General features: G+C 44.7%; 2 protein-coding genes and 1 long non-coding RNA gene across 3 annotated transcripts; 1 reads left to right on the top strand and 2 right to left on the bottom strand.

The window, feature by feature from the left end:
* Positions 1-974: 974 nt before the first annotated feature.
* On the bottom strand, positions 975-12,868 carry TMED3 (transmembrane p24 trafficking protein 3). The gene is made up of 3 exons (XM_082619605.1): positions 12,540-12,868; positions 10,180-10,428; positions 975-1,835 (listed from the first exon to the last, which is right to left on the bottom strand). Exons 1-3 carry the CDS (start codon positions 12,714-12,716, stop codon positions 1,599-1,601), a joined length of 663 nt encoding a protein of 220 aa, XP_082475731.1. The 5' UTR covers positions 12,717-12,868; the 3' UTR covers positions 975-1,598.
* Positions 12,869-12,936: 68 nt separating this feature from the next.
* LOC309803417 lies at positions 12,937-20,360 on the top strand. The gene is made up of 2 exons (XR_014293941.1): positions 12,937-13,205; positions 19,093-20,360. It is a non-coding gene; the product is annotated as an uncharacterized lncRNA (long non-coding RNA).
* A 5,181-nt stretch (positions 20,361-25,541) lies between these two features.
* ANKRD34C (ankyrin repeat domain 34C) lies at positions 25,542-27,348 on the bottom strand (the record flags this gene model as incomplete). Its single annotated transcript, XM_082619011.1, has 1 exon — positions 25,542-27,348. The coding sequence occupies one exon, from the start codon at positions 27,346-27,348 to the stop codon at positions 25,741-25,743; it is 1,608 nt and encodes a 535-aa protein (XP_082475137.1). The 3' UTR covers positions 25,542-25,740.
* Positions 27,349-60,948: the final 33,600 nt, after the last annotated feature.

Raw genomic sequence — 60,948 nt, 5'->3', positions numbered from 1 at the left:
TATCATCTTCCCTCAAGACCTACTATACAGACACTTGATCTGTATGCATTAATTTCTTACTAATGGGCAAGGCTGTTCATCTAATAACTAATATCTATTAAGAGCTTAGTATATATCAGGCATTATTCTATACACTAAGAATACAGCAGTGAACAAAGTCCCTACCTTCATGGAGTTTACATCTAGACAATAAACAAGTAAACATATCTGTCAATGGTAATAAATGACATACAGAGAAGTAAAGCAGAGACAGAGACACAGAGGGCCAGGGACAGGTGAGATGATGCCATCTTAAATAGAGTGGTTAGGAGAGACCTCACTGACAAGGTGACATTGGTTAGGAGGAAATGATGGAGCAGGTCATGCAGCTATCAGGGAGAGGGTGTTCTAACAGAGGAAACAACCTGTGCAAAGGCCCTGGGGCAGAAGCATGGCCTGGTGTGACAGGAACAGCAGGACCTGGAAGACATGGGAGAAGAGAGTGGAGGGAGTAGGGTAGGGGATGTCCAGGGCCAGAGGCTGGGGTGCCAGATGCAGGATTTCAGAGACCACGGTGAGGACTTTCATGAACTGTGAATGACATGCAGAGCCTTGGGAAGGTTTTGAGCAGGAGTGACAGGGTCTGACTAAGTTTTAAAGAGACCACTGTAGCTGCTGTGGAAATGGCCTTGGGAGAGCCACTCATCATCGCTCAGTCTTTTCTTTTTCTGTTCTTAGCCCCTCTATTTGGATTAAATGATGACTCAGTTGTTGACAGTAAGCACTAGGGTCTGAGAACACAAAATAACCAACTCCCTATTTCACTGTTTTCATTCAACTGAGAGTTATTTACTACTCCCTCCACAAATGCCTACACATACACACCTCTGAGGCATCACTTGCTCTATTATGCTGTAATTATTTATATGTACACCAATGCTCCCCATTAAGCCATGAGCTCCTCTAGAGCAAAGAAATAATGGCACAAGTCTCCATGGTGCTCACAGACAGTTTTTATTAGCCAGAGTCTTGCCTTCTAGGAGATACACAGCCAACCAAGGCACCCAGCTACCATTTTGTTCTTGCTTGCATGGCTGACTCCATGGCTCACCTGGGATGGGGATTTCTGCAAAGCTGCTTCAAGGCCTGGTTTCCACAGGTACAGAGAGCTCCATGTGAGGAAAGGCCAGACAGGGCCCTGTCTCCTCCACACGGGATAGGACACACAAGCCAAATGGGCCATGCGTCATGGAGCAAAAAGAGAGCCCTGAGCTGCTCCCTGGAGGCCTGGGCCCTTGGGGTTCCTCCTACGAGCCAGGCCATTGGATAGCTGCCTGCCGGCCCTCCCACACTGGCCAATCCCTAGCCTGATTGTACCCTTTCTGCATTCAGTGTTGCACACATAATGCAGCTGGATGCCTTCCACTTACTGGGCTCTATGAGCTTTGGCTGCTGGAGTACAAGGACCAAGCATCTGAATAGAAGGCAAGGTGAGAACATGTTACCCTGTGCTCTTCTCCAGGCAGCTCCTGGGTCACACCCACCAGCCCCAGGAGCCTGTGACCAAAGGGAGCTGCTCCGTCCTGGGGGGTGAGGGGCCTGGGAGCAGAGTGCCCCAACTAGGAGTGGACCATCCTGCTGACGGGTCGTTTTTCTGTGAAGAAGCTTTTCAGCAGCAGCACCTGGCTGAAGCTGACCACAAACAGCGCAATCGTCTCACCAACAGACCAGTAAGAGACTCGGCTATTCAGGTCTTCGGCCCGGGCCCTGTCCTGGGCCTCCCGGAGCCGGTAATGCGTCTGAGAGTCAATCACCGTCTTTAGAGCCTCGTGGATGGTCACACAGGCGGACTCCATCTAGGCAGGAAGAGAAAAGCAGTCATCGTGAACCCTCAGAAAAGAACAGGATCCAGCACACACACACAGCAAATGTGATCTTCAACATCCTAGGTAATTTCTACTGGATGCTAACTATGTGTCTGTGCTAAGGATTTGACACGGTTGTATTCATAATAAGCCTAACTGAGGCTCAGAGAGGTTAAGTAACTTGTGCAGAGTCACATAGTTAGTAGATGGCAGAGTCAGGATTTAAACTCAACTGTCTGAGTCCTGAACCTATGCTTTCAAATACTGTCCTGTGTTCTTATTTAATACTCACCATACCCCTGACAGGCAGGGATCATTACTCCCAATGTTAAGGAGGATTGCCTGATTGCTTACTGCATATACTGATGAGGAAATTGAGGCTCAAAGAGGCTACATGACTTTCCCGAGGTCACACAGCTAATGAACGGCAGGGTGTGAAGTAAACCACAATTGTGTTTGACTCTGAATCTACTGTTCATTCTATTAAATTTGCTGCCTACACTTCTATGTATACACAGAAACATATGAAGACATACATTTCTCATGTACATAGACCCATACACACATACAAACATGTGCAAAGACATAGACATGTGCACATGAATGTGCACACACACATGCATATACTCACACATAACACATACTACTTCACAACTCCCTTTACCTGCTAAACTATTACGTGTAGCATGCCGAATTCTGAATACGTCCCACCCCCATTACCAAGGTCCCCTGCTCCAATCCCAGGAAGCTGTGAATATGATGAGCTGCCACTCCTGTGATTACGTTACATGTCACAGTTGACCTTAAGAGAGGGAGACCATCCAGTGGGCCTGACCAAATCACAGGAGCCCTTCAGAGCAGGGAGCTTTCTCCAGCTGGTGGCTGAAGGAGAAGTCAGAGAGGCTGGATTCAAAAGAATTCAGTGCACCGTTGCTGGCTCTCAAGATAGAGAAGGTCACATGCAAGGACCAGAAAAAGGCCTCTAGGAGTGGACAGCACAACAGCCAACAAGGAAACGGGAACCTCAGTCCTACAGCTGCAAGGAACAAAATTCTGCCAACCACCTGAATGAGTGTGAGAGTAGATTCCTCCCCAGAGCCTCCAGAGAAGAGGCCAACCCAACCTGATTTCAGCCTTGAGACCCTGAGCAGAGAACCCAGCCGAGCTGGCCCAGGCTTAGAGCCTACAGAACTGTGAGATAATGAATGGCTGTTGTTTTCAGCCATTAGTAGTAATTATTGACTCAGCAAAAGAAAACTAAGATATTATGCCTGTGAAAGAACATATGTTCTTACTCACAGGCAACCTCTAAAGCAATCATTTTACCCAAAACCCGGCAAATTCTATCCCAACAATAAGTTCTTGTGCTACGGAAGTTCTTAAGCATCCAACAGACGTTTGTTTCCCAAATTCCAAAGGTGAACTACTTATAAAGCTCAATGTAAGCTAGAAGGGACCAAACCATTGTGTCACCACCTTGATGGACCCCTGTGAAACCCTCATTTCCCTCACAAATTGAACAGTTTCTGGACGGCAAAGGGGAGACCATGACCAAAAAAACATGTTGCCCTTACTTGCTTCATAGATATTCTTAACGCTGGGCCATTCTAGGAGTTAAACTAGACTACATGAGGAAAGAGAAAAGCTCCCCTTTAGGCTCTGTGTTGACAATGCAGCATCTTCTGTCTGACAACTGGTCTACCTCCTAGGGGTGTGGGTTTCCTCTGCACATGTTGGCTGACCCCCTCATTCTGATCTATAGGGAAGAGGTGGTGAAATGTCATGTGGCGCGAAAATTGACAAGGTCACTGTGTATGAGATGGAATTAGTGGATCTCGACTAGGCATCAGGTCAAGGGGCAGAATCCACTGCAAAGAACAAGGTCATTTGTGCTTCACTTTCTCCAAGGGGAACCTTGATCCTGCTTTCTCAGTGATGCCTGCGTGCCCTATTATTTGGGCTATATTATGGTCTTCTCTTGCGACTGCAGTTAGCATGGGGCTTCTTCACCTTCCCCACATTTGGTAGGTAGGGTGTAGAGGTATACCTCAGAGATACTGCGGGTGTGGTTCCAGACCACCACAATAAAGCAAATGTCACAATAAAGTGAGTCACAGGGATTTTTTTGGTTTCCCAGTGCATATAAGAGTTACGTTTACACTCTACTGTTGTGTATTAAGACTGTAATAGCATTATGTCTAAAAAAAAAAATCAATGTACATACCTTAATTAGAAAATACTTTATTGCTGAAAAAATGCTAACCATCATCTGACAACACAGTGTTGCCCAAAACCTTCAATTGTAAAAAATACGGCACCTGTGAAGTGCAGTAGAACAAGGTGCGTCTGTACCTACAGATGTGTGATGTTAAGAAATGGACAAATGATCCTGAGAAGGGTTCCTGACATCAAGAAGTTGATTCCAAAGGGGACTCCTAAGTGACAACTGACTTCAGATGCCAACCACCAGAGGAGACCTCTCAGGGTAAAGACCTCTGCATTGGAGACAATGGTGGCATTTGTAGGCTTGCTCCTCCTCGCTCTCCTGGTAATGCTTCCAGAGTTGATGAAGGCATGTCAACTGTCACAGAGGAAGGAAGAGGACTAAACTGTGAAGGAACCAGGAAAGAGGTCACAGAGTGGAGTCAGGCTTAACCTATGCAAACCTGTGTCAAAGTGGAACCAAAGTATGTCATTTGTAGACGCTTCCCTACTATGCCCTTCCAGTCACTCCCTATGACCATGACACAGGAAGATTTGGTAAGGCCAATTAGTTCTATATTTATAGCACCCTGGTGATCTTCAGAAGACCACGGTTATTGAAGGTAGGGCTGGGGAACTCAGGAGAGACACCTCTCAAAATGACACTACAGGAATTCCAAATCATACTCGGTTTTCTATGATGGCCCAAACTACACTAATTCATTCTTTCAAATGTTTATTTATTAAGTGCCTACTCGCCTTCCAGACATTGTGCTGGGCCCTGGGAACTGAGAGATGAAATCAGAGTCAGACACAGTCCTGGGTCTCAAGAAGGTCATGATTTAGAGAATGTAATCAGCTTCCTGCAATGCCAAAAGAGCTAACAACAGAGGGGTGAGCGGAGCTATGGGAACACCTCAGAGAAAGCTGCTAATCCTGCCAGAGATGGAGGCGTACCTGACACAGGGAAGAGATAAACTGAACCTTGACAGATGGGCAGCATGTCACCAGGCAGAGGATGAGGGGAAGGCATTCCACGCGGGAAAAGCATGGCAGGGCTTCCCTGGTGGCGCAATGGTTAAGTATCTCCTGCCAATGCAGCGGACACAGGATCGAGCCCTGGTCGGGGAAGATCCCACATGCTGCGGAGCAACTAGGCCCGTGCACCACAACTACTGAGCCTGTGCTCTACAGCCCGTGAGCCACAACTACTGAGCCTGCGTGCCACAACTACTGAAGCCTGCGTGCCTAGAGCCCGTGCTCCGCAACAAGAGAAGCCCCTGTAATGAGAAGCCCGCGCACCACAAGGAAGAGTAGCCCCCGCTCACCGCAACTAGAGAAAGCCCACGCGCAGCAACGAAGACCCAACGTAGCCAAAAATAAATAAATAAAATAAATTTATTTTTTTTTAAAAAGGAAAGAAAAGCATGGCAAAGACCATATTCAGGGCCCAGTATGTGCATCCCATTGGGGATATGTGGGAAGGAAGTCATGGGTAGGTGGAAGCTCACGGTAAAGGCCTTGAGAGTCAAGACTTTAACATGAAGCTCTGTGAGCAGAAGAATGGCAAGGCAAGGATCCCACTTTAAGAGAACTTCCCTGCCAGCCATGATGCAGCGGGGGATTGGTGGTGGGGAAACCACTTTGGTGGCTGCAATTCTGCTGGGAAGAAAAGACGAGGCCCTCAATTAAGAAGGTCACCAAGTGGGGGAAGAAGAGCGGATCTGGGAGCGATTTAGGGGACTCGGTAACAAAGTAGAGAAGATCATTCTTGAAATTAGTGGGATGAACAGAGATACACATATACATGTGTATACATGCACATGCATGCCCTTATGTATATGCATGCATATGCATGTGTACACATAGACATACATACACACGTTTAGAATGTATAAATACACAGAGGCTTTGTTTTGTTTGGGTTTTTTTTGCGGTACGCGGGCCTCTCACTGCTGTGGTCTCTCCCGTTGCGGAGCACAGGCTCCAGACGCGCAGGCTCAGCGGCCATGGTTCACGGGCCCAGCCGCTCCGCGGCATGTGGGATCTTCCCAGACCGGGGCACGAACCCGTGTTCCCTGCATCGGCAGGCGGATTCTCAACCACTGCGCCACCAGGGAAGCCCAGAGGCTTTGTTTTTAAACACTAGGGAAGGGCTCACTGGTTTTCCAGGCTAGAATTCCACCCTCTGTTTATTTCCATCACAAGCTCATTCAGAAACTGAAGATGTACATTACACTCACTTCAACTGGGAGCTCCTGGGACCCCTGAGCCCTAGCCCAGGTGTTCAGCAGTATAGGCTGGTGCCTCCAGCCTCCTCCCAGGGTCCAGAATCACTGGAGAAGGGGTGGGGGTGGGGAGGTGGAGGGGAAGAGAAACGGAGGAGGACACAGAAACCACGGGTGCTGACACCCCGGGCAGAGGACACATCAGATATGCCACGTAAGGCATCACTTCAAAGATGTGGATCAGATGTCACCAGCCAGAGAAAAGCACTGCACTTCTATGAAGAGAACCTGAGGTCTCTACAGGAACAACCTCAGATCCGATCAGTGACAGGGAAGGAAGCCAGTTCTCAGGAGGTAACAGAGCAGGAGGTGGTACTCTACGGCTTTCCTGGCGTCTAAAACCAGCAGACACCTTTAGAACCTGGCACGGGCCTCACAGGAGACCCCAGGGCCACACATCACCAAGATTCACAGACACCTGGAAGCATCCCCTTACCGTAAAAACACGCTACTTCCCCGTCCACTGGGATCTGCCGTTGGCGTTAGTCTAAGATACCGTTTCAGCTTGTTCCCACAAAATTTCAGTTAGGCAACCCAGCCAGCCTGCTTCCTACCCAGCAGGAAGCCAGCAGAGGCCCTTCTGTTGCAAAGAGCCCTGTTTTACCAGGGCCATGGGTCCCCAGCTCTCCTGCAGTGCGAACTTCACCCCGCTGAGACCTCCAGCCCTGGCTGGTTCCCAGTGTCCGGGCGCCTCACGGGGACTGTGGGCACCGCTCCATCATGACAGGTAGTCTCTGGAGACACCCTGACCTGTCTCCCTCCCAGGACCATCCCTTCCTTCCATCCCATGCCCACATCCCATCCCGTCTCTACCACCTGCTGATGCCCAGGTCTTCACTGTGTAACCAGCAGCAAATCCCTGCAGCCTCACCTCATCAGGACCTCCACGGATAGAAGCACTTGGCTCTTTATTTTATTTTATTTTTTGGCCGCGCAGCACATGGGATCTTAGTTCCCCGAACCAGGGATCGAACTCACACCCCCTGCAATGGAAGCGCAGAGTCTTAACCACTGGACTGCCAGGGAAGTCCGCGCTTGGCTCTTTAAATTCTTCAAGAGCTCAAAGGCAGCATCGCAGGAGCTGGCCTCAGAGTAGAGTTAGGAAAACCTTTAATCTTCCCTCGACTACCACTGAGGCAGCCCCGGACCTTGGACCTCTGTCAGGAACTTTCAGCCTCCGCTAGGATCTTCCCAGACTCTCAGGATGCCCAGGGCACCTCAAGGTTGGCCTCCCTCAGCAGCATCCCTAGCCCATGTCCTCTGCCAGGAGCCTGGTCGTGCTGGAACTCAGGCCGAAGACAAGTCCCTCTCGCCTGGAGCCCTGTCCTGGGACGCAGTCACTCTGGATCCTATTCTTTCACCCTAGGACTGCTACTGGGGCCAGAACACACAGCCTCTGGCCCAGCACTGAGCCGGACGAAGCTTCAGGGGAAGAGAGAAGACAGCTTCCGGTAGAAAGGGGATCCATGCCAAGCAAAATAAGATCAGGGCCAGTGACGAAAGTAAAGTGATGCCCTGAATACCGGCACCTGCTGTTCTCCCCACCCAGGAGGCCTTTCCTCCTCCCGTGCCAGACACACTCCTAGGCAAGCACCCAGAGTGTCGCTTTAAGCTAAAATTCTCCCTGTGAAGACTTCCCTGACCCTCCTGGAAGAGTCAATTGGTCCATCCCCTGACAACCCTCACCCTTAAATCTCAGCTCTGATCAGAGCATCCTGGAGCTCCGTGGGTTACAGGGTTGCATTCCACGCAGGGCTGACAGCTGGGACAGCACCCTCTGACCTCATACTCCCACCACCGGGTACAGGGTACAGACTGAGCACGGGCCCACCACAGGCGAGCGGGAGCTGTCTGAGACAGGCACAGACCAGGCAGGGGCGTCAGAGGCACAGAAGGAGAACGAAACAGCTCTTTTGCGGCTGGGCAGGAGGAAGGATGAGGTTCCCAGATGTAGAAGGGGGGAAGTGCAATCACTCCTTCCTGCAACAAAACCAAACTCTAATTCTAAGGCTCCAGGAAAGAACGTCTCTAGTGCGCTAATCCACAAAGCCTTTTCTCTACTGGTTTCTTTTCCACTGTTTAGAGAGAGAAATCCTTCAGCTCAGCTTCTGGAGACTCACAAAATCTTCAAAACAGAAGCTATTTCATCAATGACCAACAGACCTCCTGAGAGGATAGGTTATGAAAGATCCTACACTTAAGACACACCCTGGGCTGGAACTTCTATCAGCAGTCACACCGCTAAGTTCAAACGCACTGCTGTCCAGTGGAATGCTCCATGCGTGGGCACCAGCCACTTGTGACTACTGAGCACTAGAAATGTTGGTATAGAGCAAACAAGGAAGGGAATTTTTTTTTTTTTTTTTTTTTTTTTGGCGGTACGCGGGCCTCTCACTGTTGTGGCCTCTCCCGTTGCGGAGCACAGGCTCCGGACGCGCAGGATCAGCGGCCATGGCTCACAGGCCCAGCCGCTCCGTGGCATGTGGGATCTTCCCAGACCGGGGCATGAACTCGTGTCCCCTGCATCGGCAGGCGGACTCTCAACCACTGTGCCACCAGGGAAGCCCGGAAGGGAATTTTTTATTTAATTTTAATTAAATGTCAACAGCCATATGTAGATAGCTGTTACTGACTGGACAGTGCAGTGCTAACCTCCAACTGCTCAGAGAATGAGCCCATGGTCAAAGCCACAGAGGAATGGAGCCTGTGGTCACCTTGGAGGGCAACCCAGAAGGTAATCTGGCATTGCTGGAGACTCAGATGCTCTGGCTTTGGGCCTGGAACAGGTGCGGCCACAGAGGGTCATTCCTGTCTCACAGGTTTCCCTGGGTCCTGCCACTCAGTCATCTGACAACTATTTGGTGAGCTCTTATTCTATGCCACACCCCAGGCACTGGGGAGCTGGGTATTCAGGGGTAATACAGAGTCCTAGCCTCAGAGCCTGCATATGGGAGGGAGGGAGAAGCTTAAATAGCAGGAGGGAAGACTGATGGAGGAGGCTGGGGTCGGATTATAGTTAACTGTGACAGCCATGGGTGACAGAGATGACTATCTGTCCTCCAAAAGTGTCACCGTTTCTCTTCCAGATTGTGAAGTTTGTTGCTAGGAGTTGACTGCCCAACTGAACTGTATTTGCCGCCTTCGTTTCATCCACAGGACTATTTCTCAACAATGAGATATGAGTGGGTGTGGTGGCGTCACTTCTGGGCCAGGGCTTTTAAGAAGCAGATGGGACTTTATCGTTCTCTCCTTCTTTTGGTGGCTAGAAACAGAGGACTCTGAAGCCCTAAGGGACATCAGAACGATGACAAGAAAGAAGGAGCCTGGCTTCCTGAGTCACTCCATGGAGGAAAGTCCTCCACCCATATCCCCACTCTCTGGATTATTATTCGGGTGAGGAAAAAAAAAACTTTCATTGTGCTAAGCCATTGATATTTGGGGTTTATTTGTTATAACAGCCAGACCGTGTTACCTTAACTGATATACACCACACAGAGTAGGACTGGTCTTTCTCATGTAGATACATCGTATCAGCAGAGAGGCATACGCCACTGTGTGTACTATGTGCACTTTGAGAGTGGTGCTGTGTCAAAGACTACATGGGAACGCAGGAATACCAGAGGAGAGCACTGCAGGGATCCAGTTAAAGAATGGAGAGGAAGACCAAAAGGAGAACATAGGGTCTTGTAGGACTGGATGTGAACAGAGGGGCAGAGTCAATACTGAGACTTCAGATTGGAGCTGGAGAGCCAGTGACGAGTCGCTCATCAGCCAAGACGGGCACAGACGAGGAGGAGCAGGCTTGGGGGGAGGGGGTTCATCTCAGCCTGTTAGTGTCCACTCACCTGGGTGAGAGCCGTGACTCTGTTCCCCATGTCTGGGAGAATGGGGGGCTCGTCGCCCACTTGAAAGTCAAAGTAGACGGTCTTGTGAGAGAAGGTGGAAAACTCATTACTGAAGCAAAACTGATAAACGCCCTTGACCTCAGCCTGGTGTGTGAAGCTGTCATACTGCTTCTTGGTTTCCCTGTAGATGGTGTTCCCCAGGGGGTCCTCCACATAGCAGTCAACGTCGTAGTGGCCTCCAGTGATGACCTGACAACCACAAAAGACACCCACAGTCTGCTGTTACCAGAGAGGCAAACACCACTTCCCAAAGGCCGACCAGGCACTGTGATGACATGTCACAAACATTTTTTTCATTTAATCTTCACAGCCTTCTAAAGGCTGACACTCCCCAATTTACAGAGGATGACACTGAGGCTGAGAGAGTTGATGTTAACTGGCCATGGTCATGCCGCTTGAAAGTGACAGAGCTAAGACTCAAATCCATGTCGCCCGACTCCCAAAGTTTTGCTCTGCAAGAGTGCAAAGAGCCTAATCCTCCCCATTTTACAGAAGAGGTCACTGAGGCTCCGAGGTTAAGTAAACTGCTGAACGTGTCTGGTAAACGTTAATATTACTGCTGATGGAATGCAAGGGGAAAGCAAATATAGACCGAAGCCTTCACAGAATCAGTGATTATCAGAGGTGGGAGAGTCCTCGGGAATCACTAGTTCAAACTCTCTTTGTCAACACAGGAAAGATAAGACCTGCAAAGGGCAGAAATCACAGAGGTGGTCAATGACTACAGCTAAGGTCTATCAAAGAACACAGTCAATGGCCTCCATCTGCTTCCAAATGTTAAAATTTCCTTTTGTCCAGATGGAAGAATTTGCTTTGTGATGAGTGAGCTTCCTAATGCTGGAGGTGTGTAAACTTACGCTGAACCTGCTCTAGCAGGGGTTCCTGACCTGGCAGGGACCAGATGACCTCTCAGGCCCCTCCATCTTCACAACGATCATGTTTTGGTGACTGTATCTAGGTTACCCCTGTTAACCCAGCTACAATTTCCACACTGTCCACGGACATGTGAAAGTGGCCATCAGTGACTCGGAGGTCATCACACATAGTGCTGTCCCCAAGCACATGCCTCCTTTAGTGGCTTTGGTCAGAGAGGGCCCACCATGTGGCCTGCCCCTACTCCTGCTTCCCGTGCCAACTCATCTCTGTAATGCCTGTCAGTATGTGTCCACAAGCAGACACGGGTCTGGGTATAATTCCCACTCAGCTCCCTACTCTTAGATCTGCTAACTAAACCTTAGGGGCAGATCTCTCGCTCAAGACCTGCTCCCCGGGCTTCCCTGGTGGCACAGTGGTTGAGAGTCCGCCTGCCGATGCAGGGGACACGGGTTCGTGCCCCGGTCTGGGAAGATCCCACATGCCGCGGAGCGGCTGGGCCTGTGAGCCGTGACCGCTGAGCCTGCGCGTCCGGAGCCTGTGCTCCGCAATGGGAGAGGCCACAACAGTGAGAGGCCCGCGTAACCCCCCGCCAAAAAAAATGTAATCTCTAAGGGGGAGCATTCATTTAGCAAGAGGGAAGAGATATGGGAACATACGTATATGTATAACTGATTCACTTTGTTATAAAGCAGAAACTAACACACCATTGTAAAGCAATTATACTCCAATAAAGATGTAAAATAAATAAATAAATAAATAAAATAAAATAAAATAAATTAAAAATAGAATTTAAAAAAAAGACCTGCTCCCCTGAACTGTGAGCCATGAGATCTCTCAAAGGAGCCAGGAGTGCAGGAGCTAGGAGCTTTTCTGAGCCATATGGCAGCAGCCACAACACCACTCCTTGGAAACACTGCCAGGGCTCAAAGCCTGCGCTGACACCTCCTTTCCCAAGCGCCATTTCCCATCACTTGCCGCTCTCACCCCAACTTGACTTCAAACACTGGAGAGAGGGAAAAATAAACCCAAGAACCCATTTCCTCTCGCTGCCATTTTTCAGTACAGGCGAGGACAAACTGGTCCAAAAAACTTGGGACAGAGAGCCTGTGTCCAGCTAATCAGACATGGCATTCCTTAGAGTCAAGGGGCCTGCAGGTCATTGAGGACAACTCACCAGGATGCAGGACCCACCCCCGGGCATCCGCATCCAGGTAGTGCACCTGCGGCGCTACCTCCCTCCCTGGTTAGTCGGGCCTGTCTCGAGTGGGCTCTGACTTCCTCGCGGGGAAGTCAGCTGGTCTCTGGTCATTCCCGCCCCCTTCAGCCTCTTTGGCTAATTCCAGCCACTCCAGCCTGGGGCGCACGAGTGACCAGTGGAGACCTGGAAGGGGGAGAAGAGGCGCTGCCGGGCGCCAGGGCCTCACCTGGTAATCCAGGGAGAACTTCACGCCCTGCTCCACGTCCTCGTGGAAGCACTGCTTGGCGTTGTCAGGTAACTCGAAGGTGAGCTCCGCGCCCTCCGGCCGCTCCGCCTGCAGCAGCAGCAGCAGCAGCAGCAGAAGGGGCAGCGCGCAGGCGGAGCGCGAGGCCACGCTGCCCATGATACTCCCGGTCCAGTCCCGTGGGCCGCGGCTCGGGCGTGCGCTCCTCGCGGGTGGGACGGTGGCTGGGGGACCAGGGATAAGGCGCAGGAACAGACGTGGCGCTCGCGGGGCGCTGCGCTTCCGGGAGGGCGGGAGGCTCAGCGCGCAGCCGCGAGCTCGGGGGTGGTCCCGGGACCGAGGCCAGAGAGCACCGCGGCCTCCCCCCGCCCCTTCTGCCCGCTGCGCCTGCGCGCTGGCTGGGCTGGCGAAGGGGACACGCCCCCTCCCCCGCCCCGCGCTGTTCTACTGGGGCGTCTCGCCGAAGGTGAGGCGGGACGCCCACTCGAAGCGGGCACCTCCTCGGAAGGGCCTTCTGCCAACATCCCCGACAGACGTTTTCTGCATCTTCTGGGACCCGCAGGCTTGAGTATTACCCGGAATTGGCCCAGGTCCACGCAGTCCATCCTCTCTGGCTGCAGCAGCACGAAGCCCATGGGGTTTTACAAGGTACAGGCTCTGCTTCTGACTGGCTCTGTAAGTTGTCTCACGCTTCTCTGGAGAATCAGTCTCCTGGTCTAGAACTGGGTGTGCCCAAACCTACTATCCACAATAGCAAGGAAGGCTAGAGGAAAGATATGCAAACTCTGGGGACCCAATTAACACCCCCTTTCTCATTCCCATCCCCTTCCCAAGGTGAAAAAGTATGCCACGGGGCAGGGGTGTTGATTGGTGAGAGTAAGTAAAACCCCACAGCTACATCTGTTCTGGGGAAAACTGGCAGGCGTGATCACACACAAAGCTTCCTGAAGCTTCCTGAAGATACGAATACAGGTCTCTCAGGGATTTCAGGTATCTCTTGGTTGTCTGGATAAGTTGAAGGTTCTTCTGGGACAAAACAATCTTTTTTTTTTTCCCTTTGACTTCTCAAAAGCGCTGAAAGCAGATAAATTAATTTACTGTCTTAGCTATTACCATTGACCTAAGAAGATATCTTGTATAATCATTACTATAGCGTTTTATATTCACTATGATCAGGTAAAGACAAAGAGAAAAAAACGATTGTAGTCTCGCTACTCAGTAAAGAATCTTTTTCAGAACATCATTAGATGAGGTGTATCTTGATTTTAGCAACGAATTTTACTGCCTATATAGGTCTCCACGTGGATAAGACCGAAGTGTCCTGTCACTGGGCATACTTGACGTTGGATTAAGGCGGTAAATGATGTGAAAGCAGTCTGTTGGCTGTTAAATAACATGCACACATAATGTAATTATTAATATTTACTGGCTCTGTACCAGACTTGGCAAGGTATATAGTGTGTTTTGAGGCTCTTTCCATGGCTCTGTCCTGTTAAACATTATTTTTCAGTAACTAGTAGAAAACATGTAAGTAGTAATCATCTAATCTTGATGCAGCAAGTGGAGAAACAAATGACAGATGTAAGACCGAGATTACCATGGCCAGCTGGAGTACTCACAAGGTAAAGTCAAAGGAAACAGGATTTAACCTGGAAGAGTAGAAACTAAGAAGGAAGAGAGTGTTCGCTTTAAAAGTTTGCGTAACAGCAGCCGTAGCAGCTACCCTTATTTAGCAGTTACAATGAACCAGCACAGTGCTTGCTACTGATACACTTTTACATATTTTACACTAATTAAACCTCACTCACAACCATGGAATTATTATTGTTTTCCCTTATAACAACGAAGAAACAGAAGCTCTGGCTGTTTGAATAACATTTGTTTCAGTAAGCCTTTGCCGTGTAACGCCTCAGTGGCTTAAACGAACAATGACATAATTTCTCATGATTTTGTAGGTCGGCTGCTCAGTTCTTTAGCTGGTTTTGCTTGGGCTTCAGGGCTGGGAAATCCAAGATGGTCCCACCTACATGTCTGGCAGCTGGTATAGTCTGTTGACTGGGGCACCTTAATTCTCCATGCATCCTCTCACCTCCTGTAGGCTAGATGATTTCCTTATATGGCAGGCTCAGGGCAGCATCTCAAGAGAGCCTGAAACAGCCTGGCCCTTCTCCCCGTGTCCTCCCCGCGCCCCCCGCTCACTACATTCCAGAATTTGCCCAATATCACTTTGGCCACATTCTGTTGGTCAAAGCACGTCCCCAGGCCAGTCCAGATTCGAGGTGAAGAAATAGACTCCATCCGTCTCTGGATTGGAGGAGCTGCAAAGTCACATTCAAAGGAGGAGCATACTAGGGTGGTGGAATCTGTGATCATTACACAATTTGCCATAGTGCCCAAATTCGCTCAGCTTGTTAATGGCTAAGCCAGCAATTGAACCCAGGTCTTCCTAATTCTAAAGGCCACGTGCTTTTCACCACACACACTGCGCTACCCATTCCTCGGGGTACATCTGTCCTGCATGTTCCATCTGCCAGACTTGGGATGAATCTGACACTGAGGTACATTTCAACTAACGTAAGAAATCACTTTATGGCAACCAGAGCTTTCCAAAAATTGATGAGCAGAGATAATGATTTTCTTTTATCCCTTAAAATATTTAAGCAGCGACTGTATAAACAGCCAACCTCTTGGGATGTTGTAGAGAAGATTTGTGAACTGAGCGATGGAGTGTAATGGTTGATGACCTTTAAGCTTCCTTCCAAGCTTTGTTTTCCATGATATACGGTAGAAACTTCCAAAAGTAAGGAAACTTGGAAAACAAAAGCAAAACCATTACCTGTCCACTTCCATGGCTGCCTTTTGTAAAGGCCTTTTAAAACAGTAAATTAAAAAGGAGTATCTTAATAGATTCAGAAAAAGCATCATAAAAAAAGCATGACATCCACTCACAGTAAAAACTCTTAGCAAACCAGAAATAATAGATAACTTCCTTCAGTGTCTATAAAAATATCTATTAAAAAATAAGAGCCAACCTCACGGTTAATGACTAAACGTTAAAATCCTTCCCTTTGAAATTGGAAATACGACATGAAAGCCTGCTATCACAACTGCTATTTAACATTGTTCCAGAAATTCTAAGCAGTAAAATAAGGTAAGAAAAAAAAAAGACGAGGATAAGAATAGGAAATACGAAAGTCAGAATATGAGGGGCACCCAAGGGACGGACTCAGAAATGTTCCCATTGTGACTCTTTGTTGAATTGCACACTTATGTTCTGTGTGTGTGTTTTCTTTCACAATTTAAAAGGTTTAAAAAGAGAGTGTCTTATAATGACATAGGCATTGTAAGGTGGACCCATCTGTCCCCTGAAGCAGGATTTTTCATGGTTGCATACAACAGGAGCACTGCCCAGCATGCTTTTAGGATTTTGAAAGAAAATCCTTTTTTTTTTTTCGCAGTACGCGGGCCTCTCACTGTTGTGGCCTCTCCCGTTGCGGAGCACAGGCTCCGGACACACAGGCTCAGCAGCCATGGCTCACGGGCCCAGCCGCTCCGCGGCATGTGGGATCTTCCCGGACCGGGGCATGAACCCGTGTCCCCTGCATCGGCAGGCAGACTCTCAGCCACTGTGCCACCAGGGAAGCCCGAAAATCCATTTTTATCCACGCCTTCTACATGTAATTGATGGTGAGGAAAGAAAGCAATGTAGTCACTGTGGACTGACTGAGGCAAATAGAAAGTTAGTAAACTACATATGTTGCCACGGAGCTATAGCCAATACCAGGCTTTCCCTAAACAAACCAGAGAAAGATGACACACACCACCTCGCGTCACAGCACCGAGAGGGCCAGATATTCCCTCTCTCCCTGCTTGTAGGTCCCAAGACACGTGGGCATGTGAGCCAGGCTCCACCAACCAGAGGCTCTTGCATCTGAATCTTGAGAGGGTATCCAAAGACATGGAGACGTCAAAGAGTATTGATGGCAGTGGTAGGATGGAGACTCCAGGGTGTGAGAGCAAGTGCCCAGGAGCAGAAGTTCATCCTGAGCGGAAGCTTCCTATGACATGATTTTGGCAGTGAACTTGGCCACTTAGCTTTTCTTAAGTCTTGCCCCTTTTATGAGTCAATTTCCATTCTTCTCATTGGCTCTATAAAGTTTGAGATTTTTTCAACTGAAGTAGAATGGGCCTGGATTTTTCGTTACCCCAACGCAGCTAGAAAGCTATAGGATTTGCCTAAAATGTCAAGAAGGAATGGGAAAGGGAAATTCCATGAAGTGCTTTTGAAGGCAATGCTTAGAATAACATAATCTTTTTATGATTATCAATAAACTGGCTGTATAATTGTGTGTTGTGGAAGCATAGGATCAGGAGGATGCTTTGAAATAGATTTTCTCAAATTTTTTGGTGTTTGTAGCACAGAAGAGACACATACACTAATCCCACTCACAGCCTATTTTCCTCAGTTATCTCACGGCCTTGCTCAATGACAAGGTGAATGGGAAGATTTGTCTCCCATGTGTCCAGAAGGAGAGGAGGACTGAATATGAGTGAATACTATCTATATCTATTGCATTACAGTAAAAAATAATAAAAAACATAACAAAGACTCAGTGTCTGGTAAAGGCAGGTTAGATCATTTGAACCTAAGTTCCCCCTGAAAACAACTAAAAATACAACTTTAAATGTTTTCTAGAAAGCATCAAAGAGCTGACAAGATTGTAAAGAATTATCAAGCCAAAATTGAAGGGAAAACAGTCACCTGGAGACAGAGGCGTTCCCAAATGCTACTTTTCCCACGAGGGCATTTGCCAATTCTGAAAATATTTAATTTGAATGTTTACAGTCACACAGGGAGAGTGGGCAGAAAACAGAGCCTGAAGAGGGGTGTTGGGGGCGCATGATACCACTTTCTTTCTCAGAAGCTGCCACGCATCACCCACACCGACCACGTGCAACTGACTTCACAGAAACATCACAGTCCCCCCGATCCTAATTATACCAGTCGGTTCAGACCTTCACCTCTGTGCTAGTCTCTGTTTGGAGCCCATGTCCTGTGACAGTCATTTCCAACTCCGTGATTTGCCTGTGTTGTTTGTACGCCTGGAAAGGTCTGCCAGCTCCATCTGGAGACCCTGTCCCCCACACCATCCACAAAACCTCTACCTACTTGTAAAGAGTCAATGTGGGGCTTCCCTGGTGGCGCAGTGGTTGAGAGTCCGCCTGCCGATGCAGGGGACACGGGTTCGTGTCCCAGTCCGGGAAGATCCCAAATGCCGCGGAGCGGCTGGGCCCGTGAGCCATGGCAGCTGAGCCTGCGCGTCCGGAGCCTGTGCTCCGCACGGGAGAGGCCACAGCAGGGAGAGGCCCGCGTACCGCAAAAAAAAATAAAAAAGAGTCAATGTGGCTGGGCCATGGGGCACCCAGATATTTGGTCAGACATTATTCTGGGTGTTCCTGTAACGTGCGTTTGCATGAAATTAACATTGGGATCAGTGCAGTTTAAATAGAGCCAATTGCCCTCCAGGATGTGAGTGGGCCTCGTTCAATCAGTTGAAGCCCTGAATAGACCAAATAGTCGACCTTCCCCTGAACGAGAGGAATTTTCCAGCAGACAGCTTTCAGACCTGAACTGGATGCTCTGCTGGTTCTCCAGCCTGCCAGCCCACCCTGCAGATTGTGGACTTGCCAGCCTCCATAATTCAATTCCTTATAATAAATCTTTAGATAGATAGATATCTCATGTATATGCCTCATGTATATCATATATCCTATACATTCCATGTGTATGTATATACACTGTTGATATATATAATATATATAATTCCATATGTGTGTGTTTGTGTGTATGTACAATATCCTATTGGTTCTGCGTCTCTGGAGAACCTGACTAATACACTCCTCTTACAGCCTGTGTTGTCTTACCTTCTCACTTTATATAATCATTCTTTTATTCTTCTATATCAGGAGAGCTCCATATGGAGCTTTGCTAAAAATTGAGGTATAACTGACATACAACAGCCTGCATCTATTTAAAGGGTACAGTTTGATAAGTTGTCACATATGTATACACCTGTGAAACCATCGCCGTAATCATGATAGTGAACATATCCATCTCCCCCAAAAGTTTTCTCGTGCCCTTTGTAATCCATCCCTCTCATACCTCCCTAACCTCCCCATTCATCCCCATAACCACTGATTTGCTTTCTATCACAATACATTCATTAGCATTTTCTAGAATTTTATATAAGTGAAATCATACAAAAGCACTCTTTGTAGTATAGCTTCTTAAACTCAACACAATTATTTTAGGATGCATTCATGCTGAAGTGTATATCAATAGTTCATTCCTTTTTATTGCTGAGCAATATTCTAGTCCACATAAGCATGGGTTTATTTCTGATCTCTCTAACTGGTTCCATTGATCTGTTTGTCCTTATTTGTGCCAATATCATGCTCTCTTGATTGCTGTGACTTCAGAAAAAATCTTGAAATCATGTCATGCCAGTCCTCCAACTCTGTTATTCTTTTTCAGAGTTGTATTGGTGGGACTTCCCTGGTGGTCCAGTGCTGAAGAATCAACCTTCCAATGCGGGGGACGCATGTTCGATCCCTGGTCAGGGGACTAAGATCCCACATGCTGCAGGGCAGCTAAGCCCGTGCGCCACAACTACTGAGCTCTTGCACCTCAGTGAGAGAGACTGCATACCACAAACTACAGAGCCTGCGCTCCCTGGATCCCACATGCCACAACTAGAGAGAGAAAACCCACATGCCACAGCTGTAGAGAAGCCTGCATGCCACAACTAGAGAGAAGTCCACGCACCACAACGAAGAGCCCACGTGCCGCAATGGAAGATCCCGCATGCCTCAATGAAGATCCCGCGTGCTGCAACTAAGACCCAAAGCAGACAAATAAATAAATAAATAAATAAATATTAAGAAAACAACATTGTATTGGCTACTATAGATCCTTTGCATTTCCAAGTGAATTTTATGTCATTTTATTTTATTTTTTATATTTTGTTATGTGGCAAAGAATAATTAAGTTTGCCAATGGAATTACAGTTACTAATCAATTGACTTTTTTTTTTTTTTTTGGCTGCGCCGAGTTACATACAGGATCTTAGTTCCCCTACCAGGGATCAAATACGTGCCCCCTGCAGTGGAAGCGTGGAGTCTTAACCACTTAAGCACAGTCTTAACCAGGGCAGTCCCTCCAAATGAATTTTAGAATCAGTTTATTAATTTCTATAAAAGTGCCTGCAGGGACTTCCCTGGTGGTGCAGTGAAGAATCTGCCTGCCAATGCAGGGGACACGGGTTTGAGCCCTGGTCCGGGAAGATCCCACATGCCGCGGAGCAACTAAGCCTGTGCACCACAACTACTGAGCCTGTGCTCTAGAGCCCGTGAGCCACAACTGCTGAGTCCGCATGCCACAAGTACTGAAGCCTGTGTGCTAGAGCCCATGCTCCGCAATAAGAGAAGCCACCGAAATGAGAAACCCGCACACCGCAACGAAGAGTAGCCCCCGCTCACCGCAACTGCAGAAAGTCCGTGTGCAACAATGAAGACCCAACTCAGCTGAAAACAAATAAGTTTATTTTTTAAAAAACCAGTGCAAACTGCCAAGTACGTTAAAAATACATATATGTGCTTCATTGTATGTACACCCCCTTCACCAAAATCACATATATACTGACCTTCCCCCCTGCCTCTCTGGAGCAGTTTCTCAGAGCTATGTGAAATGCTGTCTCCCAGGCTGCGGTCCTCATTTTGCCCCAAATAAAACTTAACTCGCAACTCTCACGTTGTACATTTTTTTAAGTCAACACGCATCTAGCCACTCCCCTCTAAGGTTTTGCTCTGGAAAGGAGCAAGTTCCACACAAGGGACCCCAACTTCTGAGCCTCCTATAATCTTGGGAATGTACTCCCTCACTCGGGGGGACCTTGTCCCTCATCACACCTCCACCTCCCCCAGCACTTTCTTCTCCTCCCAGGGGGTCCCTCCTAATCTCTCCTCAGAGGAGCTGGAAACAACATTGACCTCCCTTTCCTGGAGATAGAAGTGAGGAAAAGACAAGCTGAAACTAGTCCTTTCCCCTCCCCCGCTTTTAAAAAAATTTTTAATGGAGTATAGTTGCTTTACAATGTTGTGTTAGTTTCTGCTGTACAGCAAAGTGAATCAGCTATACGTATACATATATCCCCTTTTTTTTGGATTTCCTTCCCATTCAGGTCACCACAGAGTACTGAGTAGAGATCCCTGTGCTATACAGTAGGTTCTCATTAGTTATCTATTTTATACAGAGTAGTGTGTATATGTCGATCCCAATCTCCCAGTTCATCCCACCCCCACTTCCCCCCTTGGTATGCATAAGTTTGTTCTCTACATCTGTGTCTCTATTTCACTTTTGCAAATAAGTTCATCTGTACCATTTTTCTAGATTCCAAATATAAGCGATATTATACGATATTTGTTTTTCTCTTTCTGACTTACTTCACTCTGTATGTCAGTCTCTAGGTCCATCCAGGTCTCTGCAAATGGCACTATTTCGTTTCTTTTTATGGCTGAGTGATATTCCATTGTATATATGTAAATACCACATCTTCTTTATCCATTTGTCTGTTGATGGACACTTAGTTTGCTTCCCTTTTCTCCCCCTTGTTAACTGTAGTGTAAGCCCGACAGCTGGCTTTTCTTTTTGTCATGCAAGTGCCTGACTTAATTTTGATGGCTGAGGCATCCACTTCAAAGGTGGCCTCCACCTCAGAGATGGCTGTCTCGATAAATACACATTGCCAGCCACAAAGGACTAAATAAAGAGCCAGGTCATGCCCCCCCCCAACTCCCCAACTTTGTTTTAGAGATCTTGGTTGATTTCAGTGACTGACCATTTGGGCCCCTTGTTTTTTCTCTTCTCACACTTTAAATTCCTTCTCTTATGTTTTAAATTCATTAATAAAGAGCGAGCCCATGAAACCCTAGGTCCTCAGCTTGGACCCCAATAAAAGCAGAACCCCAGGCCTGGGCCCTCTGTCTACCCGCAGCCTCACTGAGTGACCCCAGGTGTGCCACGTAATTTCCAGGACCTGTAAGTAACAAACCTTTTTTTTTTTCAAAGTTTCCTGATGATTATTGCTGAGGGCTTCTTGCAACCACAATAAGAACCACAAGGGCTGGTCCAGCCATAACATTGGTTATCAACAAGCTGAGACGGGCACAAAACAATATAATTTATTTCAACCGTCTAGGAGGGAACCTAGGGGTAAGGTTTGGAACTTTCCAGGGAATCAGGAAGTCTGGATGAAGTCTGAATCACAGAATTCTAGAGTTTAAGAGAGACCATCCACCTGGTTTATTTGATACTTACCAGCCTGCCCTGGAGTAAGAGCTAAGAGAAATCAGCTTATATTAACATTCATCGACATTAGAAATAGGGCCCAAGGAGGGATATCCAGGGACCCTACCAGTAGCTGATGGCAGGTGCAACCCTGGAGGGAACCGAGCAGCAGGGCCAGAGGAAAAGAATTCACCCCCGTTGCGGCAATGCACCTTCTCATTCTTAGCCTTTTATTTTTAACCAAAAAAGAAACGATAATACCTGTGTAGTTAAAAATTCATTTTTTAAATCATGTGTACATAAAATAGTAAGTGTTTGCTCAGGTCGATGTTACCAGGCAGTCATGCCAAACCCATCTGAAGGAAAAGGTAATATTTATAATTGAGATTTCACTAAGAAAAATGGGAAATACTTACTATTGAAGGGTTGTAATATATCTTTTATTGACATATTAGAAATATCTAAATAGTTCCATTACATGGATTTTGATACATCCTTGAGCACATTGTCAGCTCGAGACTAGGACAGAACACTGTAGAGAACCAGTTCAAGCAACACATGATACGTCTGAAGTACCAACACACACAAAGGAGGAAGGTCAGACAAAACCTGCGTTTACTTCATGAAATTCTAAGAGACTCGACAATGGACTTAAGCAAACAAACAAGGGCTTTAGAATGTCTAGAAATTGAACCCGAATTCCAGATTTGAAACTTTAGACTCACATTCTATAATATATTTTGATAAACATTCCAGAGAGTCTTAAGTAGATGGGTTATTGAAACTAGTTTGTGGCTATCTTCCGTAGTGACCCTAGGCTCCTCCAAATCTCGGATCTAGGAAGCGTGATTCAATCTAAATATGCTTTTAAAAAGCATTTCTCTGAAGCATTTCTCTGAGGGCAATTTTCTCAGAAAATCGCCCATGTATGCATTAACCGTAATTAAGTATTGCAGTGGTTGTACTAGATTGGAACAGTCTAATTCAACTAATGCATCATCAGATAGTGAAGAAACAAGGTACTATCCTGATGACCATCTACAGAAAGGCCAAGGGAAAGGTCACAACTGATGGATGCACGCAGCAAGTGGCATGAGCATACCTGCTGTTACCCATCTGTTTGATGGATGGACAGGCTATTCCAAATGGGCAACTCATCATGTTTAGTGTTTCACCTAAGCTAATTGCTATGAATGTACCACATTCACTACTTAGGATAAATTAGGCTTTCAAATCTTAGCTAAAGGTTTAGAAAAATTCTCTTATGCAGTGTCTGGCTACCGCCACAGTTAGATACTATAAATACTGGCAGAGGTTAGTTTTAACTGACACTAACGACCATTGGAAAAGTACTTAAAATGTGTAGTGTGTGTGTGTTCCTTTAATGAGCTGCTGAGAACAGTGGTTGTCTGGTTCTCTCTTTAATACATCAGAATTGTTGCTTTGCCTGTAATCATGTCCACTTGGTGAGAACTATTACCATCTAAATGGTCCTGAAAGGCATATGGGTTGTGACACTCAACCAAGGTCATGAGCCCTAGATTTTCACCAGCTTATGTATTCTTCTTCTCATTTTCTCCCCTTCCTGCCAAGTACAAGAGGCCATTAGCACTCAGGTCAAGAATCCTGAAGGGCCACGTTGTATATGAGTCATCTTACTAAATTACAGTTTGAATTGCCTTTAAGTTAGTGGGACAGCCTAGCCAGCCAGCCAGACCTACACCTTCATGCGGTTTGGTTGCTCTTGACGTATTTCTACCATGTACACAATCATTCTCCTAGAGCAGTGGTGATCAGCTAAGGTGACGTCACCTCCAGGAGATGTCTGGCCATGTCTGAAAGCGTTTTTGGTTGTCACAATTTAGGATGAGGATGCTACTGATATCTAATGGGTAGAGACCAGGAATGCTGCTAAACAACTTACAATGTACAGGACAGTCTCCCACAGGAAAGAATTATCCAGCCCGAAAGATCCATAGTGCAGAGGCTGAGCATGTGCCTGCCCTAAAGGAATTACTAAAAAACAAACACTCGGTGTATTTATAACCATCATTAGCACTTTTGATTGGGATATACAGATACATTTCTAGCAAATGTCATTATAGAAATGGTCTGATATGCAGAGCTTCTGTGGCAGAATCTCTTTTACTCTACAAATGAGTTTGAGGCTCAGTATTTCCAGAACCCCTGAGACTCTCAAGGGGCCCTTTGAATATTTCAACTAGACTTTGCTTCACTTTGTGTAGGGTATTAGGTATTATTTGAGATTTTGAGGCTTCGGAGGTCTAAAGGAGTATTAAAATCAGCTGCCTCTTTTCCAATTACTTCTACCTGTGCCAGGCACAGTTACAGGCACTTTCATACATTATCTCATTTAATTCTCACCACAAACTTGTCAGGTGAAGCATTACTAACCCCATTTTACAGATGAGGGAGTGGAGGCTTAGAGAAGTTAAGCCACTTCCTCAAGGTCACGCAGCTGGTAAATGATGAAATAGAGATACAAACCCAAATCTCAGTCTTTCCTCTTTCCTCTATGTGATGCTATCCCCAAGGACTACTGAGTTTTTTTAACCATAGAGCAAACATATCTAAGCAGCATGAAAGAAAACAATAAATGGGAAAATAACAAGAAATATCTTCATCTAGAATGAGGCTACATTACACCAAACGTGGTAAATGTCTGCTTCCATTCTTGGGTTCGTACAAAGTGGCTTGAAAAGGTTGTACAGGTTATTTCTACGAATCTCCCATCACGTAGATAATTCAGGCAAAGAAGAAACCAGCTGTTCTCGAATTTCCCAGAAAAGTGAAGGGGAAGTGACAGTTTGCATCCCTTAAAATTTTCAGGCTACAAGTGGTCCCCACTGCCTCTGGCCTGAGAACCATCTACTCTACCTTGTAATATGTGCATCTCCCATCACCATGTATCATTCTAGTTTGGGGAGATCTTACCAAGTTTTTTTTTTTTAAAGAATAATCAGGAAACGCTTCTTATGGGTCTATTCTATGAGTTGTATAATACAAAACTCCAAATTAGCTAATAGCCCCTGACTGTTTTTCACAAGATTTCAACACAGAACCTGTGTCAGGGCAGGAGGCCAAGGCCAGTTTCATTTCTGGGCAAGATTCATCTCTGAGGCACCAGCTACTGTGACACAACAGAATTTGGGGGACGCTTAGATCTAATATTTGGGAACTCAAAACACACCCGAATTAGTACGTGGATAAAGCCTGTTACCGGAGTTCTGAAAGATCCCAACTATGCTACACTAGCCAGTGCCCCACGACATGGTAAGAGGCAGGACCCAAATACCAGAACCTCTCTGATGGGAGAATTCTACTTCTGTTCCTCCAGATGTAACACAGATACCCATATTTAACAGCCCAAAGATTGGTTTTGAACTTTTGCACATTCAAAAAAGCCTCGTTTTCTTTGTAGGCACTTGATAGCTTTATTACACATGGCATCCTCCAAATACCATCTTGTGATTTAAATTGTTTGTCTGATAGAAAATAATGGGTGTCAGCAGCTTAGATCATTGTACCTGCTGTGTGACTTTCAAACTCCAAGGTTTTCTTCCTTTGGAGATTTTTTTTTTGGCAATTTCATGTCCAAAACCCAATTATACTGGGCTCTTTTCAAGTAGGCCTATAAAAACCCAGATGTTCTTTCAGAAGGGAAGCAGCACCGTTTCCATCTCTTCTGAAGCAGCCACACACCAACATTAAGGAGTGATCAAGATGCAGAGACTCTGCATGACCATGTTGGTCTAGATTATGGTACTTTTCATAAAATACATAGATTAAAAAAAAAAAACCTCACTGAAAAAGCTTCTAGGTCATGATTTCTTCAAAGTCAGACAGCTGCTTCATCTGTTCAACTTGCATAGAATGCCTCCTGAGGAGCTTCTTTTTACTTCTCAAGTCAACTCTCTTTGGTGAACTTGGAGCAACAGGTACCATGGATTTTAAGCCACTAGCAAGTGGAGCGGAAGGTTTGCTGCTCGATCTAATATCCGGGATAGGTGGGTTCAGATTTACATTTAAAGGCGGAAAGGAGCCAGGCCTTGTCTGGGAAATTCGGTCTAGTAGCAGAGTTCCGGAGCCCCATCTTTCTAGAAGATGGGGTGGCCTGTGGCACGCTGAGCTGGGACATGTGCAGGGCACAGCATCCAGGGCCTCCCTGGAGCCCTGGAAAAGAGACAAGTGGGAGTTGTTGAGCTTCTTCCGATCTAAGGGTCCTTTGCCTGATTCAAGGGAAATGGAGTTGGGCGGATCGGCCCCTGGCTGTAAATCTAAATCATAGAGGTCATTTTCCAGCCGTTTGAGGGACACTGCATCTTTGAGAGCAGAGGGGCCTGATGGGCCAATGCCACCCTTCTCTTGGTCAATAGGGAGAGTTCCTCTTCTGGCCAGACGTGAGTGGGGAGGCTGACTTTTCTCGTAGGCTGCCTTCCACGAGGCCAGTTCCGAAGAGGCTGGAATCTTCAGAACCTGCTCCATGACCGTGAGGAAGAGGCGGGGGTCTTTGCCATCAATACTGTTGGTTCTGGAAAGAGGGCCTCTTTTGGGGAAGGACATGTCACTGATGCTCTTGATGACCTCGCTGTCTGCACCTTCACCATGGGTCTCATCCTGGCGCATAGAGGCAGCCAACACAGAGGGCGCGGTCAGGCCCCAGGGCTCAGATTGGAGCCTCTTCAGTTGAGGCAAACGGGCCCTTTTGAGGTTCCTGACTTTCCTAGTGAGTGACCCCGGTTCATTAGGAGACTTGGAGGTGTTGCAACCAGCTGGATGCCCTGATTGGAGGCTAAAGAAGTCATCTTCCTTCTCACTGGGTGGAGATCCCAGGCCTGGAACCTTCAGTTCAATATCCGAGGGAGATGCACACAGTGGAGGTGACTGTCTATCTTCCTCTTTGGGTGAAGGAGGGACATGAAGATACTGTTTGGTGGTTTTGGTGCCTGAAGATGATTTATGCGTTGTTATAATAATCACCTCCTTGCCTTTGGCTTTGCAGGCATCCAGGAGATGTTTCAATGCATCCTGGTCATCTGCATTTATTGCATAAACCAGAGCTGAAGCCCCTGTGCGATCCTCGAGGCTGGGATCTGCTCCATTCTCCAGTAGCAAGGAGACCACTTCTCCCCCAGCTCTTCTGATGCAAGCATGGATGAGGGCGGTCTTGCCAGACTTATCCTGAATATTGGGGTCTGCCCTGTTATCCAGCAGATACTTCACCATCTTGGACTTGCTGATGCTTTGCTGGTCCACATGTTTGGTGATACATGCCACCATGAGAGCCGTTTCACCTTTGTTGTTGCTTTCGTTGATATAAGCACCCCCTTCCAGGAGGATTCTGGTCAGCCTGAGCCTCCCCAGCCACACGGCCTTTAAAAGTGAGTTTCCATCAGTCCTTAATTCGGTGTCGTCATCCATCATACTGGCTACAGCTTAGAGTCTCTGAGCCACAGTGGCGATCAGACCTAGCAAGGGAAGAAGAGAGAAAAGGGTCATGTATTCTATAGAGCTGATCTGAGCAGCAAGGCTGTTACAGAGTCTGGATACAGTCGTGTCCCAGGTTGATCCCAAGTTATGCCACCTTGCTTGGTTATTTAACTTCTCTGGGTTTATTTCTTCATCTGTAACATGGCAGGGGTGACTGTAGTGATAGTGGCAAACTACCTGACTTTGTGAAGATTAAATGAGACAGTGTATATAAAACACGTAAACACACGTAAGGCGGTTGGCATGACGCCTGGGAGAAAGCAAGCAATAAAACGTGCAAGCTCTTACTGCGTTGACTGCATGAGACTTATCACAAATGCAGTTCTGTGATAACAGAAACTTTGTTTTCTCTGTCGGCATCATTAAAGTCTAAGTTTCCGTAAGGAAAGGTCTGAGTCTATCTTCTTCACTGTTGTAGCCTCAGCATTTAGCAATGAGTCACACTTAATAGGTTACCTCATAAATAATGGTTTAATGCAGTGTAGTTCTAGGTGTGTATCAGAAAGACCAGTAGGAAATACACCAAAATGGTGATAGGATTATGAAGAGTTTTCCTTTTTGCTGTACTTCCTAAACGAAACATGTATCACCATTGTCGTAGGGGGGAAATATTGTAAAACAAAAGCAATCCAGCTGTCCATTTCCAGGTTGTCATCCCCACTATTCAAGCAGATGTCAGAGTTCTCATCCTCCTCATTCAGACTCTCAGAATAGCTCAGATAATGCAATGCTACATCCTCCTCTCTGCTTGAACAGATCTGAGGCAGAGGACGGACAAGGGGATTGCCTTTTTGCTCACGAATGTTAGGAAATAAAGCTCGTTCCAGAGCTCCCCCCGCTGAGGTCTGTCAAACCTGAGTTTTCTGCTTTGGTTCTCCTCATGTCAATTACCTAATTCCTGGACTCAGAGCCTCCAAAATGGGTGTTGGTCACGAGGTCTCCCATGGATGAGGAGAAATGGTCTCCCAGAATTGATGCCCTGCCAGCCCCGGGTTCCTCACTGGCCATGCTCTGCCAGCACGGCCCCTCCATGTGGGCTTTTTGTCCCTCAGGTTCCGCTGAGCAGGTGTCACAACGCCTGAGTTTTCCTTCTCTGATGCAGTCATCCTTCCTCTTACCCCACTACCCTGAGCAGTTATTGATCAATTTCTATTCCTCTATTAAACAGGAAGTCAACAGCTTTTCTTGGCTAAAGTTGAGAGATGGGTATATTGCCTTTTAAAACTTTTAATCCATGAATAGATACTTTGTGTTTTTTTTTAAAAAAAAAGCCCAAATCACACTTAAGTATATAAAGAAGAAGAGTACCCTTTACACGCCCCCAGCCCACCTTGCAGCCACTCATCTCTTCAGAATTAACTGTGGTTAACAGTCTAGGTTGTATCTTTCTGCTTCAGATCATTTTCTGCTTCTTCCAATTGCATTATTCTAATAATGCCATCTCAGTCTGATCTTGTTGCAGTTGTGTTTGTGTGTTCCTATAAGATTTTCTGTAAAATCCCTACCATCCAAAGACACTGTATATTATTAAATGTATTCACAAGAAGTTCGTTTCTGTCTCTTCAACTCTGTGCTTCTTTCTTCAATCTCCTACTGAGTCCTTCTTCCTCTCTCCCTCTCTCTCTCCACCCGCCTGTGCCCCCCAAATGTGGCCATTCTTTATCTTCTGTTTCTGTCATTTTAACTCTTCTGCGGTCATATGATCATTTTATTACAGTTCTATGTGTCTATAAGCTTGTTGGTCCCCAAACTCTGGACATCTAAAGCAGAATTTTCAAGGGCTAAATAAAGAAAAGGCAATGTGCAGTGAAAACATGCTGTTTTCCATTCCATCCAAGGGGCCCTTCACCTCCTGGCCACACCTCTTCAGCATCTGCCCTGCTACTCCTGTTCTCTTTATACTCCATCTATCTTGAAATCTGGTCATTTCTCAAATGCCCCACTTTTTATTTTTCTTCCTTCTAACCCTGTTCACGTTTCTAACTCTAAGACCTCCCTGCTCTTCTTTAATTATTCATCATCCCTCAAATCTCAGCTCAAATGTTACTTCCGTTTTAATCAAGAGAAAAATCACTCAGGATGGACGGGAGAAAGAGGAATAAAATGACAACTGACTCATATCCAGACTATATAAAGAACTCCTACAAATCACTTCCTCCAAAAGAGGATACACAAATGGCCAAAAAGCACAGAAAAAGGTGCTCAGTCTTGTTAGTAATCAAGGAAAATCAAATTACAGCACAATGAGATACCACTACACCCTCCAGCACAGCTAAAATTAGACCGACAGTACCAAGGATGGAGGGGAAGATTCAGGAACACATTGGCTCTGCTCAATTAACGCCTACACTCTGACCCAGTAATTCCATGCCTGGGTTTAGGTGTGTGATAGACTGAAAAGCATGGCCACAAAGTCCTGCCATCCCAGTGTGCACACCACTTGCAATGAGGTCTTGCCTCTCCTCCCATGGAGAGTAGGTGTCAACATGTGATTTGCTTTGACCAATAAAATGAATGTGACATTCAAGGCATGGCCCCAGTGAACCTTGCAGCTTCAAGATTTGCTCTCCTGGAATCCAACTGCCATGTGCAGAAGTCTGGGGTATCCCTAACCAGAAAGGACACAGGGCGCTTCAGCTGACAGCCCCAGCGAACATCAGAGTGTGCACGAGGCCATCTCAGGCCAGCCAAAGCCCCAGATGATTGCAACTGCGTGAGGGAACCCAGGTGAGGCCAGCAGAAGTTCCCAGAGGCTGGTCCAAATCACAGAAATATGAGCAAATAAATGATTATTGTTTTAAGCCACTCATTTTGGGATGCTTTGTTCTCAGGAATAGATTACTGATAAATATGCATAGCAAAAGGTGTGCAAAAATGATCCTGGGGCTTCCCTTGTGGCGCAGTGGTTGAGAGTCTGCCTGCCAATGCAGGGGACACGGGTTCGTGCCCCGGTCCGGGAAGATCCCACATGCCGCGGAGCGGCTAGGCCCCTGAGCCATGGCCACTGAGCCTGTGCGTCCAGAGCCTGTGCTCCGCAACGGGAGGGGCCATAGCAGTGAGAGGCCTGCGTACCGCAAAAAAAAAAAAAAAAAGTGATCCTGGCAGTGAAAACTAGAAACAACCCATCAAGAAGAAAATAAAGAAATTGTAATATATTCATATTCATACACTGGAATATTATACATCATCTTTACATTCTCTCTCACTCTCTCTTGTGTGTGTGCTCTCTCTCTCACACACACACAAACACACATACACGCACACACACTCACACACACAACATACCAAAAGAAAAAAGTGGATACTGCACCCCCTGGGTTCAACTTTCTCAATTGAAGTATTGATCTGGTTAATCATCTGGGTCCACCTCCTCCCCAAATCTCTGAGCCCCTCGAGGCACGAAAACTATCTTTTCTCCCCCATCAGCTGTGTGATAATTCGAAAGTAAGATAAAGGAAAAGATGGAGGAAGGGAGGAAGAGAAAAAGGAAAGGAAGATGGGAAGGAGACGTGGGTGGATCATTGGGTTATCTCTCTATGTTGTGTGTGGCACAAATCACATAGCTCTGGACTACCTCGAAGTCTGGGGAGGGGGTGCAGGGAGTAGGGGAGGCAGGTAAGGAACAAAAGAGAAAAGGAAAGCAGGGAAGAAGATGGAATATCTGGGAGATGCTTCTCTCCCTTCACTTGGAATCAGTGGCCACCTCCTCCGCTGAGCCCAGGCTTGTCCCCAGTCAGCACTGCCCTGGCCCCTAAGGAGAGAGCAGGATGGAGGCTACAGCCTTCATCTTGTTTCTCCTCTATTTTCTTGACTGCTTCTAATATATATAAACCTGGCATGTTGTGGGTCTTTATAAGTTGTTTTAAATTCTTTGTGGAACAAAATAGAATATAGAATATAATCAATGAACATTTATTAGATTGGAAAATGATGGCTTATTAGATTGATCCATATGACGTTACTGTTTCTGTAGGTAAAAAATGGTCAAACCATCATCAGTTTCACATGGTCCAACCTGATATTTACAGTGTTTCTCTAAATATATTTTAGTGCTGTAATTGCTCCATAATCCAAGCTCTGGAGGATGCACCAGTCATGGTGGAAGGATTACAGGATAGAGAAGCAGGAGATCTGGATTCTAACCTCAGCTCTGCTACTAGGTAGCTGAGTAATTGAGGGCAAGCATCGTCTTTTCAAATGAATAGAACTCCAATTCTGCCTTACAAGATTGTTATAAGGATCAAAGGGCAGGCTATACGTGAACACTATCTACAAAGTCCTCTGAAGAGCCAAGGGGTTATTATGTTGAATTAAGCTCATCCAGAATCCTACCTCTAAGCCCTCCCAGCACCCTGTAGAGTGCCACTAATGTCATTACCAGTCCTCTTTCTCTTCCAATCACCTGCTGCCTCCTTTCTTGCCTCCACCATCCAACCACAATTCAAAGTTTGCTGAGTCTTTCCACATTCATGATCTCTTTGACCACCCTCCCCTCACACTTCTGCAAGGGAAGCTTTATTATCCTAATTTTACAGATACAGAGACTGAAGTTCAGACATGTTAAGTAATTTTGCCCAAGAGCACACGTTTGTAAGTGGTACAGCTTTGATTCAAACTCTGTTCCTTTGAGCCCAAGTTCAGAGCTCTTTCACAGTGAGAATTCTGCTCGGACACATCTCCTGACTACTGCAGCCGGGAGTGGAGTTTAAGAACACAGCTCTACCATTGGGTGGTTGTATAAACTGAGCCAAGTTACTCAGCCTCTCTTGCCTCAGTTTTCTCATCTGTAAAATGGGGATAATCACAGACACATTTGTGGTGTGCTATAACAATAAAATAACTCAAGTAGAGCTCCTAGCATAGAGCCTTGGCACATGGAAAACGCTCAATAAATGTTAAAATTTGAAGAAATTTGGGTACACCTTTCCAAATCCAGGAAGCCACCCCGTTCAGCTGTAGTATTTGCGGAAGCTTGGGGGCTATCTTTATACTCCGCCTCTTCCTTCTGCAGTCACGGGAAGCAGTTAGAAGCGGATCAGAAACTGAGTTCCACGTTTGCTCTTGCGATTCGAAAATCCTTTCTCCCAGCTCTAGGGGCGGGGTTAGGTAGTCGCCCTCAGAGGCAAGCCGCGGTGGCCTGGGGCGAAGGAGACAGGATGCCCTGTGCTCACCGGGCGCCGCGCGCAGCCCTTTTGGGCTCTGTCCGAGGTGCTGAACGCCGCGGGCTCCGGGCGCGCGGGCAGTGCGTGAGGGAGTCCACTGTTGCCAGTGTCTGTGAGCATCTTCGTGGAGAAGGCAGAGCACAGGGGTCAGGTGAAACCAGGACGGTAAGTGCTTCTCCCATCATTTCTCTAAAATGCTTAGATTCATACTCTTTACCATTTCTTGCACATTTTCCGGCTCATAACCTCTCACCTCCCGTTCATCATAGGTTTCTGCAATAATGTGGACTTTGCTCCCCCTTCAGTCCCTGCAGAAATTCAGACGCCTGTCTCCAGCCCCGATCCACAACCATTTCCTACAAAAATTCATCCCCCTATGCATCTCATCCCCGCGCGTCAATGCAAAAAAAAATTTTTAAAGGAATTTTTTTAACCATCTTTCACTCCTATCTCCCACGATTTCCTGTGATAAAAGCAGACTCTCTCCTACCAACCTCCCACTCATGCATGTGGCTAAACTGTGCAGACTTACTTCTTAGGAGCTGAAGGTCTCACCCAGGTGACCAGTGGAAACCCCGGGAGGGCGCTTACCTGGTGGGGACGCTCACCAAGCGAGGCCACCTGGGTCCAGGTCACGGGTCCTGTCATTACTCCAAAAGCAAAGTCAGAGGGCGCCCCGCACCCTTGCCTGAGGCTGTGGGTTGGCTTTCCAGGCTGAACCAGAGCCGGGAGCTGGGGTTACCTGGGGCCTCGCAGGTCCTGTTGAGTGACTTGCCCAGAACTTCTTTAAGGTTTATAAATAAAACTTCTGCGTCAGTTCCTTCAAACCACTCCTTGTTCCTCCAAGTTTCAGTGGGAACAAGGGAGGTTTTTTTTAAAGAGGAAGAAAGAAGCATGAAAGAAAGATAAGAATTGTCCCCCGTTGTGGTTTGCAGATCTCCTGCGCAACCCCGGTCCTCCAGCTCTTTCTTCCGCTCAGCTGGCTGCTGAGGCTCTGCTGCCCGCTGGCGCCTGAGAGCATCTCTCCAGCCGCGACGCGAGCGGTTTGTGTGGGTGTGTGTGCTGGGGCGGAAGGAGGAAGGAGGGGGCAGCGGGGGTGGGGATGTGCCTACCTGCAGCTGCGGGCAGAGGCGCCGGCCACCCCGCCCCCTCATCTCCAGCTCTTGAGGGATTAGACTCGCTTAACAACTTAACTTGAGCCTCTAGGAGCCCCAGAGGGTGGGTGCAGATGGGACATGGCGACGCTTGGATCAGGCGAAGTGAGGGGACGCTCCCAAAGTCTGACACTGCAGATCCCAGACCGGGGTAGGGATTTGAACTTCTGTCTCCTTTGCTCTTTCCGCGGCTCTGCCTTCCTTCATAAAACGCCCTCGGATCTCAGGATGTCTGTCCACAGTGTGGGAAGGAGAGGGAGAGAAAAGGGGGCGAGTGAGACTGTAAGACCTGGGAGGAATCTGATTATCACAGACAAATCTTTGGATTCCATTCCAACTCTATCCTTTAGCCCACCTCCTGCTTGTTCCTAGGACTTCCCGGGGAGCCATTCACCAACAATATTTGCTCCCTTTCTAACAGAAGTAATTCGTGGCTTGTATAGAATTCAAAGCACGTGGCATTATATTTAGAAAGCAGCTGCCCCCCCTCCGCCTAGCTGGTCACCTCCTTCCATTATTAGTCCCATTCCCCCAAAGTAACCTGCATTTTCAAACCACAAACCCACTGATATATATTATCTATCTATATCTGTATCTGTCTATCTATACACACACACAAAGTTCTATTTTTCCTTTACAAAAAAGGTCCTACTTCTTGAGTCAATTTTAGTCATTTACATTTTCCTAGAAAATTGTCCATCTCACAATTTCAAGTTCACAGGCACAAAGCTACAACTAGTATTACCTTATAGTGTTTGCTTTTCTCTAAAATTATACCCCCTTTTCATTCTTAATATTGTTGATTTGTATTTTCTCCCTCCCCATGCCAATTTTTTTTCTTACCAAATTTGCCAGAGGGTTATCGATTTTATCGATCTTAAAAATATAAATATTGTTCTGTAATTTGCCTTTGCCACTTAATGTTTCCATAGTGTTACCTATAGAAGTGTTTTCATGTGGCACCCATTATTTGTTAAGTACTGAATAATATTGGGGGGGTCTTTCTCTGTAAAGCAGTTACAAGGTTTTGTGTACTCAAATCTGTAAGTTTTATCTTTCATGGCTTCTAGATTTCCTACCTTGCTTAAGGAGACCCAGAATCGCAAGAATAATTGCTTAAATGTTCTAGTAACTTAGAACTTTTTTGTTATTGCTGTTGTTGATGATGATATTGTTGGTTAGATTATCAATTCATCTGGAAATTAGATTCATGCATAGGGTAGCACAAGGATTTGATGAAGGCGAGAAGCCAGCTGTCCCAACACCAAATCTGAATAGTCCATCCTCTTACTAATTCAAGATGCCACCCTTAATTATACCACATATATATTCCCCAAAAAAACTTTATGTGGTCAATGTATGTTCTTTTATTAAAATACACTGTTGGATTGGAATTATTTATTTATCTTAGGGCTTTTAGGGGGCATCTATATTAACAAATAAAATTATTTTTTTTCCTTTTTAGGGGATGGTGAGGTTCTCATTCAAATTTGATACAAGGTTATGCTAACTTTCTAGGATGATTTTGAAAGCATCCTGGTTTTTTCCTACACACTGGTATTTTTAAATTATCAAGATATCTATCTGCTCATTGATGATTTAAAGAATGCATCTACAAAACAATCTGGACTTGATGGATTTTAGAAGGCTAGATCTTTAATTATTCTTTCCAAAGTTATTGGTAAGTAATGGAGTATTCATTTTCTGATTCTTCTTGAGTCAATTTTGGGTCATTTATCTTTGCTTAGAAAAGAAGTCCATCTCATTTACATTTTCAAATTTATTGGCATAAAGTTACAAATAGAACTCCTTTATAATTTTTCATCTCCTCTGAATCTGTTCTTATATCCCCTTTTTCATTACTGATATTTCATTCCTGCTTTCCCCCTGTTATTTTTGGTGTTTATAGCTAATGTTATTTTGCTGTGGTCAAATTATATGATCTACATAATTTCCACTCTGTGGCCTATGAAATGACCAATTAAAAATACTCAAAGAGCATTTTTCCCTCATAGTCAAGGAAGAAAAAATGTACTTTCTGTGTTTTTGGATACAAACAACACAAATCCGCCTGTAAAGTTAATTGCACATTATTACTCTCTATATCTTTATTTTGTACTGCAAGGCAGTAAAGCATGTTGGTTAAGAGCGCAGGCTCTGAAGTCAGACTACCTGGATTTAAATCCTCACTCAGCCACCTACCTGCCATGGGATCCCTGGTGAACCACTAAACCGCCCTGTGCCTCAGTTTTCACTTCCATAAAACTGAGTTCATAATAGTATCTACTTCATAGCATGGGGACCAGAGACAGCTGAGTTAATACATGTTCAATGTTTAGTGAAGTTCCTGGTAGGGAGTAAGCACTATATATATCTTAGCTATGTTTGTCTACCTGATCTATTAACGTTTAAATTAAACTGTGAAAGTCTCCCAGGATGCTTGAATTCATTCATTCAGGAAAAATTTACTGAGTTGAGGCTATATGATGTGACCTGCTTTCCTTTGCCTGCTGGAGAGTCAGCTGTGAACAGGAAAGACAAGTTTTCTCCCTTTGTGGAGGAACCTTCTAAAGATTGAGATTTGTCAGCATCTGTGTGTGTGTGTGTGTGTGTGGTGTGTATCAGGGCTCTGCCATCCATTTCATACAAGACAATATGAAACAAAGGCCTTTTGCAACCTATTCCAAGTCTGCCTTCTGGTGGTATCTCAGCCACATCCCCAGAGATGCACCTTATATGCTAGACTCACATGATTAATAACAATACAACAAGTCCCCTACATACAAACGAGCTCCATTCTGAGAGCGCATTCGTAAGTCCAACTTGTTCGTACGTACAACAAAGTTAGCCTAGGTACCCAACTAATACAATCAGCTATATACCGCTGCTTTTATTTTTGCTGCTGGACATCCACTGTACTCTATACAGCACTGTACAGTAAAGTACACAAAAGCACAACCACTTGTAGAGGATGCACACACGTGACAATGTACACCAGACCCGTGAACTCACTTATGTGATTGGACATGAGAACACACGTTCACATCTTTTAAAGTTCGCAACTTGAAGGTTCGTATGTAGGGGACTTACTGTAATAATTATTTTTTAAAATAATAATTGCTGGGACTTCCCTGGTGGCGCAGTGGTTAAGAATCCACCTGCCAATGCAGGGGGCACGGGTTCGAGCCCTGGTCCGAGAAGATTCCACATGCCACAGAGCAACTAAGCCTGTGCGCCACAACTACTGAGCCTGCAAGCCTAGAGCCCATGCTCCGCAACAAAAGCCCTGCTCACTGCAATTAGAGAAAGCCCGTGTGCAGCAACGAAGACCCAATGCAGCCAAATAAATAAATTTATAAAATAGCAATTGCTAATAATAGCAATAAATGGTTTTGTATGCTTAATATTGTCAATGCCCTCTAATCAAAGACCTCCAGGAACACACCTGTAGTTGAACAAGTTGGATTTATTACCTGTTGCAGCCAGGGGGAAAGCACACCATGGAAAAGCATGGAGCATCTCAGTAAGAAGGTGTTAGAAAGAACGTGTTATAGAATTTGGGCTTTGGTTGGGAGATTTGGGGAGAGTTCCCTCCACTCTTAACAGAAGAGAATCACATTAGATGGTATTCTGATACCACAAAGAAAATTATAAAGTGATCTCTGGTGCCTTAGTTCCCTGTGCACTCTGGGTTTGTTGTTGTTTGTTTTTTATTGATATAATTATATCATTATGTTGTAGCATTATGTTAGTTTCAAGTGTATAACATAATGATTCTATACTTGTATATATTGTGAAATAAATGTCTGGTTAACATCGTCACCATACATAGTTACAAGATTTTCTGTGTATGTGGTGAAAACTTTTGAGATCGACTGTCTCAGCAACTTTCAATTATACAGTATAGTGTTATTAACTATAGTCCCCATGCTGTACATTACATCTCCATGACTTATTTATTTTATAGCTGGGAGTTTGTATTTTTTAACCCCCTTCTCCCATTTCACCCACACCCCCATGCCCTCCCCACTTCTGGTAACCACCAATCTGGTCTCTGTATCCATGAGTATGCCCTCTCTTTTTGTTTTTGTTTTCTTAAATTTATTTATATTTTATTTATTTATTTTTGGCTGCATTGGTGAGCACGGGCTTTCTCTAGTTGCAGCAAGCAGGGACTACTCTTCGTTGCAGTGCTCAAGCTTCTCATTGCAGTGGCTTCTCTTGTTGCGCAGCATGGACTCTAGGTGCGCAGGCTTCAGTAGTTGTGGCTCATGGGCTCTAGAGCACAGACTCAGTAGTTGTGGTGCATGGGCTTAGTTGCTCAGTGGCATGTGGGATCTTCTCGGACCAGGGCTCGAACCCGTGTGCCCTGCATTGGCAAGCGGATTCTTAACCACTGTGCCACTAGGGAAGTCCCTGCTCCCTGTTTTTAAGACAAGGAAGTATAGTGTTTATTTCCCATTCTTGAGCAGTTTCCCTGCATAGAGTATCTGTTCAATCAGTCATTGTCCATAGGGAAGAGAATGACAGACTCAGAGATGAGCACTGAGCTCTTTCGCTGGAGCTGCTAACAAGGAGCCTTAAGAATCATTTGATTCCTTGTCACTACACAGTTTGGGAGGCTGAGTTCTAGAATGATGAGGTGCTTTCCCAAGATCACACAGCAAATCAATACCAGGACTGCCAGGTCTTGGGAGACCAGCATTGCCGGGATTGGATGTGTTCCAGACTACTATAAAATTTGAAATAACTTTTACTGGATTGTTATTATAAATGCGTTACAGGTATATTCTAGAAAATACAGATAAGATACAGACTTATTCTTCCAGTCCTTTTTTTCCACCTCTAAATTTTTTTTAAAATCATCGTTTTTATCAGAAAGTTATTATTTTTATTTTAAATTTTTTATTAATTAATTTATTTAGTTTTGGCTGTGTTGGGTCTTCATTTCTGTGCGAGGGCTTTCTCTAGTTGTGGCAAGCGGGGGCCACTCTCCATCGCGGTGCGCGGGCCTCTCTCTATCGCGGCCTCTCTTGTTGCGGACCACAGGCTCCAGACGCGCAGGCTCAGCAGTTGTGGCTCACGGGCCTAGCTGCTCCGCGGCATGTGGGATCTTCCCAGACCAGGGCTCGAACCCGTGTCCCCTGCATTGGCAGGCAGATTCTCAACCACTGTGCCACCAGGGAAGCCCTCCACCTCTTAATTTTTAAAAAAAATAGTTTCTTTCAAGTGTTTTTATGGCACATTTAAATCAGTTAGAAATGCTTTTTGCTGCAAGTAACAGAAAGCTCCATCTAAACAGAGGGACTTGTTTTCTTACATAACAAAATGCCTGAAGGTGGGCAGTTGCTACTGATGGTTCAGAGGCTCAAAACTTTCAGGACCAGCAGTGATGCTGGTGGCCTTTCCATTAAGTGTGCTAGAAGGCCGCCGACTATGGCTCCAGCCATAACATCCACATTCCAGACAGGAAAACTGCCAAGAGTAGAGCCAGACACATCTGTCCCTTTTATCAGATGAGCACACCTTCCCCAGTACATCTCACAGCCAACATCTCCTTGAATCTTTGTTAGAAATCAGTCATATGCAAGAGATGTTGGGGAAACAGAAAGCAAGATTGCTATGGTTGGCTTAGACCAAGAAATGTCGCCTTTCTTTGATATGGTCTAATGCCACCCCAATGAAAATAGAATTCTGTTAGCAAGAAAATAAACAGGAAATGGATAATGTGACCATAGCAGTGTTTGTTACTGAAAACTTGGAAAATGCAGATGGGCAATAAAAACAGACTATATACAATATTTGTAATATGTAATATAAGTATAATTTTACAAAGCTAGAATTAAACAGAGTATACTCTATTTATCCTGCATCCTTTCCTTCCTCAAAACATCAGCTATAAAGCTATCAATTTAAATTATATATATTTTCACTCTGAGAACTTACTTCCACATGATTTCATGCTGTTCTTCTACTTCATTGTTAATGGCTACATTATATTTTGATGTATGCTTGAACCATAATTTCTTTATTCAATTCTGCTAAAGATGTGAAGGTTTCAAGTAGTCTCTCTTTTTTGTAAATAACGTTGCACTGAAGATCTTTTAGTTAATCTTTTTCAGATTTTAGAATTATTTCCTTAGAGCAAAATATTTAGACTTTACACAAAAAGGTATGCAAAATTTTAATATTTTTCATACAGATTGCAAATGTGTCCCCCAGAAAGATTGTACCAATTTTCATTACCCTTGCTCATTTTTAAATGCATCATCAACCACACTGGATCTCATTTTTGTTTTTTTAAGTTTGAATACAAGTCACAGTTAATTTTATTTGACCTGCATAGCATTTTGGAATTTTTCAATTAGTTGCCAACATTTAAAAATGGGAAAATTTCTTATTAAACTTCAGATTTTACTTTTTCTAAAAAAATTTGGAAAATCTGACACTGGGTTTGCTTCCTCGCTTGGCAAAAATGTCTTGGAGGTGACTAATGGATACCTCTTTAGAAAGGATGTGTCCTCTCTGTTCACTGTAGTCCCTGGTCATCCCACTTCACTCATTCTGAGACTGGCTACTCCTGCAGACGCCTGAGTCTTCACATCCTGGACTAGGTAATCTTACTAGTCCCTGATGGTTCAAGTTCACTTATTCTCTTAACTCTGTCCAGTGGAAGTTGTCACATCTATCGGGCTTTTCCCCACAGCTATATTTTCTCTTTCCAAGATTTTGAATCAGTCTTTCTAGTATGCATCTGTTCTTTTTTGTATCATTTTTTTTAATTAAAATTTTAATTTTGAGGTAATTGTAGATTCACATGCAGTCGTAAGAAGGAAGGTAATTGTAGATTCACATGCAGTCGTAAGAAAGAACACACAGAGATCCTGGGTGCCCTTCTGGATCTCATTATTAAAGAAATGTGCCAGTAGGATCATTTAAAAATGTATCAGTTCATTGTTTTAATTTGTATTTTTTTATTACTAGTCAAGTTGATTTTTTTTAATGCTTATTGTCTTTCTGTAAAATTACTCATTATATCTTCTAATCATTTTTCTGTTGGTGTTGGTGATTCACAGTTGATTAGAAAATAGACATAAAGTAAATAAAATTGTTCATAATTTCCCTATCCACAGATAATCACTATTATTCGTCTATTATTCATATGGGTTATATATTTGTTTCTCTCTCTCCCTCTCGCATCTCCCGTCTATCCAACTATTTTTCATTCAATCTATATATCCACCTACCTAGCTTGTGATTATTTCATTAAAGTTTGAACAGCATTGAATTTCAGCAGTGGTTCTCATGCAGGCTGTCCATTAGAATTTACCTGGAGTATTAAAAAAAAAAAAAAGTATCCATACCTGGGTCCCACCCTCAGAAGTTGTTTACTTGAATGGAGGAGAACACAAGCATGAATATTTTTTTTGCAATACACGGGCCTCTCACTGCTGTGGCCTCTCCCATTGCGGAGCACAGGCTCCGGACGCGCAGGCTTAGCGGCCATGGCTCACGGGCCCAGCCGCTCCGCGGCATGTAGGGATCTTCCCGGACCGGGGCACGAACCCGTGTCCCCTGCATTGGCAGGCGGACTCTCAACAACTGCTCCACCAGGGAAGCCCGTGAATGGTTTTAAAAGATCTCCAGATGATGTTAATATGGAAGCAGGACTAAGGCTCTCAGATATACCCATTCCTCCAAGACTCCCTAACTCTTTCTGAGAAGCAGGGGTGAAAGTGCACCTGGAGGAGGCACGATGGCAATGGTCTGGGTGGCTGGAACCCATCCCCGGCAAGTTGCCTGAAAACCAGATCCCCAAATCTGAATGCATCCACAATTCCCAACCGCCCATTTCCTCCCAACAGAAGGAGTCATTGCCTCCTTGGAACTTCAGTTATTATCCTCTCCCTTTGGGAAGACGAAAGCTGTGGAAAAACCAACAGAGGCACCAAGCTCACAACATGTGTTTCATGCCAAGTTTATGCTGTCACCTCTGTTCTGGTTCTTTAGCTTCACTCTAAAGAAATGGTATTGAATGTATCAGAAAGTGTCACAACATAAATGCTACAGTGTTATGATCAGCATCTTCCCACCCTCTTCTAAAGTCTCCTACAGAAATTGTTTTTATCGTTTCAGATTTGAAGTGTTTTATAAAAATACTCAGCAAATATTTCAGCAAAAATAAATGTCCCTAAATAGCCACTCTATCCGGCGTAAGTCATGATCACCAGCGTTCCCCTGAAATGCCTAAAATAGAGTCTGTGCTGGCAGTTCCCTCCAAGGAGTGTCCTTGTTTAGCTAACCTAGTTAGAAGCTGTGAGTTTGTGCTTTGGGGTCCTGTGAGAGCCTTGTGTTTTTAAAATAATTTTGTCTGAAAACCCTTCTCATCTCTCAAAGGAGATTCATGATATGCAAATTTCCAGGAACTGGGAGCACTGAGCTGACCTGTTTGTAGAGGTACAGCTCTTGTCTGCAGAACCCCAAGGAAGAGCTGTATTGTTTGTACCAGGAACAGTATCTGAGTAGAAGACCCTTTGGAGCCCCCTCAGCTATGTTTCCTTTGGGTTGTTTCTCCGCTGGTGGCGTGGGCAGGTGTGGAGCCCCTTCTCCTGCTTTGACACTTTTGTCAGTCCCTTTAGAGCAACAGATGTGGAGGAAAGTTCCTGCATTTTAATCTGATTCCTGCCATGATTGGGGAGAGAAGTGGGCATGGTCTTCACCTGTTGTGGAGAGAACATACTTGTATCAGAGTGAGGAGAGGGTCCTCACGGCTAACCTCAGAAGTCAACTAAGACAGTGGCGATAAAGCCTATTGGTCCCTGTGATGACAGCAGTGACCAACTCATCCTGATTTGCCCGCGACTTTCACAGTTTCAGCACTGAAAAGGCCATTGTCCCAAGAACCCTCTCAGTCCTGGGCAAACCAGAACAACTGGGACCCTAGGTGGCAGCCCAACGCCACCACTCTTATGATGTGGAAGAGTAGCCCCTGCTGAGTATCATGATGAAATGTTATAAAATTTAAAATTAAAAAACCAAAGATTTCATGTACAGGAGTCAGATGGGTACAGCTATTAACCAAACCCCCATATTCGGGAGAGATGAAGGTAGATCGGCTTCAGTTTCCAGTCCAAAGGGCCAGAGCTAAGACAAAGGACCCCACCCAAAGCAGCCAGCTGCGGAGGGTACTGGGGAGCTGAGGCAAGCACAGAACAGAGCCGGCCAGGATGTGAGTCATGTGAGAGTCAGAGGGAAGAGGGCCAGAGCCATGGTCAGGAGAAGATTCTGGCTGCAGCACAGCAGGCTCACTTTCCTGGTCCAGGAGCCTGCCTAAAAATAGGCAGGCAAAGGACAGATGCCTCAGGCAGCTACTGACTGCTACAGAGACTCTTTGAAGGATGAAGGGTAAAGAAAAATGTTAAATCATGTCCTTCTATACTATAAAAGGAATACATTTATAGTGGAGGAAAATGTGAAAGGTACAGACAAATATAAAGAAGAAAATTAAAATAATACAGAAAGCCACCACCCTGAACAAACCATTTATAATGTTGCCACACACACACATATATATATATATATATATATATATATATATATATATATATATATATATTTTATTGGAGTATAGTTGCTTTACACTGCTGTGTCAGTTTCTTCTGTACAGCAAAGTGAATCAGCTATACATATACACATATCCACTCATTTTTGGATTTCCTTCCCATTTAGGTCACCACAGGGCACCGAGTAGTTCCCTGTGCTATACAGTAGCTATTAAACATAGTAGTGTATATATGTCAATCCCAATCTCCCAGGTCATCCCACCCCACTCCCTTCCCCCTTGGTATGCATACGTTTGTTCTCTACATCTGTGTCTCTATTTCTGCTTTGCAAGTAAGTTCATCTGTACCATTTTTCTAGATTCCACATATATTCATTAACATGCGATATTTGTTTTTCTCTTTTTGACTTACTTCACTCTGTATGATATTCTCTAGGTCCATCCACGTTTCTGCAAATGACACAATTTCATTCCTTTTTACGATATTGCCATATATGTCTTTCTCCCTAAAGCCAAGAATTTATGTGGTCCAGTGCCAGCAAGTAATCAAAAGCCATTGAGGGCTTCCCTGGTGGCGCAGTGGTTAAGAATCTGCCTGCCAGGGGCTTCCCTGGTGGCGCAGTGGTTGAGAGTCCGCCTGCCGAGGCAGGGGACACGGGTTCGTGCCCCGGTCCGGGAAGATCCCACATGCCGCGGAGCGGCTGGGCCCGTGAGCCATGGCCGCTGAGCCTGTGCGTCGGAGCCTGTGCTCCACAACGGGAGAGGCCACAACAGTGAGAGGCCCGCGTACAGCAAAAAAAAAAAAAAAAAATCTGCCTGCCAATGCAAGGGACATGGGTTCGAGCCCTGGCCTGAGAAGGTCCAACATGCCACGGAGCAACTAAGCCCGTGCACCACAACTACTGAGCCTGAGCTCTAGAGCCCACAAGCCACAACTACTGAAGCCTGCGCGCCTAGAGCCCGTGCTCCACAACGAGAAGCCACGACAATGAGAAGCCCGCGCACCGCAACGAAGGGTAGCCCCCACTCACCACAACTAAAGAAAGCTTGTACACGGCAACGAAGAGCCAACACAGCCAAAAATAAATAAATAAATTTATTTAAAAAAAAAAAGCCATTGAGATCTTCACCAGAGATTCTTAAAGAAAATCAAAGGGAATCTCATTTATAATCAATAGAAACACTTCTTAAAATTTTCTTTCCCATTTCCATCCTCTTGTCACCTCCCACACCCTGCAGCTTCCCCAAAACTCCTTAGCCCTCACTCTCACCGACCAGCAAAAATCTCTCATAAAGCCCAACATCAAGGGGTTTCTCTTCCCTTTTTCCCTTCCTCACCTTTTTCAAATTTCTCTTTTTCCTCTCAGAGACTCTGCTTCCATTCCCAATATTAAATTAATTAAACTTGTTTCACTTCTTGCAGTTCATCTTTTCTTTCTGCCCATTTCCCCAATTCTACCTGGAAGAATCTGAGCTAAGCAGATACATTCCTTCCCCCAGAAATTGGAGGAGAAGAAGCCAAGCAATCAATGACAGAATACTCTTTCATGAGCAACAGGAGGAAAAAATATTGCAAAATATGCAAAGGCCCATAATGTAACATCTTTTTAAAAAAATCTTTAAATATTTTAAATACATTTTTCTACAAAACTCATTATACTGTAGGTGCAATTTTATATTGTGCTCTGTAAATTTTACATTAATGAATCCGTTCATTCAGCGAATAGTTTTGTGGGCTTACGAAGGATACATCAATGAACAAAATAGGCAAAAATTCATGCGCTCATGAAGCTTAGTCAATTAGTAAGAGATAGACAACAAATATAAAAGGAAGTTGTACATTATGCCATAAGGTCATGGATACCCTGTAACTTTTTTAAGTAAAGTGGGTCAGGAGTGCTGGGTAGAGGGCTGGTTCCTTCTCAGTTCAGTGAGGTGATTTATGGACACAGCCTTGAGCGAAGAGAGGGCGTGAAGCATGCAGGTTGCGAGGAGGAGCCCTCCAGCGGGGACAGCACAGCCAGTACAACGGCCCAAAGACTGGATGGTGCTTGGCATTTTCTAGGAATAACAAGAAACCGAGTGTGGCCAGAGTTTGGATGTAGGATGTGAGAGAGCGAAGTCGTTGATAGTTCCGTGATTTTCAGCCTGAACGACTACAAGAATAGAGTTGCCATTAACTGATGTGAGGCGAATGGCGGATGGAGCAGATTCTGGGCGGAATCTGGAGTGCAGATTTGGACATGTTGCGTTTTAGATGGTTCTTAGCCATCCAAGTGGAAAAATAGGGGGTGCTGTTGAGAAAAACATTTCCCTGAGTCTTTAAATATTATTAGAAAATCTAAATTTTAAATAGGTAATGTTTTGTTATAAATTTAAAGAACTTTAAAAAGGGTATACAATGAAAACTAAGTTTATTTCCCTTTCATCCACCTAGCCACCTGTCTCTTCTCCCCAGATACATCCTCTTTTACAAGTTATTCATATATCCTTCCAGAAACCGTCTACACTTTTATAAGTATACGTTTTCCTTTTCTCTCCCATAAAATTTTAGCATGATATGAACACAATTTTCCACCATGCCTTTTTCACTTAACCAAATGTCTTGCAATATTTCCATATCAGTAAGGAAAGAGCATTGTCATTCTTCATGACATAATTTTCACAGTTTTCACTTGTATGAATACATGTAACGTATACAATATTATTTTTAACTCCCTTGTTGATAGACATTTAAGCTTTTGTTTCCAATCTTTTGCTGTTACAAGAAGTATTGAAAGACATAATGACCTTTTATATATTTCATTTAAATGTGTAATTATATTTATAAAGTAAATATTTAGGAGTGAAATTATTGCTGAGTCAGAGGGTATGTGCTTTTTTATTTAGCTAGATATCACTACATTTCAATACAGCAGAGCATAAGAGGACATGTTTTCCCACACCCTCCCCAACACAGTGTGTTATCAAATTTTTTATAATTTTCTGATTCAGTAAGTCTGAAAAAAATTTCTTTTTTCTTTTTTTTTTTTTTTGTGATATGCGGGCCTGTCACTGTTGTGGCCTCTCCCGTTGCGGAACACAGGCTCCGGACGTGCAAGCTCAGTGGCCATGGCTCACAGGCCCAGCCGCTCCGCGGCATATGGGATCTTCCCGGACCGGGGCACGAACCCGTGTGCCCTGCATCGGCAGGCGGACTGTCAACCACTGCGCCACCAGTGAAGCCCTAAGTCTGAAAAAAAATTTTAAGAAAAATATTATCCCACAGTCATATTGTTTCTGCATATGGTTTCTGCAGCATACTTTAAAAGGCCTTCCTCTCTCTGAGTTTGCTCTTTTAAAAAAACTGCCCAATTTTTAAAGGTACATTTATAGTTTTTTTTTCCTGTAAATCTTTCATATAGAATTAATTGGGGGGAAGGTGTGAGGTAGGGATCCAGTTTTTCTTTCCAAATGGCTGTCCAGTTGTCCTAATATTTTTCTCTCTGATCAGAAATGCCACCTATAAGATATAATAAATCCCCACATACTTTGGTGTTTATTTCTGAACATTTTCTCCTTTTCCATTGTTCTCTCTCTCTCCTATGTTCCACATTAATTTCATTATTCAAACTTTACGTTTTGTTTTCATAGTTGGTTGGATGAATTGCCCCTCATTACTTATATTTTCTGAAGTTTTGGCTTTGAACGGTGGCAGACTCTTGGCATATTAATGCCTTTCTGACTAGAGAAGGGTTGCCATTTGACTTTCCAACTGGTACTGTAATAGCATGGCTAGCTCTCTACACTTCTGTGAGCACTAAGTATTTTGGGGTTCTTAAAAGTTCCATTTCATATTTCAAAAGTGGTGAATACTTCATTTTTCCTGTGTTTATGGTACTCTGGTATTCCTTCTGTGAATCATCAGGTCAGGACTTTTGCCCATTTTTATATTATATGCCCACCTTTTTCTTAAACTTTTAAAAGATGGTCATATAGTAAGGTTATAAAGGGAAATTTAGAAAGAAAAATATTCTCATATATTCACAACACAGTTCTTTTCCCTTTATTTTTTTTTAAGATTTTTTTCAATGTGAATCATTTTTTTTAAGTCTTTATTGAATTTGTTACAATACTGCTTCTGTTTTATGTTTTTGGTTTTTTGGCCACAAGGCATGTGGGATCTTAGCTCCCCGACCAGGGATAGAACATGCACCCCCTTCACTGGAAGGCAAAGTCTTAACCACTGTACCGCCAGGTAAGTCCCTCTTTTCCCTTTAACACAGGGGTTTGCAAACTGACTCGTGGGCCAAATCCAGCCTGCAACCTGTTTTTGTAAATAAAGTTTTATTAGAACGCAGCCATGCTCATTCATTCACATACTGTCTGTCTATGGCTGCTTTCACACTACAGGGGCAGTACTGAGTAATTGTGATAGAGACCATCTGGCCTGTAAAGCCTAAAATATTTCCTGTCTGGCCCTTTACAGAAAAAGTTTGCCAAGCTTCATTTTAAAGTTTTATCTAAAGTTGTATTTGAATGTGTGTGTATTAAAACATTGTAACAATTGTTGAGAATCTATTGATAATCTATTTCAAGCTTTCTCTTTTCATTTTGTCAGGTAGAGTTTTTAATTTTACTATTTAGTAATTGTTTTTATTATTTCAACAGCTGATCAATAATCTATCAAGAAGTAGTACCATTCACAAGTGGTTTAACCATTAATTGCTTATTTGACTACATTCTGCCTTATTCCTAACAGGATTAAGTCAGTTATTATCCTTCTGTTGTATAATGATGTTCTTATAAATAGCACCGAAATGAACACCTTCATACATAAGTTTTTCATCTCTTTGAGAGACGTCCGTTGGAAAAAAATATCCAGAAATAGTATTTGAAAAGCAATTGACAGTAATCTGAAAGGTCATCAAAATGATCATATCCTTTAACTCACTTATCATGTTTCTGGAAATGTTTTCCAGTTCAATAAGGCATGATGAGGCTTTTATTCTAGGAAATAGACATATATGAATGAGTCCAAAGTAGCTGGAGGAACAGAAACAGGCTCACAGACATAGAGAACAGACTTGTGGTTGCCAAAGCGGTGGGGTATAGGGAGGGATGGACTGGAAGTTTGGGGTTAGTAGATGCAAACTATTACATATAGCATGAATAAACAACAAGGTCCTACTGTGTAGCACAGGGAACTATATCCACTATCCTGGATAAATCATAATGGAAAAGAATATTTTTAAATGTATATATGTGTATAACTGAGTCACTTTGCTGTACAGCAGAAATTAACACAACATTGTAAATCAACTATACTTCAATAAAAAACAAAAAATACCTGGAGGAGATGGAGGGTAAGAGAAAGGATCTAGTACTCTTAAGGGCTTACCCTATGCTAGGCACTTTGTAAGAAATGTACACGTATCATGCAATTTAATCTTTACAAAGCCATTTGGAGTAGGTATTGTCATCCCCACTTTTCACCTAAGAAACCCAAGGATCAGAGAGTTTGACACAACATTGTAAATCAAATATACTTCAATAAAAAAAAAAATTAGGGCTTCTCTGGTGGCGCAATGGTTAAGAATCCGCCTGCCAATGCAGGGGACATGGGTTCGATCCCTGGTCCAGGAAGATCCCACATGCGGCAGAGCAACTAAGCCCGTGGGCCACAACTACTGAGCATGTGCTCTAGAGCCCGCGAGCAACAACTACTGAGCCCACGTGCCTAGAGCCCGTGCTCCGCAACTAGAGAAGCCCCCGCAATGAGAAGCCCACGCACCGCAACAAAGAGTAGCCCCTGCTCTCCGCAACTAGAGAAAGCCCACAACGAAGACCCAACGCAGCCAAAAATAAATAAATAAATACATAAAAAGGATTAGAGAGTTTGGGAAACTTATCCATGCAAGTGGCAGGCCTGGGATTCAGATCTGCTTTACCTGTCTTCAAAGACCCACGTGCTTTCCACTACCATCCTTTAAGGTATGCATGAGTGTCTAAAGAAACATTGAGTGGACCCTTAGCAAATATTTCTGCCTGAATCTGAGTAGGCGCTGAGGAGACAGCAGAAGCAGACAGCGATGGCAGTGTGCTCCATCGGGCACCTTGGCTCAGGTCCACCCTCCCCCTCGTCCTCCCTTCCTCCCTTTCTCCCCCTGGAGTTCCCTGAGCATCAGTCTGACTCCTTTCCTCTCCCTGCCCTCATCTCTCTCAGGTTCCTGGAGCGGCTGGGACCCCAAGTCCCGTCTCACTGTCCCCTCGTGCTACACCCAAGCACCATGCTCGCTACAGGCTCTCCTTCCACCCCGCCTGATTATCTGCCACCCCAAGGACATGCAACCATGACCTTGGCATGTGGAGTCTCCACCGTGTCAATACCTAGGCCATTCAGGCAAAGCAGAGCAAGAATGGGGATGGGGAGAACACGAGAACTCTGGGTGACACTAGGGCCCTTGCACTTAACGAATGGGGTTGTCAGTGTGTATATGTGTGTGTGTACTTTAAGGACTGTTAGTTACCGTAGGGGGTATGGCTCCATGTGTGTGGTTCAGTAAATATGAGTGTGGGCATCTATGCAGACAAACACGTACATGTATCTTTCTGCATGCATCTACATGCGTATCGGGGATGCCTTTTTATGAATGTTAGTGTGTATAAGCATATCTGTATTAGTTGTCATGTAGGTGAGAATTAAGCTCTACGGAGTGTCTTTTGTTTCTGAGAATTAAAAAATACTCTGCAAATATATATCTTATTGCGGGGAGGGGTGGGACTAAGTCTAGGAGCTAAGATTCTTGGGTATGACTGTTTTCCTAGAACAGGATGCCTCAACTTTGGCCTTACTGACGTTTTAGTCCAGGTGTTGTGGGAGCTATCCTGTGCATTGTAGGATGTTTAGCAGCATCCCTGATCTCTTCCTGCTAGATGCCTGTGGCATGCCCATGGTGTGACAACCAATAATGTCTCCAGATTTTGCCAAGCATCCCGTGATACGCAAAACTGTGCCCAGAGAACCACTGTCCTGGACCAGTAGTTCTCATTGCTGGCTGCACATTCAACTCACCTGAGGAGCTTACAAATGCTCAGACTCCACCTCAGGTCACCTAAACCAGGATCCCTGGGAGCTGGGGCCTGAGCAGCAGGAATTTTAGATGCTCCTTGGGACCTCTCTAATGTGATTCTAACATGCAGCCTTTGTGGAGGACCCTTGCCTTAATCCAGTGGTTCTCACGCTTGAGCGTGCATCAGAATCACCCCGAGGCCTGTCAAAACACAGCCTGCCCAGCCCACTCTCAGAGTTCCCGATGCAGGTGGCATGGACAAGGCCAGAGAACTTGCATTTCTAACAAGTTCCCCGGATGAGAACCACTACCCTAGAAAAGTGACATTCAGACTTTGGTGTACACAGGGACAACCTGGAGAGCTGATTGAAAATGTCCATCTCTGCGCCCAAATATTCTGACTCTATATATCCTGTGCAGGGCTCAGGAATTAACTTTTTTTTTTTTTTTTTTTTTTTTTGCGCGGGCCTCTCCCTGTTGTGGCCTATCCCGTTGCAGAGCACAGGCTCCGGACACACAGGCTCAGCAGCCATGGCTCACGGGCCCAGCTGCTCCGCGGCATGTGGGATCCTCCCGGACCGGGGCACAAACCCGCGTCCCCTGCATCGGCAGGCGGACTCTCAACGACTGCGCCACCACGGAAGCCCTAGGAGTTAACTTTTTAACCAGCAGTATCCAAGGTTACTCTGATGCAGGGGTTCTGGAAAACCACTTTGGGAAACTCTACCACATGTCAAACAGAAATTCAGTGGCAGCGGGAGGTACTGGGCTTGGTCAGTGAGGCCCATTTTCTGGAAGCAGGCTCAGTAAGGATGGGGGTAAAGTGGCTGAAGCTGGGCTAGGAGAACTATCTCAGCAGCAGGAGCACAGGGACCAGGGATCATCTCTCACTGATTTCTAAATGGGAGGGAAGGGCAATGGCCCAGGTCAAGAATGCAGCACCCGGCCCAAACCCCTCCTACTGAGCTACCATATAACCCAGGAATCCCACTCCTGGGCATATACCCTGAGAAAACCATAATTCAAAAATATACATGCACCCCAGTGTTCATTGCAGCACTGTTTACAATAGCCAGGTCATGGAAGTAACCTAAATGTCCATCGACAGATGAATGGATAAAGAAGATGTGGTACATATATACAATGGAATATTACTCAGCCATAAAAAGGAACGAAACTGAGTTATTTGTAGAGACATGGATGGACCTAGAGACTGTCATACAGAGTGAAGTAAGTCAGAAAGAGAAAAACAAGTATCGTATATTAACGCATATATGTGGAATCTAGAAAAATGGTACAGATGAACGTATTTGCAAAGCAGAAATAGAGACATAGATGTAGAGAACAAACATGTGGACACCAAAGGGGGGAAGTTGGGGTGGGATGAATTGGGAAATTGGGATTAATGTATATACGCCGCTGGGTATGAAATAGGTGACTAGTGGGGACCTACTGTATAGCACGGGGAACCCTACTCAGTGCTCTGTGGTGACCTGGATGGAGGGAAATCCAAAAGGGAGGGGATATGTGTACATATGTGGCTGGTTCGCCTTGCGGTGTAGCAGGAGCTAGCACAACATTGTAAAGCAACTATATCCCAATTAAAAACAAACAAAAAAAAAACAGGGAAGTGCTAAGAACTCTAAGAGAAGAACACCTGATGGCTGCTGTCCTGCCCCTCAGACGCTGCCTAATCGATTGAGACCCTCATGACCTCACAGTTCCACCACGGGGGCAGCGCTCCGTGCCCAGGGCAGCCGACATGCCCTCTCCCTGCAAGGCTGCCAGACCCCCTCACTCATCTTCAGAGGCCCTGCATGGCCTTCCCTGAGCCTCAACCACCCTGAGGAATTTTCTGGAATCTCCTCATATGCTCCCACTGCACTATTCAGGCATTTTTCTTCTGGAATGGCTTGGTTCCATGTCTTTTCTCCTCCACTAGACTGTGAACAGAGACCACCTCTGCTCCTCTCTGTGTCCCCAGGGCCCAGTAGAAGAGGGTCAGCTTGTGCCGACTGCTCTATATGACATGACCTAAGGCAGCGTACACACTTACCCCCATCACCTTCACAAAAGACTCCGGCTGCACCTTGACCTGGAAAGCTCTAGCACTTCACCTGGAGCCCCACACACTGTAGGTATGACTCAGCAATTGAACGAATGGATGTCATCCGCTGATCTGTCACTCTTTCAGTGCTCATCAGAGTACTTACCACTGTGTGAACATGTTCATATTAATTAGCTGTATTATTTTCCTTTCCTTATCGGAATGTAAGCTCCAGGGTAGCAGGAATATCTCCTGCCTTGTTCTGAGCTCTACTTGACACCTTTGACAATAAGAATAGCAATTAGAGCAACCTATGGGGCATTGCCTCTTTGTGGTATGGCATGGATGAATGAATAAATAAATGAATGAGTGAAATGACACATTAGGAAGAGCATTCCTAATTAAAAACTATGCTGAGATAACATCTTTTACACATACTGATGAAAATACAAGAGTTGAATAATACAGGCTGCTGGCAGGGCTATGGAAAACAACTCTCACAGACTGTTGGTAGGGATGAAAGATGACACAGTCCCTGTGAGGGGAACTTGGCAATATCTAGCCAAACTGCATATGTGATTGCCATTTGACCCAGCAAACGCATGTCTAAGAATCGATCAAAAAGATACACTGGGGGGCTTCCCTGGTGGCGCAGTGGTTGAGAGTCCGCCTGCCGATGCAGGGGACACGGGTTCGTGCCCCGGTCCGGGAGGATCCCACATGCCGCGGAGCGGCTGGGCCCATGAGCCACAGCCGCTGAGCCTGTGCGTCCAGAGCCTGTGCTCCACAATGGGAGAGGCCACAACAGTGAGAGGCCCGCGTACCACAAAAAAAAAAAAAAAAAAAAAAAAAAAAGATACACTGGCAAATGGAATAAATTACACATGCACGGGCTATTTATTGCAGCACTGTTTTTTGCAATAGCAAAAAAGAAAACTGAAACAACACAGATGTCCATCAATAGAGGACTGCTTGAATAAGTTACTGGTTGAATAAGTATGCCATGGGGTTTGATGCCGTTGTAGAAATGAATGAGGACAACCGGCGATTCCATTTCTAGGAATCTAGCCAATAGAAATAAAAGTATATGTCATACAAAGATACATATGTGAATGTTCATAGCAGTGTTATCCATAATAGCCCCAAACTGGAAGCAATCCGAATGCCCATTGACGGGTGAATGGATAAACAAAATGTGGTACAGTCATACAGTGGAACACAATTAGACATTTAGAATGAACAAAGTGCTGACACATTCTGCAGCATGAATGAAACTCAGAAACATTATGCTAAGTGAAAGAAGTTAGACATAAAAGACCATATGACCACATAAAATATTTAGAAAAAGCTGTTTTAAAGAAAAAAAAAAAAAAAGCAGACCAGTGGTTTCCTAGGGCTGGAGTTGTGAGGATTGACTACTGATAGGAACTTTTTGGGGTGATGGAAATGTTCTAAAATGCACCGTGGTTATGGTTGCACAACTCTATAAATTTACTAAAATTATTGAATAATATACTTATAATGAGTAGATTTTATGCTATGATTTTATAATTTTATGCTAAATTATACCTCAATAAAGCTGTTAAACCAAAATGGTTAAGGAAGACTTCTGTGTTCTACAGTGGAGGGCTCTCCAGGCTACAGTGACAAATTTAAATTTAAGGAAAAAAAAAAAAGCACAGGGCTTCCTTGGTGGCGCAGTGGTTGAGAGTCCGCCTGCCGATGCAGGGGAAACGCGTTCGTGCTCCTGTCTGGGAAGATCCCACATGCGGAGCGGCTGGGCACGTGAGCCATGGCCTCTGAGCCTGTGCGTCCGGAGCCTGTGCTCTGCAATGCGACAGGCCACAACAGTAAGAGGCCCGCGTACCGCAAAAAAAAAAAAAAAAAAAAAAAGATAAAATTAGAGTGATGGAAACGGATTAGTGGCTGGCAAGGATTAAGGTGTGTGATGGGGGAGGAGGGAGGTGGGTGTGGTTATAAAGGGCAACATGAGGGATCCTGGTGGTGATGAAAATCCTCTATATTTTGACTGTAAGTGTATCAATATTTTGGTTTTGATATTGTTCTGTAGTTTTGCAAGATATTATTATTAGGGGAAACCACATGTGAATCTACAGTTATCTCAAAATAAAAGGTTTACTGGAAAAAACAATGAAACTGGGGGGGGAAACCCCTTTGTATGTAGCAACCCAGAAAAATGCCTGTGATATAATCTGAAGTGACAGGAGCCGATGACAAACTTTCTTGTTTCAGAGTGATGACAGTTCTGGAATAAGCATGCTTGTTGGGGGAAAGAGACTGGAAGGCAACGTACGTTGAGTCAGAGGATTGAAATCAACCTGTTATTTATCTGTCTGTGTGTTTGTCTGTCCGAACATTGGTCTCCTTCAGTCCTTCCTGGTTCTCCAGTGGGAGACGGACAAGGAAGAGGGTGGTTGCAGTGTAGGGTGCTGAGTCTGGGGTGGGTCTGTGCACTATGCGTGGAATTATGGGTAATGTTTTCTTCTTATCTCCAAGTTCCAAACGTGATATAGCTATATTAATTTTTTATGATGGAGGAAGCTATATATTAAAAAAGGAAACCACATGAGCAAAGTAAAGCCCTTCTGCTAGCCATTCCTGGAGAGCTCATAGGGTGCACGGGTTACTGCCCAGTGGTCTGACAGCAGCTCTGGGTTCTAGGGACTCAGCGGGTGGGGTGGGATTTGCTCTGAGCCCTTTCCTGCTGGGGCTTTCCCCTGCATTTCCCTGACACAAGCGCATCCCAGAACCAGATAGCAGGTGGTGGGCCTCACAGGCCAGACACACCTGTTCTAGCCTGTTCTGCCACAAAGCAATAAATCAGAAGGAAATTTCCAGGCAGCAGTGGGGCAGGGACTGTTACAGGAGCTCATGTCTCCGTTCAGCGGTGATGTCCTCACCCAAACATGTCCCGTGTCAGGTTCTGTGATATTGAGATTTATAATAAGAAACATATATTTGGTCTTCCTCTCTGTTTCTGGCACAGAGCCCCTAAAACCTTTGGAATTTCCTAACTGATAAGAGCAATAAAGGTATTTCATGTTCATAACAAAAATATATATATATGCCATGTGACAAAATAAGAAGTATCCATAAAGGAGTTCCCTGGTGGCCTAGTGGTTAGGATTTGGCACTTTCACTGCAGAGGCCCGGGTTCAATCCCTGGTCGGGGAACTAAGATCCCACATGCCACGTGCGCGGCCGAAGAAAAAGAAAGAAATACCCATAAAGCACTTCTGCTACATATCAAAGGATAATTGTCTCAAGGAAACATACTTGTGATTTTATTTGATTTTTGAGCTGAACTAGCTGCTTTTTCCATGGAGCATGATGTTTACTTGCAAAACTGACTAACAGATGAATTACAGTCAATTCAGACTTGACTCTATTGCGTATCTGGCAGACATTGTACCCAAAATGTACAGTCAGGTGGCACTTTAAGTAAAATAATGGACAAAATTTGATGCCAGTCAAAAAATTTGAACTTCCAAGTGAAAATTAGAATATAAGAAAAGTTATGTCTGCCAGCTTGCTAGAATGTAAAGACATTCTGATGAAATTGGTGATGATATTAACAAATATAAGTTTTTGATATTGTGTAATGAAACGTCATAAAACATTTGGAAAATCTACATAACTTAGTCAACTAATATTTCCCAGATAATTAAGGCATGATGAGACAAAATCAGGTCTGAGTAAAAAAGCCAGTCAAAGTGCAAGAGAGAAAAATGGATTTTAATGTAACAAGTTACAAGAAGCTCACTGATATAATTTCAGATTCCACAGTGCAACTAACATTTAAGAAACCAGTATTTATCAGGTTTCAGTACAGTATCAAAGAGGAATATCCACAAATATCTGAAAAGACTATGAAAATATGCCTTTATTTTCCAACTATGTATCTGTGCAAGGTCAGATTTTCTTCTTGTATTTCAACCAAACAACATATTGTAATCAACCAAATGCAGAAGCAAACACAAGAATTCAGTTCTCTTCTATTAAGAATCCAGTTGTCTTCTATTAACCAGACATTGGAGAAACTTGTAAAAAATGTAAAACAATTCCACTCTTCTTACTAGTTTACGTATAGTTATTTTTCCTTAAAAATCATGTCATTTATGTTAACATGTAATAAGTGTTACAATTTTTACATGAATTAATAAGTAAATATTTTAAAGTTGCTCAGTTTTAATACCTAATGTAAGTATCAAAAATTTAACTCACATAAACCAAAACTTTTGGGGGTCCTTCATATTTTTTGAAAGTGCAAGGGAGTCCTGAGACCAAAAAGTTTGAGAAACCTTGCTTTAAAATGATCTTGATATAGCACAGGGAACTATACTCAATATTTTATAATAACCTATAAGGGAACAGAATCTTAAAAGTTTTATATATAAAACTGGATCACTATGCTGTACACCTGAAACTAACACGATATTGTAAGTCAACTATACTTTGGGACTTACCTGGCAGTCTAGTGGTTGAGACTCTGAGCTTCCAGTGCAGGGGGTGCGGGTTCCATCCCTGGTCTGGGAAACTAAGATCCCACATGCCGTGTGGCCCAGCCAAAAGAAAAAATCAACTATACTCCAATAAATAAATAAATAAATAGTTTTTTTTTTAAAGAATGGCAAAAAAATTTAAAATAAAATAAAATAAAATAAAATGATATTGAACAAAACCAAACAAAAAGGTGTTGAGGGGAAGGAGACTTATATGTATGACAGGAGTGAGTTGAAGTTGGGGACTGGATGCATGGAGATTCTTTTGTACCATTCTCTCTCTTCTTAGTACGCTTCAAATTTCTGTAATTAATTATGCTTTTAAAGAGAGCTTTTCCCTCCCTGGGATGTTGATAACTATACCTGCCCATGCTTTCCTGTGATTTCAGGGCCTGGGAGCCCAGCCAGAGGTAAGAAAATCCTCTGTAAGCAACATGGAGTTCCCAGTGCTTTCCAAGGGTGCCCAAGGACAGGGACCCGGAGGGTGAAGGAAAACAACGTCAGATCAAATGCCCTTACCTGGGGCCAAGACTCCCAGCTCATTGCAGGGGTATCTTTGATGGCCATGCCTAGTGCCCCCCGGGAAATCACAGTGGGAAGTGAGAAGGGTCTGAGGTCAATTCTCTGCACCACTAGACATGTGCTGAGGACCACAGACTCCTCTCGGGGCTGCAGTTGGACCAGATGATCTTTGAGAGCCCTTCCAACTAGAGCACTCTGTGAAAAGCTATTCCTCTTGGTCCCATGAGTTTCCATTCATTTAGTCATTATAAGTGTTGATTGTCTCTCAAGCATCAGGGTCTGCCTCGTACAGGACAAGAATACAAAGCACAGCAGCATCTGTGATTTCAGTGACATCAGAAGACCCAGATGCCCCGGTCACCCTTCCATCTTTGTATTCCCAAAATTCAACTATTAATGTAACACTGCTTTGATTTCTTTCAAAATGACTCACTGACACTTTAACAGGGAGATGAGTCTGACCCTTTCCAAAGATAGAAACCAAAGGGGAGGGCTGTATTAGCAGAGAAGATATTTAATTTTATTTGACACACATCGATTTTATGGCTCTAGGGGATGTCTTAATGGAAGTGTCCAGTTGGGTGTATTGATCGGGAGCTCAGAAGAGCCGTCTGAATTAAGAGGTAGACATTTGAGAATTGACCACATTTACAAAGTAGTGAAGATATGTTTGGGTTCAATCAGAGTCTCAGAGAGGAGAAGAGGCAAGGAGGAAGGCTGAGGAAAAGCACATTCAAGGAGGGACACTTACAAAGGGAACCAGCAAAGAATGAGCAGAGGGGAGGAGATGGGAGGGAGCCCAGGAAGCAGCAGAGCTTGTGGTCCAGGAAGACAAGGGAAAGAGGGAGGAGGAGGTAGTGCCAAAGGCAAGAGGCCCGGGAAGAATAAAGACAGAGGTGCCTAGTGGATCTGGCAGCAAGGAGGCCACTGGGATCCCATTCCCAAGCAATCTGCGTGGGGCTGTGGGACAGCAACCAGACTGAGATTGAGAAAGGGGGATGGGGAAGAGAGATGATGGGTATAGACAACCCTTAGGAAGTTCGGCTGGCAAAGGAAGTTTGGCTGACACAGCATTCAGCAAGAGTTTTTGCTTATTTATTTAAAAAGGGAGAGACTTGAGCATGTTTTAAAAATCAACACTTTTTAATTTTATTTTATTGATGTATAGTTGGTTTACAATGTTGTATTAGTTTCTGGTGTACAGCAAAGTGATTCAGGTATACATATATATTCTTTTTCAGATTCTTTTCCATTATAGATTATTACAAGATGTTGAATATAGTTCCCTGTGCTATACAGTTGATCCTTGTTGTTTATCTATTTTATGTACAGTAGTTTGTACCTGCTAATCCCAAACTTCTAATTTATCCCTAACCTCCTTCCCGTGTGGTAACCGTAAGTCTGTTTTCTAGGTCTGTGAGTCTGTTTCTGTTTTGTAAATAAGCTCATCTGTATCATAGTTTAGATTCCACATATAAGTAATATCATATGATATTTGTCTTTCTCTGTCTGGCTTACTTCACTTAGTATGATAATCTCTAGGTCCATCCATGTTGCTGCAAATGGCATTATTTCATTCTTTTTTACAGCTGAGTAATATTCCATTGTATATATGTACCACATCTTCTTTATCCATTCATCTGTCCATGGACATTTAGGTTGCTTCCATGTCTTGGCTATTGTGAATAGTGCTGCTGTAAACACTGGGGTGCATGTATCTTTTTGGATTATGGTTTTCTGCAGATATATGCCCAGGAGTGGGATTGATGGGTCATATGGTAGTTCTATTTTTAGTTTTTTAAGGAATATCCATACTGTTCTTGGTAGTGGCTCCACAAATTTACATTCCCACCAACAGTAGGAGGCTTCCCTTTTCTCCACACCCTCTCCAGAATTTATTATTGAAATCAACATTTTAATTGATTGTATTGATTGGTGGAAAGGAGGCAACACGGAGGGAGAAATTGAAGAGACAGCAAAGATGGTGGATAATCAGAGGCTAAGGGTGGGGTCCAGAGCCCCAAACTGAGAAGTGGCAGGAACACACAGCACCTTCACACAACATGAAAGCATGAGGCATACCCTCCTGTGGACAGAGGGTGCGACTGAGCAATTCCAAGAAACATGAATGACCAACAGAAAACTTCAAACTCAGGCAACAGTGAGATACTATTTTTCATCAACCAGTTTGGCTGTTTACAGATAAGGAAACTGAGGCACAGAAAGGTTCCAATCAAGACGACACAGGTAGCACATAACAGAGCCAGGATTAGAACCCAGGCCTGGCTCCAGAGTCTAAGCTCTCAAACACGATTTGACATCTTTTTTCTAAAAAGAATTACACGTTGCATAAATACGCATTTCTATAAATAAATGTGCATACATGTATATGCATGTATAATACATACTCATGCAGAAAAGACTAGATACCATAATATGAAGAGTGATTATCTCTGAGCAATTGGATTATAGCTGGTTCTTTTTCTTTGTTCTTTTCTGCATTTCTAAATCTCCTACAGAGTGTCAATTACTTGTGTTCTAAGAAAAAATAGAAGTTATTTTTAAAAACCAGCCTGGGGAAGAGACTAGGATGATGACATAGATCAGACCCCCATTGTTCAAGTCCAGCCTTCATGGGTAACCTTGGGGGGAGGGAGGGAGGGCAAAGGATGAATGGGTGAGTCAGTCTCTCAGCCACACAGACAGAACCCACAGGTTGTCTCCTTGGTTTTCCTGAAAGTTCCAACTACTGCTTAGATGCTCTTTAATGCTCTGCAAAAGCCTGGAGCATTTTTCCTAGGAATTGTTATCTCCTGTCTCAAGCAAAACTACTGTGACCTGAAGGGACCCTGACATAGGGTCTTCACCTCTCCAATCAGAAGGTCCCTCCAGTTTTCCCCACGACCCCCAGAGGAGGAATCAAGATGCCTTCCCTCTGGATATGCTTCTTCCCTCCATCAAGGGCATGCTTCTCAGGCTCTTTGCAGAACCAAGACCAGATGAAAAGCCTCCCCAGGGCTCAGGGCCCTGAGGTCAGGCTTCCAGGCCATGTGGCTCTCCATGACACCACGCAGGTGACCACTCTGTCCCAGACTTGTGCTCCCAGGAACCACTCCTTCCCCTCCATGGCAGCTCTTCTCCAGAAAGACATCACTTCCTGCCAGCTGACCTCTCCCTGGCTGCAGGCATCATAGAGCTTAAACATTTTATTTACTAGATTGTTGGTTTATTATAAAAGGATATAACTCGGAAACAGCCAGATGGAAGAGATGTAGAGGGCAAGGTACAGGGAAAGGACGCAGAGCTCCCAGTACCTCCACATGTTCACCAACCCAGAAGCTCTCCAAATCCCATCCTTTTGTGTTTTCACGGAGGAGGCGTTGTTACATAGCCATGATGGATTACATCATCGTCCATTGGTGACTGAACTCAATCTCCAGCCCCTCTCCTCTCCCCAGAGTTCAGAGGGGTGGAACTGTTCCACCCCTCTCATCCCATGGTCAGTTCCTCTG

Source organism: Mesoplodon mirus, assembly GCF_964341445.2.
Source record: "Mesoplodon mirus genome assembly, chromosome: 4".
Taxonomy (NCBI): domain Eukaryota; kingdom Metazoa; phylum Chordata; class Mammalia; order Artiodactyla; family Ziphiidae; genus Mesoplodon; species Mesoplodon mirus.
The sequence above is the reverse complement of the archived record's forward strand: the minus strand, read 5'-3'. Positions and strand labels throughout refer to the sequence as shown.

Excerpts from the sequence above, each read along its gene's own strand:
- TMED3 (XM_082619605.1), bottom strand. The coding sequence starts at position 12,716 with ATGGGCAGCGTGGCCTCGCGCTCCGCCTGCGCGCTGCCCCTTCTGCTG. Across the intron at positions 10,429-12,539 it reads AGTTCTCCCTGGATTACCAG|GTCATCACTGGAGGCCACTA; the intron begins GTGAGGCCCTGG and ends TGTGGTTGTCAG. Across the intron at positions 1,836-10,179 it reads GAGTCACGGCTCTCACCCAG|ATGGAGTCCGCCTGTGTGAC; the intron begins GTGAGTGGACAC and ends CTTCCTGCCTAG.